The following is a 72,089-nucleotide window of genomic DNA, read 5'->3' on the forward strand; positions in this document are numbered from 1 at the left end:
AGAACAGCAAGCCAAACCCCAAGTCAATAGACGGAAGCAAATAATTAAAATCAAATCAGAATTAAATCAATTAGAGACGAAAAAAACCATCGAAAGAATCAACAAAACAAAGAGTTGGTTCTTTGAAAAAATCAACAAGATAGACAGACCCCTGGCAAACCTGACCAAAGAACGAAGGCAGCACACTCAAATAAACAAGATAAGAGATGAAACAGGTAGCATCACCACAGAAATAACCGAAATTCAGAAAATAATAAGGGACTATTTTGCAAACCTTTATGCCAACAAATTCGAGAACTTGGAAGAAATGGATGATTTCCTAGAAAAAATTGATACCCCCAAACTCAACTATGAAGACTTAAACCTTCTAAACAGACCCATATCCAGTATTGAAATAGAAACAGCAATAAATGATCTCCCATCCAAGAAAAGCCCAGGTCCAGATGGATTCACCGCAGAATTCTACAAGGCCTTCAAAACAGAACTCACTCCAATATTTCTCAAACTCTTCAATGAAATTGAAAGAGAACGTTCACTGCCAGACTCATTTTATGAAGCCAGTATAACCCTCATCCCAAAACCAGGCAGAGACTCATCACGGAAAGAGGACTACAGACCAATCTCCCTGATGAACATAGATGCAAAAATTCTCAACAAAATTCTGGCCAATCGACTTCAACAGGTCATCAAAAAAATCATACACCACGATCAAACTGGATTCATCCCAGGGATGCAAAGCTGGTTTAATATACGCAAGTCAATTAATGTAATCCACCACATCAACCGGAGCAAGGTAAAGAACCACATGGTTTTATCTCTGGATGCGGAAAAAGCGTTCGATAAAATCCAGCACCCATTTATGCTAAAAGCCCTGGAAAAACTGGAATTCCAGGGAACATTCCTGAATATAATCAAGGCAGTTTATGACAAACCAACAGCAAGCATAACTCTAAATGGTGAAAAACTAAAGCCATTCCTTTTAAAATCAGGAACAAGGCAGGGATGTCCACTCTCTCCCCTGCTCTTCAACATAGTACTAGAATTCCTAGCCAGAGCAATTAGGCAAGAAGAGAATATAAAGGGGATCCAAATAGGAAAAGATGAAGTTAAACTTTCTCTCTTCGCAGATGACATGATCCTATACCTAAAGAATCCCATAGACTCTACCCCCAAGCTACTAGAGCTGATACAAAACTTTGGCAAAGTTGCAGGATATAAAATAAACCTTCAAAAATCAACGGCCTTTCTCTATGCTAACAACCCGAAGACCGAGGCTGAAATCAGGAAAGCAACTCCTTTTGCAATAGCCCCCAAAAACATAAAATACCTAGGAATAACCTTAACCAAAGAAGTGAAAGACCTCTTTGAAGAGAACTTTAAAAGCTTGAAAAATGAAATTAAGTCAGAACTAAGAAAATGGAAAAACCTCCCATGCTCCTGGATTGGGAGGATTAATGTAATCAAAATGGCAATATTGCCAAAGGCTATCTACAAATTCAATGCAATACCCATTAATATCCCAACACCATTCTTTAATGAAATAGAGGAAGCAATCCAGAAATTCATATGGAACAATAAAAGACCTAGAATAGCAAAAACACTCCTAAGCAGAAAGAACAGTGCTGGAGGAATTACAATACCCAACTTCAAGCTGTATTATAAAGCTATAGTAATAAAAACAGCTTGGTATTGGCACCAGAACAGGCCTGAAGACCAATGGAACAGAATTGAAGACCCAGAATTAAACCCACAGAACTATGCCTACTTAATCTTTGATAAAGGAGCTAAAACAATAGTATGGAAGAATGATAGCCTCTTTAACAAGTGGTGCTGGCAAAACTGGCTCAACACATGCAACAAACTAAAACTAGATCCTTATATATCACCCTGCACCAAAATCAATTCCAAATGGATTAAAGACCTTGAAATCAAAACAGGCACCCTGAAGACACTAAAGGAAGGAGTAGGAGAAACACTTGGGCTCCTTGGCACAGGACAGAACTTCCTTAACAAAGACCCTGAAAGGCTACAAATCAAAGAAAGGTTGGACAAATGGGACTGCATCAAACTCCAGAGCTTCTGCACGGCAAAGGACATAGCTCTCAAGATAAACAGAAAGCCCACAGACTGGGAGAAGATCTTTACCGGACATTCAACAGACAAAGGCCTCATCTCTAAAATATATGCAGAACTAAAAAAATTACCTTCTTCCAAATCAAAACTGCAAAGAACCAATAGCCCCCTCATCAAGTGGGCTAAAGACTTACAAAGAAACTTCTCTGATGAGGAAATGAGAATGGCCAATAGACATATGAAAAAATGCTCTATATCACTGGCCATAAAGGAAATGCAAATCAAAACAACACTGAGATTCCATCTCACCCCAGCAAGAATGTCATATATCAAGAAAACTAATAATAACAATTGTTGGAGGGGATGTGGCCAAAAGGGAACCCTACTTCATTGTTGGTGGGAATGTAAACTGGTTCAGCCACTCTGGCAAGCAGTATGGAGATTCCTCAGAAGGCTCAATATAGAACTCCCCTATGACCCAGCAGCCCCACTGTTGGGTATCTATCCAAAAGCCCACAAACAAAATCACAGTAATGCCACCAGCACAACAATGTTCATCGCAGCACAATTTGTCATAGCGAGAAGCTGGAACCAACCCAGATGCCCCTCCATAGATGAATGGATCAGGAAAATGTGGTACATTTACACAATGGAATTTTATGCCTCTATCAGAAAGAATGACATTGTTCCATTTGTAAGGAAATGGAAGGACTTGGAAAAAGTTATACTAAGTGAAGTGAGCCAGACCCAAAGAAACATGGACTCTATGGCCTCCCTTATTGGGAATAATTAGTACAGGTTTAGGCAAGCCATAGCAGAGCATCACAAGGCCCAATAGCTATACCCTTAGAAACACATAAGATGACGCTAAGTGAAATGAACTCCATGTTATGGAAACAAGTGATATATCACAGTTGTAACTACTTTCAACGTCCTATGTGTATGTGTAGTTTCTATTATTGATGATGTTTTGTATCACCTTCCTATGTTTGTACCTACACTATCTCTGTAATCTTATCTGAGTATATTGGAAACTGTGTTTACTGGTATTGGAAGTAGGAAATTCAAAGGGAATACCAAATTCGAGAGACACAGGGTAAAAAAAGAGAAATAACTACAAAAGCAATACTTGCAAAACTGTTTGGTGTAAGTGAACTGAACACCTGGGGGGGGAGGGAAAGGGGGGGAGGGAGGGGGGCATGAGGGACAAGGCAACAAACAGTACAAGAAATGTATCCAATGCCCAACGTATGATACTGTAACCTCTCTGTACGTCAGTTTGATAATAAAAATTTGAGAAAAAAAATTTAAAAAAATTTAAAAAAATAAAAAATAAAAAAAATAAAAAAATGAAATACTAAAGATCAAATAATTGAAATGGAAATGCTCATGAAAAGATGTTTACCACCAAAATTCATTAGGGAAATGCACATCAAAACTATAGTGGACTATGTTCACACAGTACTTAGGATGATTAAAATCTAAGCAAAACAAAACAAAAATATGTATTGTGAAGGATGTAGAAAAAGTGCAACACTTGTACAGTGTTGATGAGACATTTTCGAATTGTGACCATCATGGAAAATAGTATGATAATTCTTCAAGAAATTTAAAATGTCTTTTTTTTTTTTGTTGTTGCCAATCCTGGCACTTGAACTCAGGGCCTGAGCACTGTCCCTGACTTCTTTTTGCTCAAGGCTAGCACTCTACCTCTTGAGCCACAGTGCCACTTCTGGCCTTTTCTGTTTATGTGGTGCTGAGGACTCAAACCCAGGGCTTTGTGCATGCTAGGCAAGCACTCTACTGCTAAGTCACATTCCCAGACCCTAAAATGTCAGTTTAATATGGTCCAACCATCTCATTTCTATCTATAGATTAGAAAAGATTTTAAAGTATGGTTTCAAGGCACTTTATGTGTTCATTGAAAGAATCCATCCCAGCCATCCCAGGGGACCATGTGTATATAGTCACAGATAGAAGAGGATGTATAAGAAGGTTTATTAGTGGAGCCATATCTCCCACAAGAGAGGGAGCAATATGCACCTAATCCAGGTTGTCAATTGTAACTCTGGGGTTAGAGGGGAGGCAGGTAGGTCAGGGTGGTGAGTGGAAGTGGCCAACTATAGCTCTAGGCCAGGGAGTTCAGGTCTGGGTAGAGCTGGGGGCTAGTGGGAGGGGCCGAGGACCTAGGTGTGGGGATATGCTAACATTCCTCCCTTTGTTGTTTATAAATAATAACAGGGGTGCCAGAAGTATGGGCAAAGTACATTTCTTCTGGAGCTATTTCCTGTTGTAAAGGGGCAAAGTTTTCAGGGGTCCCTGATTTGTCATTTGACCAGGTACCATCCAAGAAATATTTGATTGACAGTTTGGTTGGTAAAAGTGCTAATCTTTTCCATGAGAAAACTTATCTAAAAGGCAAAGCACAATTAGTAAAAGGCAAAAGTTGTTGCGAGGGGGCCCAGGAGAGGAATAAACCAGGGAGGTATTGATACCCAGAAAGGGCTGTCACAGACCTAAGATTGCTTTCTCTGTCTTAGATTGGAGACATAGCATGGTACTTGACTTTCCATATCTTAGAGGGGGAAGTAAGACTTTTCCAGCTTTATCTTAGACTCACAGGAACCTGAAGAGGGAGTAGCAAAAATATTTAAAGGTATCAGAGCCAGTGGGTGTCATGTTCTCTTCTGGCTACTTCCTGCGGGCTTGGGGGTGTTGAAGAGTCACTGAGGCTGGGGTCTTCAGGGCCCAGGCACTGTTTCTGAGCACTTTTGCTCAATGCTATCACTCTACCACTTTGAGTTACAGCACCACTTCCAGCATTTATTTGGCTGGTTAGAGATAAGAGTCTCTTGAGCTATGTTTCCAGCCTGGCTCTTTGCTGCTTAGTTGGGAGATGGAGTTTTAGAGGGCTGCCTGGGCTGGCTTTGAACTGCAATCAAAGGAGTCTTGCCACAAAAGCCCCTTTTCCCCAATTAAAGCAATAAGGAGACCAACAGGAGTACAGTTTACCTGTAACTTGTTAAGAATTGACCAATAAATACTTGCCAGAATTCTGCAATGAGAAAATTCAGTAGATGTGGTGAGAGTTTTCAAACAACAACTGATTAGCACTTTAGGGTTCCTTGGACTGTGTTCTGTGGTTTGAGTTAACTCTCAGAAAACCTTTTAACTCAGATGACAGTTTCTTTTTTTTAAGTTTTTATTATAAAACTGATGTACAGAGAGTTTACAGTTTCATACGTTAGTCATTGGATACATTTCTTGTACTGTTTGTTACCTTGTCCCTCATATCCCCCTCCCCCCTCCTCCTCCCCCCCCTGAGGTGTTCAGTTCACTTACACCAAACAGTTTTGCAAGTATTGCTTTTGTTGTTGTTTCTCTTATTTTACCCTTTGTCTCTCAATTTTGGTATTCCCTTTGAATTTCCTAATTCTAATACCAGTACACACTGTTTCCCATACACTCAGATAAGATTACAGAGATAGTGTAGATACAATCACAAGAAGGTGATACACGAACATCATCAATAGTAGAAACTACTGATACACATGGGATGTTGAAAGTAGTTACAACTGTGATATAACAATCATTTCCATAAAATGGAGTTCATTTCACTTAGCATTATCTTATGTGATCAGAAGGGTATAGCTATTGGGCTCTTGTGATCCTCTGCTGTGACTTGCCTAGACCTGTGCTAATTATTCCCAATAAGGGAGACCATAGAGTCCATGTTTCTTTGGGTCTGGCTCACTTCACTTAGTATAATTTTTTCCAAGTCCCTCAGAAGACTAAATGTAGAACTCCCCTATGATCCAGCAACCCCACTTTTGGGTATTTATCCAAAAAACCACAAACAAAATCACAGTAAAGCCACCAGCACAACAATGTTCATTGCAGCGCAATTTGTCATAGCGAGAATCTGGAACCAACCCAGATGCCCCTCAGTAGACGAATGGATCAGGAAAATGTGGTACATATACACAATGGAATTTTATGCCTCTATCAGAAAGAATAACATTGCCCCATTTGTAAGGAAATGGAAGGACTTGGAAAAGATGACAGTTTCTTAATGCAAGAATTACAAGTACCAGCACTGTGCCAAGAATCCAAACTTGGTGTATTTATAAAAATGCATCTAATTGCAAAATAACATAGAAACCAAATCACATACACCCTTTTGCTCATACACCCCTTGTGGTCTAACTTGTGGGGATTAACGTTACCAAAAGGGTGGAAAAGAACACAAATGACTAACTGTCAAGAGGGCAAAGGGCTAGGACATTGTAAAAGTCTCGTCCTCAGTGGATCTGAAGTGGCTTGTGCCTTCCATCTCAAATCAGCAGGCTTAGCTACTTTTATCATGGTGGAATTAGTCAGGATGATACAGGCATGAGAGATGGGCTGGATCTGGGCTAGACAGCAGTAGTATCTCCCTGTGCCCCATGGATGGATTGTCACACTTCCTGCTACATTGCCTATAAATTTCTACGCAGAGTGGTTAAAGACATTTCAAATCTCCCAGTATTCCCTGCTTGCTTACTCTGAGTACACTGGCTTTTGCAGGCTGGTGCACCACTGGTTTAGACAGGGTGATAACTTTGTTTTTTGTTTATCAATAAGAATACAATTTTACAAGACTTGGCCTGTAACTATCTCTTGCAAGTGCACTCTAAAATTCACAGTTTGGCCCCCAGGTTCAAACTTTCCAAGTCACAAAGTCCACACAGACCAAAGGCTGAGCAGACAAGTCTGCTCTCTGTAGTGGGTAAGAAAGTTTCCAAGACATGGAAGAGGAAGACACCAGTGCAATCCCAGTGCAAACCTGCAACCACTGAACACAACTTTGATGCTTTTCATCTTGGCGTAAGAGTCACAGACATGTGTCTTAACCTACTGCACACTTGAAGTCTCGGCAGCAACTCTGCCATGACAGGCCTGCTACAAACCCAACTCTAATCTTGGAACTGAGCAACTTGAGGCAGTGCCAGGGCAGGAGGGCTTCAGGCTTGTCAAAATCTTACAGGAACACCACCACTGTTTCCTGGACATGGCTACATTGGTAAGGCATTGGGAGACACCCATGCGGAGAAGGGTCCAGAATGCACTTCATTTGTTCCTTGATCATTTTTCCGTGCACAAGAGACAGAATAATCACCAGTAGTGAAGTCAGACAGTTTGGAAGCAGACTGTGGAAGCAGCTTCCTATAGCCACAGACCACCACAGTCCACATGGCTAGCACACATGGCAACCCACATCCTGAGTCACTACTAACTGCATCCTATTCAAGCAAAATGCCAATCCCGGGTGAGGAAAATCAAGGTCAATGCCCACATTTGTTCACTTGTTCCAAAATGACTCTGGTCCCCTGATCTTAAAGGGAGTTTATGGGAGCACAGGAGACAAAATAGAGAAGCAAAGTCTTAGCCTATTTTACCAAGGAGTTGTCAGGATCAGATGTACATTTGACTTTTAGCATAGATGGACATAAAGAATAACATGCTGGCTTCACATCAGTGTACGTATACCAACTGCTGAATATTTGAACCTTTTGAGGCTTGTACTTTTCAAAGGAAACCATTTTTGTTTCCTCAATTCTTTTCCCAAGGCCTTTTTTACTTACTGGTTTTCCATCTTAATTTAAGTTTGGATTAAGTCTTAGACACATTTGCTTGCACCCATATCTGATCAGTTTGGGTTTAAAATTGCCCATTTTTTCTTTGGCTTAGAGTCAGGTGATCTCAGAATTGCCTCCAGGAAGTTTACTGTGACTCCATCCACAGGCTTCTGTGGACAGCTTCTTTGCTGAAAGTTTTTAAACTGTCAGCTTTTTCCCTTTGGCCTGGAAACACTTGGTAGTTAACACAAGATTTTTTTGAGGGTTTTTCAAATTTTTCTTTTAATCTATTTTTGTTTTGGGCTAGCACAACACATGCTTCCAAAATATCCACTTAGTCATCTGTTTGTGAAGTCAAGAAATAAGATTTTTGAGCAAATCTCTGTCTTTCACATCTGAAGATCTTTATGATAACTCAATATAGCAACAAAGCTAGGTTCCTCTAAGGTAGAAAAAACTTAGCTATTTTGGGGAGGGGGGGGATTAAGATGAAAAAACTCATAGTTTAATTACTCATTATATTGTTAACACAAGATTTATATTAGCTATAGTAATAGTCAAAAAGTGAGTAATTTTGAAACCATGATGACAGTTTTTACATATTTTATACACAGACTCTTGTGCACAAGCTTTAGAGCACACTTAGATTTTTTTTTTAAATCAGCCATGTAAGTTTTCTGGAATGTCAGCAGCAAAATGACATTATTTTGCCCAATCATGATGAAACCATATGGTCACTTGGAAAAGAAAACCTTTTCCAGAAAACAAAATTTTTCAGACTATATGGTGAGAAAATGGAGAAGCCACATTTGGAGAAACCAATTCAGATCCAATGGGGAGCTGAAATGAGATGCTTTGATGAACAGAGAAGGTCCAGGAGACGGAGACAGCATAGGAACACAGAAACAGGTCAGCATTCATAATAGTATGATGTGGAGACCAACCATATGATGTGTTATGATCAGGATGAGATGCAGCAGGTCCCCACCTCTTGGAGAGGACAGTAGCCTGGTATCTCTCAGTCAAAGGGATACATGCCAATCACATGGACATGCTCCCAGATTCCAGTCTCTTGCCATCTCTCTAGAGTCACAGACAGAAGACTATATTGTGGGATTTTTTTCTTTTTTTTTTTTTTTTTGCTCAGCATCTCAGATTGGGTTTGGACTGATTGCAAGTGAGAAGGCTTTTGGTGATCTCACTTAGCCAAGAGTTGTGTTCTTTGTTGTCACTGAGCTTGGTGGTGTCTTGGGACCTTGCCTCCAAGTTACCTGTACCATGAACATGAAAGTGCACCAGACTCCCTCTGTTTTTTTTATAATTTAATTTTATTGTCAAGGTGATATTCAGAGAGGTTACAGTTATGTATGTAAGGTAGTACATACATTTCTTGTTAAACTTGTTACACCCTCCCTCATTTTCTCCCACTTTCCCTCCCCCAACGCTTCCCCAAGTTGTACAGTTCATTTCCAACATATTGTCTTGTGAGTATCGCTGTTACATTGGTTCACCTTTTGTCCTTTTTCTCACCATTTTGATACTCCCATTCCTTTCCCTAATTTGGATAAACATATGTACAAGACACAAGGTACCAAAATCAAATACAGTGCCAACAGGGGATAAACCATAGAAAAAAATGAAAGGAAAAACAAATAACTTCACATTGTATATTAAAAACAAGCAGGGGCTGGGAATGTGGCTTAGTGGTAGAGTGCTTGCCTAGCATGCACAAAGCTCTGGGTGCGATTCCTCAGTACCACATAAACAGAAAAAGTTGGAAGTGGTTTTGTGGCTCAAGAGGTAGAGTGCTAGCCTTGAACAAAGAGAATCCAGGGACAGTGCTCAGGCCTGAGTCCCAAGCCCCAGGACGGACAAAAAACAAAACAAAACAAAAACAACCCTACTCCTTCTTTACCACACCACATCTGAGTCCTCAAAACATGTTTGGGTTTTTTCCTCCAGCACTGGGAAGGTCACAGTTGTTCATTGTTTTGCTAAATCACTTCTCAAGAATCTCTTATGGGGTCTATGATTATTTGCATTACTGGGTTGTTAAGTGATCTTAAGAATCTGCTAAGCACAGAGAAGGGTCCCAAGCTTTCATTCTCTTTTGAGATGCCAGAGCTACTGCCACTAAATGATTTTTCACAATACCAGACCAGTCCCATTATTTTGGTCAGCTTCCTCTGCTACACTCTGCCTGAGCAGTGATGCTGTTTACTTGTACCTAGTCAGATGGGTGGTGGTCATTGGGTTTAAGCAGTCACAGGAATGTGTGCTCATCTTCCTTTTTCCCACATCTCACAGCACTGAGTTTTACCATCTGTGAGTTCTAGGTATGCTTGCCTGGACCTTTTTTTTGGGGGGGGGGAGGGGCATTCCTGGGGCTTAGACTCAGGGCCTGAGCACTGTCCCTGGCTTCTTTTTTTGCTCAAGGCTAGCACTCTGCCACTTGAGCCACAGTGCCACTTCTGGCCATTTTCTGTGTATGTGGTGCTGGGGAATTGAACCCAGGGCTTCATGTATATGAGGCAAGCACTCTTGCCACTAGGCCATATCCCCAGCCCCCTTGCCTGGCATTTATTCAGCAGGCTTTTCCAGTCATCCCTTGTGGGGATCTATGGTGTTTACTTGTATCCACTTGGGTTGTTTAGTGATCATTGTTATGTAGCAGACACAGGGAAAGGCAGGTATTTCCCTCTTCCACACCTGACACAGTCATAGAGTGCCTTCATTTCTTTACAGAGCTAAGGTTGTAATTTTTTTATTTTCTCTAGTCATTGTCTGTCCTAGATTTCATTGGTATTCTCTTGCTAACTTGCTCCCTTTTCTTTGAAACCACTTATTGGGTGCTTGATCCTGGTTCCCAAGGGCACAGAAACGGGCAAATCTACAAACTACGTTCTACAAACTGCATTCTTTTGTCTTTAGCCCATGAGTTGCTTTTTTCTAGTCTTAGAATTTATTATTCTATACCTTTGTCATTATTAGTGTGTATGTAGAAATATGCAGTTATTCTGTTGGGTTGTTTTATACGGGACTTGTTGCTTCTCTTACTATTTTCAGTAGTGTTTTCCTTTTGCCCTACACTTTATGTTTTAGCTATGATTTGATAAATAAAGTTCTTTATGGCTCTTCCCTTCTTGGTTTCTTATCAACAGCTTACACCTGGAATAATATCTTTCTCAGGAGTTGGCAAATATTCTAATATTTTTGCAAACATATCTTTGAATCCTTAGCCTCCCACTTTCTCTTTTGTGTGCATCACTGGTTCATGTTCTGTTAATGTGCAAGGTATCTCCCATATTTCCTTTATATTTTCTTAGGTTTTCTTTTCTTTTGTTTTTGTTGGTGCAAGTCCTGGGCTTGTACTCAGGGCCTCGTGTTGTCTGTGTTCTCTCTTTCCTAAAGGCTAGTGTTCTACTACTTTGGGCCACAGCTCCTCTTCTGGCTTTCTGGTAGTTAAATGGAGAGACAAGGTGGACTTTTCTTGCTGGGCTAGTTTTAAACAATGGTCCTTAGAGCTTTGCCTCCTGAGTAGCTGGGATTGCAGGTGGGAACTACCAGAACCAGGCTAAGATTTTTGTATTTGAATATACTAATTATGTACATTATAGTCAAGCCAATTTTGTGTTTTCAACTTGATCCAACCTGTTGAATAAATAACTTTCAACTGAATTTTTAATTTTGGTTATTGAGTTATTTACATGCAGAATTTCAGTTTTCCTCTGTTCACTCATTCCCTGAGTTTGTGCTTTGAGGTGCATAAAACATATGTCAGTGCATGGGACAATGAATGAAAGCATTGAGTTCTATATAGGCATAGAAATTAGCTTGTTCTGAGTAGTTCTAACATAATTTACATAGAGAATAGTTAGTTGTTTTACTTATATGTTAGTTTGTTTACTTGGTATTTTTGGTAACTGTACTTGGCCTTGAACTCAGTGCATGGTTACTGTCTTATACTTTTTTTTTTTTTTTTTTTTGGCCAGTCCTGGGCCTTGGACTCAGGGCCTGAGCACTGTCCCTGGCTTCTTCCCGCTCAAGGCTAGCACTCTGCCACTTGAGCCACAGCGCCGCTTCTGGCCATTTTCTGTATATGTGGTGCTGGGGAATCGAACCTAGGGCCTCGTGTATCCGAGGCAGGCACTCTTGCCACTAGGCTATATCCCCAGCCCCTGTCTTATACTTTTTTGGTCAAGGCTAGAAATCTACCAGCTGAGCCATAGCTCAACTTCAGGCTTTTTGTTGGTAAATTGTAGATAAGTCTTATGAATTTTCTGCCTAGTTTGAATTGAATCACTGTCCTCAGTTCTCAGTCTACTGAGTAGGCAGGGATAGATGCATGAGCCACGCATACCAGGCTTATTAGTTTATTTATTTATTTGTTTGTTTATTGTAACATTATTAAGGATTTAACTTTCATTCTTCAACATGCTAAATAATAACTACCAACTACTATCACTTTCCCAGCCCAATGAATTGTTTTTAATTCTGCTACTAATATTAAATTAAGTCAAAGTCATAGCCAGAAAAAAAGGTTGCAATATTTTGAAACTTATATTTCCTTCAAATATCTAATATTGCATAAACATTCAATATTTTCCAACACATGTTCACTTTGTTATCACTTTTGGTATCACCGACGTTGCAATGTCCAAGTGGAAAATGGTCCCATATTTCCAGACTTTAATTTGCTCAAAGAAGAACTAAATAAACACTTACAGATTTTCAAGGCTGAAAGATATGCTTTTTATTAGCAGAACCAAAGACCAACTCACCAGCCTGACAGTGAAAATGTCTCCAGTGGTCCTTTTATAATCCCACTGTACTTTTTGTTACCAGAAAGAAATTGTCTTCAAGGACATTCTTTTCCAAAATGCCTGATGATCTTCTAATGACAGATATAGACTCATCACTCACAATTCACATGGCTACATGAAACAATGGCCTCAACTCAGCACAGAAGATGACTCCTATGGAAATATAGCTTGAGAGGAAAAATGAAGAGATTTCTTTTGGTTCCTATACTAGGGCTTGAACTCAAGCCTGAGCTGTTTTTCTCATACTTGTGTTCTACCATTTGAACCAAAGTTTTACATCCAGATTTTTGGTGGATACAAAAGTTCACACTTAGGTTGGGAATGTGGCCTAGTGGTAAAGTGATCGTCTTGTATACATGAAGCCCTGGGTTTGATTCCTCAGCACCACATATATAGAAAAAGCCAGAAATGGCGCTGTGGCTCAAGGGTAGAATGTTAGCCTTAAGCAAAAAGAAGCCAGGGACAGTTCTCAGGCCCTGAGTTCAAGTCCCAGGACTGGCAAAAAAAAAGTTTCACACTTTTCTGCTTTAGCTGAGATTGTATCTTAATAATCAGATCTCAGTCTCCTGAATAGCTCAAATTATATGCCTGAGCCACCAGCACCCAGCAAGAATCATTTTTTTTAATGCTAGGTATAATCAACTATAAAAAGGGTTTCATTGCGTGAAGGAAGATTCTTTCTATTAAAGTAAAATTAAAAATAGTGCTAAATAAGAAAACATTTAGAGAATAAAACACAAGAACTTTGTTTATATACTATCATGTAGATACTCAGATGCCAGTCTCTGAGAACTTTCGGAAGAACTGGGGTAAATCACATGCACTTGAGACATTTAGGAATTACCAAGGTATTCAGAGTCCAGAGGCTCAGAGAAGAGCATACACTGTTAATGGTGCCGAGGCCAGGTTTTCTCACAAAGCCACAACTAAAGACCAGGGGCAGAAGTTGTTTCTTATTTCTCTACTCTGCTTCCTGACATCTCCAGGGTCTCCTGAGAAACACTGCCTCTGCATTCATTGTCTTCAGAAGTGTCCTTCAGAGCCCTCTGCAGAACCTGCCTGAGAGTCTGCCTCTGCAGCTGCCTGAAGGAGCCAACAAAGAAGTAAATGATGGGGTTGGCGGAACTGTTAACAGAGGAGAGGAAAAATAAAAGTGCATGAAGGTAACATTGGAGATAATGAAAATTAATATGAAGTCTGTAGAAGAGGAAGAAGAGGATTCCGCAGGGCAGGCCACAAATTGTGAAGACCAGCACTGTGAGCAGGACAGTCACATACAACCTGGTCAGTGACCTGCGTTGGGAGCCACAAAACATCCTTACCATTAGAGCAAGGTTGGACCCTGAAAGAATCACTAATAAAAATAATAAGTATCCAGCAATGGAAAGCATAAATGACACACACCAGTTTTGATGATCCCAGTCCTGGATTTCACAGTAATAAGACTGCAGAATAATAAACATCAGGCACAGTGCCCAGACCAGCACACACATGAAGGATGATGCATGTATTGGGCGGCGGCACCGGTACCAAATGGGACACAGGACAGATAGGCAGCGCTCCAGGCTAATCACACTGAGGAAGCTCAGGCCTGCTGCATAAAAATACATCAACCCAAATTGGAAGACAAAGTAGAGATAGCTATTGCTGTTAATGAAATAGGTAGTGAACTTTTGCAGGTCAGCAATAATGTCAAAGCAGAGGTAGAGGAAGTCAGACACAGCCAGGTTTAGAATGTAAAGTGAGATGACATTTCTGCGCATCCGGAAGCCCAGGAGCCAGATCACAGCTGCATTTCCTGCCAGTCCAACAACATTAATGATGACATTCAACCACTGGAGAATCATATTCACCTTGACACAAGTTCTATGATAGGTAGGTTCATCCTCATTCATTCCTGTCACTTCTGTAATCAGGGCTGGTGTGATTGGCTGTATGCTTGAAATCTCTCCATGGGTGCCCCTGAAAACACAAACAAGACTTCAGCAATTCTTGTGTAATTTCTATTTCTTAGCTTTTCCCTGCAGTGTGACAATCATTATTTTTCTTACAAACAGGGAGAAAGTAGAGATTTGAGAGATTATGTGATATGTCAAGAGTTCAGTCTTTCTGGAATACAGAAGCAAATCTAGTACTTCCCATCATTATAGCCTAAGGTTTCTGCCTTGTACACCAAGACTTCAAATATCACAGAAATACACTATCAGCCAAACACACAACTCAGAGGACTAGTTCTATGCCAGGCCAGTAGTTTTCTGTCATGTGTAGGAACTTTGAAAGACTCAAAGGTTACAATGCTAGCTTTGTGTGAGGTCCCTATACTCACAATTTATTCACTGAATGAGTGCATGAGTGCAGAGCTCTACAGTGTCATATTATATGAGTTAAATGGAAAATAAAATTGAAATAGCATGAAAACATTAAAACAGACCCATACAATGAAGAAAATTCAGCATGCTAATTCATTTTGTACAAACACAGAGTATATTCAGAAGTCTTTATGTGTGCCCAAATAGCTGATGTTGATCACTGACAAGTCTTTGAAAGATACCATATAGTTTTGTTAAGCACCTATAAGAATTACATGAAGTATGAGAATATCTACTGGAGGAGCAGGAAGTGGAGTGTTCTGAAGTGTGCACTATAAACCTACTTTACTTCCTCTCCCAGATCTTGAATAGAGTTATCTCTGTGAGGGATTCAATAGAGATTCTGTGAAGGAAAATAGGAAAAGTGAAGGTTGTGAGATGTCAAGAAAGATGCTTATGCATATTTCTAATGGGGAAAAGGGATCAATTGAGAGTTTATTTTACTCTCTTCACAAGTCCATGAGTTAAAAATGATTGTTTTTCTTATTTTACAAAACAATGAATTGGAGGACAAAGAGTATGAATAATTAACCCTGGTTTTACAGAGCATGATTTTGAAACCAACAGGGCTATCTCAGGCCAACTACCAATGACTAAAATTGAATTTCAGATGGATGATGAAAAAACACATGAAAATTATCCAGTTGTAGCTAATATGGGACTCAAAATTGTGGATGAAATGAAACCTATTACAAAAAAATCTTTTAGAATAAATATTAAAGGGTAGGTGGGTGACTTCCAGTTAGGAATAATTAGAGGAATCTAGAGGCCTTTTGCTCTTCTGAAAATATACCTGTAGTAGGAGACCTGAAAGTAGAAAGAGATCCTTCCTGGGATAGAGAGGCATACAAGGAAAGAATCCACCATGAACCTTCTTAAGGTGATGACCTCCCATAATTTTGGGATGCTTGAACAGAGAATGGAAGGAAAAATAGAAGTTCTAGTGACGCTACATAAGGAAGTACACAGTTGAAATATCTATTTTTAGGTTGATGTATTGGTTTTCCTCATGTAATTTTAAGCTCTATGAGGAGAATATCATGGATTTTTATTGACTGCTATTTCTCCACATTTGGCATTTTCCATATACCATATATTTTCATATTCTCAAACCTCACAAGATAGTTTACCTGAACTTACATAATGACGATCAGGTTCTATACTACCTCCTGGTCTACTTGAATCTATATGATGCTTTCTTCTAGCCCTCTGCACTGTTTCTTATTTCTCAGAAGCTGACAAAATATGTTCATATGGCTATAGTACCTGAGAGAACAGAGGTGCTGTTGTTTGCTTGAGTTCTCTGGTAAGGTAATTTTTCTCCTATGACATGGGGATAGTTTAGATTTAGATTTAATAATTGATCTCATTTTTTCATCATATGTTAATTATAATAGCAAATTAGGATCCTGTCCTGCCAAAGGATGTGAATAGAGTGGTACAGCCTAGATTAACACAAGAAATATACTGTCAATTCACATCTCCTTCTTTCCTAGGCTGAATGATATGTTAACATGGCTGAGAGTCATGTTCACAAAAGGATCCTTCATGATTAGGACTTGGGAATTTTAAAGTCCTTGGATCATATCCTGTAGAGCGTTTAGCCTAGTTCTTATCAAATCTTTTGAAAAGATTTTTGTGTAATTGTCCTGTATCTAAATAGGCACCATTATTTTCTAAAGGTAAGATCATATTTGCCATTTTCGAGGTACACTGATGTTTTGAGGCACTTAAACAAGAAGTGACAAAAAAAAACCCAAGATGCAAACCAGAAATAATAAGTGTGGTGGAGACAAGATAAGAAATATTTCAATGATGTTTAGACCTAGAAAACCACATGGAGTAGGAAGATACAAAAGATGTGAAGACTATTCTTATGTTCCATATTTTTTTTCTCCTAAGAATACAGATTTTATGGACTCTTAGTAGAATCCTGTTCCTCCTGTTTTGAGACATTTGGGGGGAAAAAAAACATTGGCACACTCAAAGGTAGAGAGAATTTTTTTTTAAATCTTCTACTTCTCTGTTACTAATATGTGACTTGACAATGGCTATAATTTTAAACATGCTAGATCATCAAGTTATAACACTACAGATAAGGTATGGCTATACTTTCATTCTCAATTGCTCCTTTGCGAAGAATAGAAATTCTGCTTGTCTTTTTCTTGCCTCAGCCCATTGACAATGTAATTGCCATGTTCTATTAAGCCTGACAAGTGTTGTAAGCAATCTGCTCTTGAAAAACTTCTCAAGCATCCCAAATTGAACCATCTATTTGTTTTACATATGGATCCATAGATATACAATATAGAGAAGAGAACCAATAAAACCTGTGATAGGATGTCAGTTCTGGGAATCAATATCTACATATCTCTTTTCTTTTCAATGAATGTTAAGAAACAGCATTTGCTTTATGTTAACTATAAATTTCTAATTTAAATTTTTCATTTTTATTACCATTAGGTAGTTGTACAAAGGAGTTGCCATTTAACAAAGCAGTTTTGAATGCAGTACACCATGATCAATGTTATCTGGTACAACATTGTCACCCACCCATCCCAGTCCACTCCTTCCCTTATTTTCTTAATTTTTTACAATATCTATTGAATTCTTTTGCCATTTAAGACAGCAGTTTATTTATACGGAGTATCGACCTCTATCAGCCTTTCAACACCAACCCACCCTTTCTTTTTTTTATTTAGTTATTTGGTTTTTGGTGCCATTTCCAGGGCTTGAGCTCTGGGCCTAGGCACTGCCACTGAATTTTTTTTATTTTTACTGACAGCCACAGCCCCACTTCTGACTTTTTTAGCGTGGTTAATTGGAGAGACAAATGGATTTTCCTGCTATGGCGGCTTTGAACCACAATCCCAAGATGTCAGCCTCCTGAGTAGCTAGGATTATAGGTGTGAGCCACTGGTGCCTAGCATGGTGGCAGATTTAATGTCAATAAAAGGGAGAATTTGGATGAAAAAAAGAGAAAATTATATTAGCTCCGCTTGAAATTCACACAGTAGGAGCTATGAGAACTCGGTTTTCAGAAGAAAGCTTCTATTTCTGACTTTTCTGATAACCCCCTGAATAAAACATCTGATACTGGAAACACAGGAACATGAACCAGAGCAAATAGCATAACTGGATATCTGGATGATCCTGGAATAAGTCCTTACCTTTCTTCCATTTTCCTGTTCCCAGGTGCAGATGTGACCTGTAGTGGAGAGGAAGAACCTTACTCAAACTGATCAATAACAGAGTCCACTTCTTTATTCTGCAATTCAAGAGGTGACAAGAGTTGGGGAAAGCTTGTGATGAAGTGAGGCTTATCAAGACTGCAGACAACTCGTGATTTTCTGTACATGTACTGCAAGCAAATCAGAGACCAGAGCATCTGAGTCATGATCCTTCACTGAGATGTTTGTTGGCATCTGCCCTATTCTCACACCCATATCTCCCTCCCTTATCCCATATCATTTAGTCCTTCCTTTAAGAAATTGCTGTTCTGTCCTTTAATTGCCTACTCCAACCTAGGTAGAAATATCAAGTAATTTTAACTTGTATTTTGGGTCCTTATGACTCAATATTAAAGTGAATTATTGGACCATTGCCATCTTAAGTACAGCCTAGCCTGACCACACTTGCTGTTAAATATTCATTATAGCAGAAAGGCATTCATTAGCATAGTTTTATTCCAAATGATAGAGACATGTTCACAAATTGATAGGCTCCATGAATCCCATAATCCCATTCTCCATGGTTGCTATTCCCTGGTCTTACTAATTTTCATTTAACTTTGGTTATTTTTCCTCCTTCTTCACTTCTGTTACATACAACTATAGGTTCTAACCTGCATTTCATCTATCACTCTACATTTTAGAACTTATTACATTTCTATCCCACATACACCCAGATATTAAAGAGGTCAACCTTCATGTTATGATAGCATGGGGAGTGGGAGTGAAGATCAGGGATACAGCACTAACCTGGTTTTTGAACATCCATGCTCTATGCACAAGAGAGATGAAAGTTATATGCATAAAACAAATATGTAGTTTTGCATATTGTATAATTGACTATTTCTCCTCATGTATATCAAGCCTATTAAAATATTTTTAGAGTTGAATTTGTGTGTGTGTGTGTGTGTGTGTGTGTGTGTGTGTGTGTGCGCGCATGCATGTCCTTGTGGGTGCAGAGCTGGAGCACTGTTCCCAGGCTTTTGTTTTCAAGGGTAGTGCTCTACCACTTTAGAGAGAGCTTTACTTTTTGGCTCTTTGGCAGTTAATTGGACAAAACAGTCTCATGGCCTTTCCTGCCTGATCTGGCTTTGAACTGTGATCCTAGATTGTAGTCTCCTAAACAGCTAGGGTTACACATATGTCACTAGCACCCGGTTTAGAGCTAATTTTTTCCTGTTATGAAGTAGTTTTACAAATGGTTTACCATTTCCTAAGTCAGATTATGAGTACAATGCTTCTTGGTCAATGTCATCCCTTCCTTTGTTCTCCACTATTTTCCTCCTCTTGTACCTACACTCATGTTACATAGCTCATTTTTACATTATGTGTATAAAATATAATGACTACATTTGCTCAATCTTCCTCTCTCCATTCCTGTGCTCTCATTTTTAAAGGTGATGTACAGCAGGGTTATGGTTACGTGAGTTAGGTAATGAGTACACTCCTTTTTAGAGAATGTCACCCCTTCCCTTGCTCTCCATTTTTCTCTCTCCTCCTCATCCATAAATTTTATAGTTCATTTTCAACATAGCGTTGAGTGAGTATCACTGTTGGATTTGTTCACACATTGTCCCTCCTTTTTGTGCCCCATTTACCTTTTCAAAGACAGATGAAAAAGGAGCAAGACCAAAAAGACCAGCAATAAAGAATAAAAGCCTCTGGTTTCCATTTCTTGGTGTTCATTTTGATAATGTTTTTAATATGATCAGAGGCACATAGGCATTGTGCCTTTTGGTTCTTCCCCCTAAGATTACCTTTCGGTTTCATGTTGTGTGAATGCCTAAAGTCCTGTAAAATTTATCATGTCCTGGTGTGTTTTAAACCTAGCATCTGCATAAGCGAGAAAATATATGCTGTTTGTTTCTCTGAGCTTGGCTACCTTACTTAATGTGATTTGTTCTATATCTATCCATTTCCCTGTGTATCACATAATATTATTCTTTTTCATGTATGATTAAAATTCTACTGTGTATATGTACCATAATTTCTTGATCCACTCATGGAGATATAGAGTACAATAAAGCAATCTATGCCTGTATTTACACACTAATAATTGCCCTGAAGGTAAATGGGTTAAATTATTAACGTCTCCAATAGAAATACACAGGGTAGGCCTAGATGGGTGCCCCAAGAGTGTACTCTCAATGAGCTGAGCAAAAGGACAAGGTTCTGGGTTCAAGCCCAAGCAAGTACCAGCCTCAGAAAACAAACAAAGAAATAAAATGAAAACAAAGAAATAAATCAAAAACAGTTCTTAATGAATTTAAGAAAAATATACCAAGACCAAGCAAACACTGTACATATGAAACTCATTTCATTCTGAAAGAAACATGTGGAATTAAAATAGAGGAAGACAGGTAATATTTCTTTCAGGTACAAACCAAAACATAATAGGGTAGTATGTTAACTCCTTGTTTATGTAAAAAATACCAGAACAAAATCAGTTAAGAGAAAAAAGATTTATTTGGGCTTTTGGTTTTATTCATTGTGGGAAAGATGTAGCAGAGCAGAGAAATACATCATAAGGTGGTCAGAAAGATGGTACACACAGAGAGACATGAAACACAGAGTAGAAAAGAAAAAGATGGTGAGATATTACATATAACCTCTTCCTATTTTTCTTTTTTTTTAACCTTTATATGTTGAGTAGTTGTTTGGTTTTAGTTACATAATGTAAAGTCGCTGACCCAAACCTGTGGGAAATACCATTTGACAAGAAGTTTTTTGTTTCGCAGACCTAGTTTCTACTGTCTCCCCTCTTCCTATTTTTTCAACACAATGTTAGATTTTTAACCAGAGAGCATATTCCTGGATCATAGATTTCAAATGGGCCAGAGCCAGTCCTCCAGGACCCAAAGATTTCAGGGGCAGCTTCCTGTCTCCTGTCTCTTACTGCTGAAACCCATTCTTCCCAGGACACTGTACTCCCAATGAGAATAGGTAGAGATTTTTGGCTTAGAGGAGACAGATAACAGGAACTTTTCAGGTAGTTTGTCAATAAAGTCTTACCTTCCATGTGTTGATTCCTAGGTGGTGAGTTGGTATATGCTGAACTGAAAAACTTCCTGGGTTGATAATCTCCACAGGACACTTCTCTATACCTTGTAGAGGTCCCAATACTATTGAATCTTGATACTTAAATATCTCCTTTCAAGACACAGAACAACCGTGTGAATTCTTGTTTTAGGACTTAACTGGCAAATGAGAGTAGAATCCAGTGGGTCATATTCCTCACAAGATACTCTGAACAGAATATGTAGTGATATTCTCCTCTCTCTCAACAACTGTCTATTCTCACCTCAATCCATCCCCTTCATACAACTTATTTTGGCTTGAGATATATTTTTTGCCATCTGACTAGCAAAGCAAGACAGTTGTATGTGTCTTCTGAGATCCCATTTAAGTAAGGACATAGAAGACCTTTTACACTTGACCTGAAAACACCTTGCATGGAAGCACAAACCTTTCATCCCACTATTCATGGATCCTACGTAGGAGAATCACATTTAAGGCTGTCTCAGCAAAATCAGGAGAAAAAAAAGAAAAAAATGTTTGAAGTTTAGTTGAAACAGTAGAGCTCATGATAGCAAGCATAAGGCTCAGCCATATTACCTCATGATAGAGAATCCAATCCTTTGAGAAGACATAGCAATCCTGAATGTAGATGTGACTAACAATTGATTACCCAAGGATCTGGTAGGAAAGAAATACTGATAGATAAGAAATGATAGATGAATATACTATTAGAATGACATCTTTCAGTAACTCACATATGCAATAGGTGTAACATCAGTAATAGTATCATTGGACAGTATTATCAATATATTGTTTATGAATGATATCCAAACTCTTATTTCACTAATAATGATGATCCTTATTTCTAATTCACACAGGAAATTCATCTAGATCTACCACATTATGAATTGGAAAGCATAGCACTATCAATTTGAAGAAAAGGAAGCATACCATATATGCTTTCAGAAAAAAACATGTACAGAACTTCTCCATCTGTGCTACGTGATAAGCTTCCCTACTTAACTGTAGCTCTTGGGTGGAGACTTCCCTCTTAGTGATCCATAATGTCATCCATGCTGTCTTCCTCGCCTCCACTCTTACCCTGAGCAGCCTTCTGGACATCAGCTACCACACCAGTACTTTTCTTCTGAGTTAACCATATCATTCACATCAGTACTCATTGCCTACCCTATCTTCTGCATTATTCAACACATGGATGCACACAGAGCTGTTGGAACTGATTTTAAACTCATCAGTGTTTCAGAATACAAAGTCAACACATAAACATTAGTTACATTTCTAAACACTAATAATAAACTCTCTGAAAGTGTATATGAAAGTGTTTCTGCCAGGCCCCAGTGGCTCACATCTGTATTCAAGTACCCCAGAAGGCTAAGATGTAGAGGATCATGGCTCAAAGCCAGACAAGGCAGAAAAGTGTGAGAGACTGTCTCAAAACAAACAAACAAAAAGAAATTAACAGATAAGACATGTGCCTCAAGTGGACTATAAAAACCCCACCCCTCTGCAACCCCAATGGGGAGGAAAAAAAAACTAAGAAAACAAAATAAAGCCCCAGAGAAACTCGCCATGGGCTACCCCTGCTCCAAATGACACTCTTATCACTCTACCTCCCATTAAGTAATTTCTTTTTTTTTTTTTTTGGCCAGTCCTGGGCCTTGAACTCAGGGCCTGAGCACTGTCCCTGGCTTCTTCCCACTCAAGGCTAGCACTCTGCCACCTGAGCCACAGCACCCCTTCTGGCCATTTTCCATATATGTGGTGCTGGGGAATCGAACCTAGAGCTTCATGTGTAGGAGGCAAGCACTCTTGTCACTAGGCCATATTCCCAGCCCCCATTAAGTAATTTCTGTTCTGTCCTTTAATTGCCAACTCCAATCCTAGGTAGAAATAATCAAGCAATGCTTTTTTAGTGGAGGAGGGGGCTTTATAACTAAATATTAAAGTGCATCATTGGATCGTTGCCATTGAAAGTGAACCCTGGTCTGACTGCTCTTGCTATTACAGTATTTATCATAGCAGAAAGGCATCATTAGTATAATGCTATTTCAAATGACAGAGAAATGTACACAAGTTGGTAGGCTCCCCGAATCCTCTTCTCCATGTACTGCCACTTCCCATTCTTACTCATTCTCTTTTAATTTCAAGTATTTCTCTTTTTGTTTTTCTCCATTTTGTCTATCTTTCTCTCCTTTGTTTGTTCTTTCCTTTCCTCTTCTGTCCTTTCTTGGTGGGTGAGGTACAGTATATTTATGGTTCAACTATAGACTCTGTATTTGATCAATGGCACTCTACTCCCAGACCCATATCTTTAGCTCTTTATCCAATAGATTATTTTAAAGGTAGACTCTTGAAATCTCCCCGGGGAAGAGGGGGGATGTCCTCAGTTTATAATCTTCTTAATGTAGACCTCCATTATTTCTGGACTTCCAAGTGTGCATCATTGTGCCCAGGCCATTTTGGAAAGGTGTCACACACACTAACTTCTTCCTTGTCTGACTTCAAATTGCCATTATCAAAATCTCTTCCTCCTAGCTGGGTGCTGGTGACTCACACCTGTAATCCTAGCTACTTAGGAGGCTGAGATAAGAGAATCTCGGTTCAAAGCCAGCCCAGGAAGGAAAGTCTGGTAGATGCTTATCTCCAAAATTCCAGAAAACAGGAAGTGGTACAGTGGCTTAAAGAGGTAGGGTGCTAGCCTTAAGCAAAAGAGTTCAGGAACAACATCCAGGCTCTGAGTTCAAGCCCCACAACCAACCAATAGAGAGAAAAAAAAAATCTCTTCCTCACGAGTAGCTGCAATTACAGATTGTACTTCTTTCTTACTTTCTTTCTTCCTTCCTTCCTTCCTTTCTTTCTCTTTCTTCTCTTTCTTTTTTCTCTCTCCCTTCCTTCCTTCTTCCCTCCCTCTCTTCCACACCCCCTTTGTTCCTCCCTTCCTTTATCTTGTGCCATATATATATATATACTATATATATATTCTATATATATTCTATATATATTATATATATATATATATATATATATATATATATATAGAATGAGAGTTTCAAGTTCCTTCCTACATTCCACCTAACTGCCAATAGGTACAGAGAATATGAGTTCATTGACAATGTTTTGTTTTGGAAAATCACTAATGTGCCCAATATTGTTTCCTAAATTGAGGAAGCATGCAATTTTCCACCATTCTGGCAAATTTGAATGGTTAGAATGAAGGGTAGATGGGGAGAAGTTCCTAGAAGAGAGAATAATCCTGATTCACAACTTTTAAATGTGCAAGCGCCAGTCCTTCCAATACCCAAAGTTGCCTCCTGTCTCTTCCAGATGGAGTTCATTAGTTCCCAAGAAGTTTTGCTCCAAGGTAAAGAGATGTAATTTTTTAATAATAGGAAACAGATAACAAGAACCTTTCAGGCAATTTGTTGATAAAGACTTATCTTAGGTCTATTCTTCTTTTTTTTTTTTTCAGAGTGGTGAGTTGCTCTGTGCGGAGGTAAATATCTTTTGGGGTTGACAACCTCCAGAGTCTACTTCTCTGTCTTGGTGATGCCCCAGTATTAGTGAAATCTGATGCGTGAGAATCTCTTTTTTGATAAATATTATTTTATATGATCAGAGATCGAGTATCTCTTATCAAGAGATCACGGCCTTGTGATTTCCTGTTTTGAGACTCACTGACAAATGAGAGCGGAATCCCGTGAGAAATGTTCTTTACAATATACTTTGAACAGACCATCTAGTGTTATTAGACTTCTATCTCTTAACTTCTTTCTGCTCATCCACTTCATTTGATCCTTTTTTCTGAAAGTGATTTTGTTGGAAAGGTTCTTGCTGCCACCTATCCAAACAATGTGTGCTTCCTCTAGAAGGCTCTATAAATAAGGACAAAGGATATCATTTTTGTTTGTCATGAAAAGAAGCTGGGCATCAAGGTTTCACAACTTTCATCCCACTATGCAGTGTACATATATTGGAGAATCTCTTTGAAGGCTGCTAGTGAAAATCAGGGGGAACTTATCACAAAATTACCAAAGAATTAAAGGTCCGAGGTTTTGCTCAAGTAGTAGAGCTCCTGCTAGGAAGTGCAAACTCCAATTTTATTGCTTCATTATATAGAGTCCAATCCTTTGAAAAGTCATAGCAATCTTTTTTTTTTCAAATTTTTATTATCAAACTGATGCACAGAGAGGTTACAGTTTCATACGTTAGGCGTTGGATACATTTCTTGTACTGTTTGTTACCTTGTCCCTCGTACCCCCCTTCCTCCCCCCCTTTACCGTTCCTCCCCGCCCCCCGGAGGTGATCAGTTCACTTATACCAAACAGTTTTGCAAGTATTGCTTTTGTAGTTGTTTGTCTTTTTTTACCCTGTGTCTCTCAAATTTGGTATTCCCTTTGAATTTCCAACTTCCAATACCAGTAAACACGGTTTCCCATATACTCAGATAAGATTACAGAGATAGTGTAGGTACAACCACAGGAATGTGATACAAGAACATCATCAATAATAGAAGCTACAGATACACATAGGACGTTGAAAGTAGTTACAACTGTGATATAACAATTGTTTCCATAACATGGAGTTCATTTCACTTAGCATCATCTTATGTGTTCATAAGGGTATAGCTATTGGGTCTTGTGATTCTCTTCTATGACTTGCCTAAACCTGTACTAATTATTCCCAATAAGGGAGACCAATAGAGTCCATGTTTCTTTGGGTCTGGCTCACTTCACTTAGTATAACTTTTTCCAAGTCCTTCCATTTCCTTACAAATGGAACAATGTCATTCTTTCTGATAGAGGCATAAAATTTTATGCCTCTATCAGGAAGTCATAGCAATCTTATGACTAACAATTGGTCAACACAGTGTCTGGGGGAAAACTGTTAGGCAAGAAATAATAGATGAATCTACTATCAGAACTTCATCTTTTTCTGTATCTGGCAAATGTAATAGGCATAAAATCAGGAACAATATTCATTGATCTATCAAGTATCGTAAACATCCTGATTGTGAATGATATCCAACATCAAAATTCAATAACAATAATATACTCATTTCTAATTCACAGAGAACATCCATCAAGATTTATCAAAATTTGGAGCAAGAAAGCATAACTTTATTTAAAGTACAGCAATCATGTAAAATATGCTTTAAGACAGTAGTGAAATTAAGTATTTAAATGACTGTGGACTGAAGCCTCAGTAACTGTGAGCCCCCAAATGACAGTCCTTATTATTGGTTCACTCAATGTTTACTAGAACGTGAAACATTTTTTGTGTTTTTCCTTATCATATTAGCAATGCTTTACATGTGTATAGTACTGTGGAAATATCTCCTCATATTCTATTTTTGAGAGACCATCACTTACTATAATTAGCATTCTTATTTCTTAGTTTATGATTCATTCTAATTTTAATATACTAAGCTCTGAATTGATGAACTGCGTGGAATAGAACTCTTAATCAGTATAATTGACATGGGTAGAGAGGATCATTTTATTGATTTATTCAATCATTTATTCATGCATTCATTTTGGAAGTGTTACAGATTTGACTGATGTCCTGAATGGGCAGAGCATTAAGCAACACTCATCTCAATAAATTGTTCTCAATTCTATTCCCAATGGGACTGACTATTAAATGGGAAGAAACTCATAGGCAGAAAAACACCAATCACAATGCAGAATAAGATTACCACAGGAAGATAGCTTGAACAATATAAACAGATAGATAGATATTCTTTGAATATCTATCCTTTGAATATGTATCCATTGATATCTATCTATCTATCTGTCATGTATTGGACAATGATAAACAGAATTGAGTGGTCTGGAGAAAGACTCTTTCCACTGAAATGAAACAAAAGGTAAAAATTTCTAAATAAGAAAATATTTAGAAAAGGTAGCATAAGAATTTTATTTGTCTAGAGATGACAGATAATCCCCTTGAGACTAATCTTTCTCAGATAAATCCTAAAAAAGGAATTCATCTATTGGAAAGCATTGAGGAATCACTGGGGAATTTCAGAGGATAAGAACAGTCAAGTGTCAAATGTGCCATGGCCATGTTCACTTGCAAAGCTACATACATCTAAAGAAAAGGTCAGAGGCTGACTATCATTGCTCCACTCTGCCTCTTGACATTTTCAGGGTTTCTTGAGGAAGTCTGCCTTTACATTCACCCTCATCAGGAGTGTCCTGAAGAGCTTTCTGGCGAAGTTGCTTGAGGGTCTCACTCTGCTTCTGTCTAAAGGAGCCAACAAAAAAGTAAATGATGGGGTTGGCACAGCTGTTAACAGAAGAGAGGAAAAACAACGGCCAAAAGTAACAGGGAATATAATAGATATCAACGGGAAGCCATTCTGTTAGGAAGTAAAAAGTTCCATAGGGCAAGTCACAGAAGATGAAGACCAGGACTGTGAGTAGGACTGTCACACACAACCTGGTCAGGGACATCTGTCTCGAACTACACGGCCAGATTGGATCCAGACAGAAGCACAAATAAAACAATCAAGTATGTGGCCATAGAACACATAAATGTCAGACACTGGTTACTAGGATAAAAGTCTCTCTGGATGACACAGTAATAGGCTGTCAAAAAAGTTAGCAGCAAGGACCATGTCTATACCAGAACACATATGAATGTTGATGTGTGTCTTGGGTGATGGCAGCGGTACCAGATGGACCTCAGTACAGACAAGCAGCGCTCCATGCTAATAGCACTGGTCAAGCTCATGCCTACAGTATAGAAATAGAAATTTCCAAAGAAGAAGAAACTGACGATATTCATGGAAATATTAGAAAATGTCCTAGTGATACTTTTCAAGAAATAAAAAATATTGTCGCAAAAGAAGGGGAAGTCTGCCCCAGCCAAGTTTAAAATATAGACTGCATTTCTTGCCACTCCAACTGTAGCAAGGAAGAGGGTCAGCCAGTGGAGGAAGAAAATCACTTCTGCAACATAAGTTTCAGTCGAGAGTTCACTGCTTGTGAATTTGTTCCTTAAGGCTGGTATACTTTGATTCCTTCCCAACAACCTTCCACTGAGGCCCCTGGCAACACAAAGAAGATGTTAGCACTTGCTGTGTGATCTCTGATTCTCAGCTTACCTTATGGAAACTATTGTCTTTATCTTAGAGAAGTAGAAAGCAGAGGATTGCAGAGCTTAGATAAGATGTTAAGAGTGGGGGGTTTCTGGTGTAAGATTTAAATCCAGTACTCTGCATCTATATCACCTGAGCTCTCAGTCCTGCATGTCACTTCATCTAAATGACAAAGAAAACATACTAGGATCCAAATAATCTCCTCAACAAGAATTATTCTATTCTGGGCCAGACAATTTCTCTCATCCTTAAGAATTTGTAAAGTTACAGAAGTGACTATAACATCTTTATGACTAAAAAGATTCCCTACAAGGAAGAGAAAGAACATATACTCTAGGGACCTATGGAATCCAAGCTCTTTCTAGGACAGCTGTAGAATGGAGTGGCCTAAAAAAGACTGAGTGTCGAGCACTGAGGACAGGAGCATTTCTTTTTCTTTTTTTCTTTTATTTATTGTCAAAGTGATGTACAGAGAGGTTACAGTTACGTATGTTAGGCATTGAATACATTTCTTGTACTGTTTGTTACCTCCGCTCATTCCCCCCTCTCCCCTCCCTTTTTCCCTCTCCCCCCCATGAATTATTCAATTGGTTTACACCAAACAGTTTTATAAGTATTGCTTTTGTAGTCGTTTGTCTTTTTTTTTTTTTTTTTTTTGCCAGTCGTGGGCCTTGGACTCAGTGCCTGAGCACTGTCCCTGGCTTCTTTTTGCTCAAGGATAGCACTCTGCCACTTGAGCCACAGCACCACTTCCGGTTTTTTTCTATACGTGGTGCTGGGGAATTGAACCCAGGGCTTCATGTAAACGAGGCAAGCACTCTTGCCACTAGGCCATATTCCCAGCCCAGTCGTTTGTCTTTTTATCCTGTGTCTCTCGATTTTAGTATTCCTTTTCACTTTCCTAGCTCTGAGCTTTTCTATAGCCCCATGTATAGTTTTGTGTGCGAGCTGCACACTCAGACTTTATTCAATAAATGAATGCACACACATCCTTTCAGTTGTAGATGATATGTGTTAAATGAAAACATAAAGATAGAATAAAATACTTCATGATAAACACATATAATGTGTTGAAGAAAATTCATTTCTCCTTTTTCTGGATAGTGCTGTGTCAATACACTACAGAATTATGTCTAATGTTCGTCCTCTACAGGCCTTTGACTAAGCACCCAACAGAGCCTTGCTGAGCCTTTAGAAGTATTTTAGTGTGCAGTCTGGGGACAGGATTTGTGAATTGTTCAGCAGTATAAGGAGGACCTCTGAAAAGAGACACTAAAGTATGGGATTATCTACCGGAAGAACACTAAGTACTGGGCTCTGAAGTTTGCTCTATAAATCTATTCTACACCCTCTACCAGATCTTTGATAGAGTGTTTTCATGATGAAATTTTCTGTATGAGATGAGTCTATGAAGGAAAGAAAGAGAAAATAAAGAGTATGAAATGTAAATAGAGAGGCTTATGCAGATTTCAGCTGGAGGAAAAAAAGAATCAGTTGACAACTGATTGAAAAATAGCAAGTGATTAGGTGTTGATAAGACATTTTCTCCTTTGTTCTGCTCTAGTGTATGTGATAATAATTATTATCTTACCCATTCCACAGAGTTAATTGGAGCACCAACAGTATTAGTGACTAACCTATCTCACACAGACTAGATCTGAACCTACAAGTCCACCCCAGAGCCTCCCTTGTATCAGTCTTTTGGACTCTATCCCTATGTGTATGGGGGTTAGAGGTAGCTGAAGAAAACATACAGAAGAAATCCAAAGTTACAATCAATGTGGAAATCAATATTGTGAATGAAATAAAATCTAACATAAGGGAACTTTAGGCAAAGAAAGGAACTAAAGCCCATCAAATAGTGACTAACTGACGTGGGGGTGAATGTCAGTTAGGAAAAGGGCTCCTTCCTGGCACCGCTGTGCTCCAGCCATGGAGGGGGCTAGGGCCACTGAGCCGGTCCTAGATGCTAAGTCCAAAGTCACCAGCCAGCTTATAGATTGTCAGTGGAAACTCAGCATGGCTGTGAGCTCGGACAGCTGCAGATCACTTAAGTATCCTTACATTGCAGTAATGCTAAAAGTGGCAGATCATTCTGGCCAAGTAAAGAACAAGTCCTTTGAAATGACAATTCCTCAACTTCAGAATTTTTACAGACAGTTCAAGGAAATTGCTGCTGCTATGGAAACTGTGTGAAACTCTTTGGTTGATACAGTCCTATAATCATTTGAAAATTATGAGCCCATCTTTTGGCAAAAGAACTACAGAAGGACTAAATGATATTTATCAATGAAAATAGTATTTTCCACTTTGTAAATAATAAAAAAATAAGATAAACAGGAAAAAAAGGGCTCCTTCCTGCTCTTAAAAGGGACCCACTGTAGAAGTGTGTGCCACCTTCTTGGGGATATAGAGTGGAAAGTAGTGAGTGTCTCCACAAGAGCTCTCTTAGGGAGATGAGCTGGGCCACAACTTGAGCTGGCTTTAACAGGAAAGGTGAGGAAAACAGTTCTGCTAACTCTAAAAAAGGCACTTCACAGTTCGAACATCGGTTCTGAGATATGGCATGTTTATTTTCCTCTATAGGAACTAAGCCACACATATTTTATTTACTATAATTCCCCATGATTAGCATATGTTCCTTAGATTATGGACTTTAATATTCTCACTCAATACAGGAAGAATCAGTAGCCTAAACATACAAGTGATTTTTTTTCTAGGATCATATCAAGAACAGGCCCAATATCAGCCCTGTCTCTTGGGTACCTGTATGAGGCTTTTAGTCTTTCTCTGCCACATTATTCCTTACTTCTGAGGAACTTCCTGAAAGTCTTTTGATCTGTGAGACCATTAGAGATTGTCGGGACTATCAGAGTTGCCCAGTAGCTATTCTCTTCTTATATAACAGAGGGTTACTGTGAATTTTAAATTAGACACTTCCTGTGTTGAATGAAATGACACATTAGAATCCCATACAAACAGAACATTAGTAGACTGAGGTAAACAATTCCTGGGCCTTGAGATTAATATAAGGTATAGATCTTTGTAATCCATCTGTTCTTCCTCAGTCTATTACATTGATATATCTGTAAGTTAAGCTTACCAAAGGATGTTGACCAACATCCTTCATGGCTGATAAACAGGAATATTAAAGTCCTGGAGTTAAATGCTTCCTGGCTTCCAGATCATACCTTAAAGACTTCTTTTTTTTTTTTTTTTTGGCCAGTCCTGGGCCTTGGACTCAGGGCCTGAGCACTGTCCCTGGCTTCTTCCCGCTCAAGGCTAGCACTCTGCCACTTGAGCCACAGCGCCGCTTCTGGCCGTTTTCTGTATATGTGGTGCTGGGGAATCGAACCTAGGGCCTCGTGTATCCGAGGCAGGCACTCTTGCCACTAGGCTATATCCCCAGCCCTAAAGACTTCTTGATTAGATCATTATATAATGGTTCTATATCTAAGAACCACTTTATATTTCCTCTTTTTAAATTACATTCCAGTTTGGAGGAATTTTAGCCAAGTGTCAAATGTATTATAAAAGTAACTCAAGAGAAAAATAAATGATGAAGACAGGCAAAAATAACTGAACTACATAGGATGACAAATGTTTAGTGATAATTAGACCTAGAAAATTCCATGGAGTAGGAAGACACAGATGTGAGGAATTGTCTCTGTGCTTTGAAAAATTCCCTCCCAACCTTCCTTGACAGCTTCAGCATCCTGACAGTGTGATTTCTATGTGCCCCATCAATGACACCTTTTCTATTCTAGATTTTTTTAATTGAATCATTGGGCAACCTCATGGTATCACTGAAAGAAAGGAGGATTTGGATTTGAGTTTTCAGTTTCTTCCCTTCTTCTGCTGTGATTTCTCTTTGCCTGAACATTCTCTTCTACCACTAAAGATACTGCTATGGCTGTGTTCTCTCATTCTGTGTTAACACCTTCTTCAGTGTCCTGTTGAAGTCCAGGGATAGAAATTCTGATTATCTTGATCTTCCCTTTAGTTGGTTTCCCTTTAACCATGCCCATCTTTGTACAGGATCTCTTCCTTTAGGAGTTCTCAGTTGAATTGTTTCTTTCTAGATTATTGAAGATGCACAGTATAATGAAACCTGTTTTATGGGATCTCATTTCCGAGAAGTAATAATTTCATGTTTCCTACATTTTAAAAATGAATATATGACTCAGCAATCACTCTGTGGTTGTGACAAAAAGAGAGAAAGGAGGGAGTTTGATTAAGAGGTAAATATGTCCGTTTAGTAATCTCATTTGAAATGTCCACAATGCTGTCAGTACTCAGTTTTCAGAAAGATGATTCTTCTCAGGCTTTTGCTTAAAAGAAGTACCTTGACTCTAACTGCAGTGACCCATGGAGGAAATACAGGCATAATGAGCTCAGAGAAATAGCCACTACAGTAAATCTGGGAGTTCTTAGAATATATTCTTACCTTCTTTCCATTCTCTTGGTGAGATATGAATAGATGCCTCGTTGTAACAAGGAAGAGCCTTTTTCAAACTTAGCAATACCAGAGTCCACTTCTTTGTTCTGTAATTCAGAAAATATCTAGAAGAGCTAGCATAAATGCTTGTGACAAAGTGAGGCTTACGAAGATACTGGAACGTCCCTGTCACTTCCTGTGTAGGTGCTGGGAAGAAATCAGAACCACATGAGACATGATCCTTCACTAAACTGTATTTTGACATCTTCCCTATTTCCACTCCTGTATCTGCCTCTCTCATCATATCCGATGTCCATTTTACTTGAAGTAGTTGCTGCTCTGCCCTGATTACCAACCCCAAGCTCTACAGAGCTCCATCAAGTGATGTTACCAGGCATTGTGGAGCTTTATAACTAAATAATAAATTACATCTTTGGGCCACTCCCATTCAAATTGCACATTGGCCTAACTATATTTGTTTTGTTTTGTTTTTTAGTATTTTCAACTCATAGAAGGAAGGCATTCATTAGCATATTATTATTCCAAATAACCGAGAAATAGAAACAAGTTGTTGATAGGCTTATTGAACCCTGGACTCCAGACTTTTACCACTTTCTATCCTCATCTATTCTAATTTCTCTCTCTCATTCGCTCTCTTGTTCTCTCTCGCGCCCTCTCCCACCCCTTGCCCTCCCCCCCTCCCCCTGTGTTGGTACTTTGCTTTAAACTCAGAATTTTGCACTTGCCAGGCAAGCACTCTGCCTCTTAAGGCATACCTCCATATCTTTTCCTTTAGGTTATATATTAGATAGCATCCTTAAAAACACTTTGGAGCCAGCTTCAGACCAGTTCCTACCTATGTCTCACAAGATCAGGTTCATGGTACAAGTTATAGGTTCATGCTATGATGTCCAGGATATTTGTTGAGGTGAGTGTCACTTTTTTTCTTTGACTGGCCTCAAACTACCATATTCCTAATCACTGCCTCCCAAGTACCTGGGATTACAGGCATGTATCTCCACAGCCTACTCCTTTCTCATTTCCTTTTATTATTATTAGCCTGAATAACATCCTTACAATTTTTTAAAATTTATTATTATAAATAATTTGGCCAATTCAGTTCCCTATGAAAAGAGAAAATTTAGTACATGGAAAAAAGCATGTTAATCCCAGAGATACAAAGGGTTCATGTTGTTTCTCGTATGTGGAAGCTATAAATCTATAAATGTTAGCTTGGGGTGCTCATCAAGTGTATACAACTATGTTAGCTGAAATATCATAAGTTCAGAAGATTCCTTAGAAAGGCTAACTCACAGGCCAACGGAATAAAGCAAACTTCAGTTTGCAAAACAACCTCTATTCAAAATACTAAGTTGGTTTTATGTAATAATTTTATAAAAACCAATTACTAACTTCCTTTAGATATTTCTGTACATACTCCCTGCATTTGGCACCATTGTTCTTTTCTTGGCTCTTTAAATCTTTCTCTATCACTCAGTAGAACTTAGCTACCTGGAAGGGCTAAGCCTTCTTATTGCCAGTAGCCCCAGACCCTGCCTGTCCATCCTGCGGCAGTTGTGTGTCACTGCTGACCTAACTCATTGCATATCCTCATAACTAGAGGTATGCATTCATCCCCATGATGTTATATGGCTCCCAGGGACATGAGCATACAAGATTAGAGGAAGAGAAGGAAGAGCACAATCTAAGCATTCACTTCATCAATTCTGTGTACTTCACGTTCAACAAAATGAACGCCAGGAAGTAGGTCCTTCAAAGTGTGGGTGGATCAAGGGAAAAAGGCAAACAAATGAAGAGAGGAAAGGGGAAATGCAGTGAAATGAACTCCATGTTATGGAAATGACTGTTATATCACTATTGTAATTACTTTCAACATGCCATGTGAAACTGTAGCTTCTACTGTTTATTATCCTCTTGTATCTCCTTCCTGTGGTTGTACCCTCACTGTCACTGCATCTTATATGAGTACACTGGAAACTGTATATACTGGTATTAGAACTAGGGAAGTGAAAGGGAATATCAAAATTGAGAGACAAAGGATAAAAAGACAAACGACTCCAAAAGCAATACTTGCAAAACCATTTGGTGTAAACCAACTGAACAACTGATGGGGGAAGAAGGGAAGGGGGAGAGGGGAGGAAGAAATGAGGGAGAAGGTAACAAACAGTACAAGAAATGTACCCAAGGCCTAACGTATGAAACTGTAACCTCTCTGTACATCACTTTGACAAAAAATAAGGGGATAAAAAGAGTAAAAACATAAAAATAGAACTACAAAAAAATTCAGTGCTTACTCTACAAAATTAAGAAAATTGGGGGAAGAAGTAAGGTTAGGAAGGATGAGATGAAAGGATGAAAAGGATGATATTGATCAAGACTGGCTGAATTCATATATTACTTTGTTGAATGGCAACTCCTTTGCACAACTACTTGAAGATAAAAGCAAAAATTAGAAAAGGAAATAAAAGACATAAACATATTTCTCCAAAGAGAATGTGTACCATTTGTCATCTGGGAACTGAAAATTAAAATGATAGTGTAATGTCTTCACACATTTACTAGAATATCTAAAATAAAGAAGAAGGACAAATCAGCCCTGATGGAAGTTTACTTTATTAGTTAAACAGAGAAATACTTTAAATGTTCATTGGTGAAAGACTTGGATGAAAGAAGTATGCCTTTGTCCAATTCATCTAGAAAACAAGAAGTAATTTTGGAGTGAGCAGTATCAGGTTATTGAGTGGTCACATGATAATATGTCTGTGAATCATGTAAATAATCACTAGTATTATTACTAGTATTATTACTAGTATTACTAGTATTATTACTAGTATTATTAAAATTCTCTTTTTACATAAGAGGTAACAGAGGCACTCAGAGGCTGAGTAGTTTGCATCAGATCTCTCAAAGTTTGAGTGGTTTGCCAGAAGCCTGATGCCAGTGGTTTTCCAGATCTGATGAACAATCATCTGATGATTGATTGATTAACTGATGGCATATCTATTGGTCCTGGAAGCATCCATCTGGTGAAAGTACTATTATTATTTCCACTTTTTAGGTAAAGGGGATTGGGAGGTTAGCAGCAGATGAGGAAAAAAAAAGTACAAGAGCTGGAATTTGAACCAGCAGTTTTCCATACATAGTATTGCCCGTTGCCATCCCAGAAGCACCATTGTCAAAGGGCGTTGTGTGATTCCACGTGGAAAGAGAATGGGAGACAGCAATCTGTACTCTCTATGACTTAGAATTAGCAATCCCAAAGTATGTGATCATAGAATAGGATCTGGAAACTTTAGTAACAGCAAAGAAACAAGCCTATGAAATATGGAACACATAAGAGCTAGATAGAGGACACCACATGACCAATTCCAGAGTGCAGGTACCTCTACTTGCCTCTGAAAATTTCTCCAGTTCAATTATGTCCAAAGCTTATACACAGCAAGAGGTTCAAGGGGAAAAATTACTGGAAACCTCTGAGATGATGGTACATCAAGGACTGAACACATACACTGAATGTTCTCTCTTCCTGTTTCCCAGGTTGCCTGGAGGAGAATATGAAGAAAATAGGAAACTATTTTGCACCTTGAGACTTCTTGAACTTTTTATTCATGGCACTGTTTGAGACCTTAAGCTGTGTACCCTTTTAATCTTTTCTTTATTAGGCCCAATTCACTAAAATGTTTAGATTTAGTTGTTTTTATTGTTATTGCAATTATCTATTCAACATTTCCAGCACAAATCCTTTAGAGAGCATATTCTGTAATATTCTCATCTATTATAGAAAGAATATAATATTAGTGATTGCAAACGTCATCTAAAAAACATGGTGAAAGGCAGATCTAATACCATCAAAGAACCCAGAGAAAGAAATATTGTAATATCATGGGATGCAAAATTATAAAGGAAAGTCAAGGAGCAGAAACTTAATTGTCTAACACTCCCTTACACTTCATGTCTCACATAATGGAGGAATTTTAGACCACAGGAAGGACCTCAATCCTCAATTCCCTTTATGGTGTTAACACCGTATGATGAGGAACTGGCCAAAGTGAAGTGAGCAGAGTTGCTGTAGCGAGCACTTCGATTGCTTCCTTCTCTTTTTCTCTAGTCTGGGATGCTTGGGTCACTGGGAGCCATCTGGGATCATGGAGATGAACACATATCTTTAGGGATGAGGATATGAATGGAGTTGTGTTCTTGGATGCTCTGGAGTATTTACTCTAATTCTAATAAATGTTCTTTTTGGTTTAACTACCTATGGCAAAAGTTGTCTATACTACCAAATGTTATAAACCTAAATACCTACAAATGCAAAAATAGTTCTAACACCTTTACCATGTCCCTTTTTTTTTTTTTACTAATCTTTATAGTGCTATTGTTCACAAGCTTTGGTTGTAGGTAAACATAAAAACAAAGTTCAAAATACTGAGATGAGAGGGCTGGGAATACGGCCTAGTGGTAGGTAGAGTGCTTGCCTCACATTCATGAAGCCCTAGGTTTGATTCCTCAGCACCACATAAATAGAAAAAGCCATAAGTGGTGCTGTGGCTCAAGTGGAAGAGTGCTAGCCTTGAGCAAAAAGGAGCCAGGGACAGTGCTCAAGCCCTGAGTTCAAGACCCAAGACTGGCCAAAACAAAACACAAAAACATGGAGATGGGATACAGTGAGAAAGTGATGCAAACACATTGAGATAGAGAAGCTCATAAAACATTCAGAATGAGGAGGCTATATGCAAAGATAGATTTTTTTTTCCCCCTTTTGCAACAGCAGGTCATGTACCCTCTTTCCTACTTTTCTTTGCATCCATGGAGGAGACACTTGTCTCACCGATGGGTTCACTTAACGCTCTACCTACCAGTTATATTCAGTCAAAAGGAGGTATTCATAGGTTTGGAGAGCAGGAGGAGAACAAGCAGAAATTTTAATTTTCCTCTCTGTCTCCCGCCTGGAGTGTAAATTAGCAACAGCCATTTTATTGCACCTATGTATATGTGGTCCTTTCTTACAACCACAGCTTCAACCCAACCACAGCTTCAGCCAGGAAGTTTGAAAATTCCTCCATTCCCATCAGCTGTAAAAACCTACTGATGCTAAAATTTCCAGCCCTACCCAATTATTCTCCTTGGTAGTATTAGTTTACACCATTCCATACATATTTTAAACCTATGTACATTGATTAATTGTCCCTTGATTGAACTCATTTTAATCATCTTGTTTAGACCACTTATTTGCTGCTGGGTGTCTCACATATATAAAAGGGGAAAAAACTTTCTGAAACAAGCCAAACACACATGAGTATTATTAAGAAGTACAAACACTTGTGGGGGGAAGCACACCAAATATACATAAATACATCTCACTCACACACACACACACACACACACACACACACACACACACACACACCATCTCTGCCTAAATAAAGGAAAGCAGCATATTTCCTCTCGTTTCAGCTCATTTGAATGGCTCTGATGAAGGGCAAATACAGAAAGGTTCCAAGAAGAGTGTAGCTCTTCAAGAGCCAAGAGTTAATCCTTCTAGTACCAAACATTCCACGTGAGCTCCATGTCTTGTCTATTTCTTCTTGAGCTCCTGTGGTTCCTAGGACAGGCTGCCCTAATGTGAAAGGATGTGGATTTAGACTAAGAGGAAAAAGACAACAGTTACTCTAAAGAGAGATTGTTGACAATCATATATTTCCTCTGTTCTTCATGCTGGAAGTGGTCAGCTGTTTTGTGCTGAAGTAAAGAAATTTGGGGGTTAATAATCTCTGCAGGACACTTCTCTACTATGGAGAAATCATGCAAGACTGAACCCTGATGCTCAATTGATGCTTATCAAGATGATTGACAGCCCTGTGATTTCCTGTCTTGGGACCTCCTGGCAAATGAAAATGTGAAGTTCGTTAGTTGTATTCCTCAAAAAGATGTTTCTGAACATTTAATCTTATTCTGTTTCTATCTCTCAAAATCTGCCAATCTTTACCCTAACCTTTCCTGAAAATGGTTGCTGCTTTGAAACTTTATCCTGCAATAAATGTGGTTATGCTGGTACTTTACTGCACCCTGGTTTCTATTGTTTTTTTTTTTTTTGGGGGGGGGGGTAGATACCAAGGAGTTGGGCTTACTCATTGTGTTCTCAACATTTCTCCCAAGTATGAATAATTAACCACGTCCCTTGTAGTAGTGGATGGTTTGAGTCAAATGGAAAATAAAAATGAAAAACAAAAGAATTACAAAATGAACATATCATGTTAGGGAAAAAGATAGCTTGGCATAATTTGTTTTTGTTTTTTGTTTGTCAGTCCTAGGGCTTGATCTCTGCAACTGGGTGCTGTCCCTGAGCTCTTCAGCTCAAGGCTAGTGCTCTACTATTTGAGCCACAGCACCACTTCCCATGTTTATTTTTATAGACAGTGCTGTGTCTTTAGAAGACTTACTAACATGTGTTCAAACAACTGAAGATGACTGCTGAAGTACCTCTGTAGTATGGATTCATCACGGCTTTGCTCTGTACCTATGAGCATTTTGATGCATAGCCTTCCTCTGTCTACCCTTCTTTCCCCTACACTCATCTCAACCTCTAGTAATCAGTATTGTATTTTTTTAATTCTTTGAGATCAACATTCTTGCAAACAAATTTCAAATTTTTCATCTTCAGAGAGAAGGAAAATGGCATAAGTCAGAAACTCAGACTTATACACATACAAAACAAAGATTAAAAAAAAAATAAAGGCTGACTTACACTTGTTATTCTACTCTGCTTGTTATTCTACTTGTTATGCTACTCTGGAGGCTGAGATCTGAGCATCTTGATTTGAATCCAGCACAGGCAAGAAAGTCCATTTGACTCTTATCTCCAATCAACCACATACAAAAAATAATAATAATAGAAATGGAGTTATGGCTCAAGTGGTAGAGTGATAGCCGTGAGCAAAAAGAGCTCAGGGACAGTGCCCAAATCCTGAGTTCAAGCCCCAATCTGCATGTATGATATATGTGCGTGCACACACACACACAACAATACAAACACAACAATAACACAATCACATCTACACAAAGAAGTTAAAGTTCTTTTTCTCCTATTTTTAATCCACCTAGCAGATAATAGTCTGCTCAAAATAATAATAGCAATATAGAATAACAATGAGTTATGAATGAATGAAAATATATGACAACACATTTTCAGGGGTAAAGGAGTAGAATTTGGAATACACTCTTACACTACATTGTTCATGAAAAATATATAGCATTAATTGAAAGTTGGAAGAATAGTTGTAAATGCATACTGCAAACTCTAATGGGATTGCTAAACAATTTGCAATAAAAATGTGATTAATATGCTGAGATGTAGGGGATGGCTATGCCTTTAAGAGGGGACGGCTGGCAGCTAGCCCGACCCACCTCCTTCTGGGTCTGAAACCGGAAGAGAAGCCAAACCAGCCCCTGCCTCTTGGTGGTGAGCACGTGTGCCAACATGGCCCCGGGAGGCCGGCCCTTGGGGGGCAGTGGTCTCCGCCTCTGTGGGAAGTTCCGTGACATCACCATGATGGACAGATCATTAGCCAATCGCTAGTGCCTAGCTATGCACTCCAAGTCCCTCCTCTTCCCACCGTCACTGCTAGTATAAGTGTATTTGCACTTCCCCTTATTAAACGGAAATCCAAGGAGCTTTCCCCGAAGCAGCCCACGTGTCTCGCACTTTTGTTCTTAGTGAGTCAAAAGGGAGGAAGGGCCCTTCGCGTTCACACATGGGTTTGAGGCTTTCACGTAACCCTCCTTCTAGCCTTGCTGCCTGCAGGTCAGGCAGCTCGTGTTCAAAGGCGAAAGGGGTTACACTGGAGATAGAGACAGCCTGACACTCAGAGAGAAGAGAAAAAGCATTGGGGATACAATGAGATCAGGACAGCTGAATAGAGATGTCTAACATTTGCCTTGTCCATGGAGAAGATCCAAAACAATAAAATGGCAAATAAAAATAGGAAAAAATAGAGGATTAAAATTGAAACAACTGTTACACGTGTCTACCTATCTATCAAAGTAGGTAAGTTCCAAAACTCTGCAATCTTAAATTATTATGCAGATATAGAATAGTAAGATTTCTCACACTTTTTTAGTGGGTATATAAAATGGTATACCATGTTAGAAGACAATCTGGAACTCTTATGATATGGAATGTTGGCTTATCTAGTAACCACAATCCTAAAGAGTGATAAAGAAGTGTCCACAAACAAAAACATAGAGCAGCTTTAGTATCAAGGTCAAATAAAATGTAAGTCAATAGATAAATAGATAAATTCTGGAACACTAATAAAATAAAGTGTTATTTGTCAATAAAAAGAAATGAACATTGTATTCATGGCATTGAACAAAGTTTGAAACTCTCCATTTAAGTATGCATGTTTTTCACTCTCTTATTAAACACTATATTCTATATTATTCAGATTTGCTTAGTTTTCATTGTTGTTGCCATTCAAAATATACCCATAGCCTCTAGTCCAAGTCCTTTAGAGATCATCTTTTATAATATCATCACGACAAAAAATAATGATACTGTTGAATATGAAAGCAATCCGAATTACATGTGAAGGTCAAATTCAATACATCCTCTCTCCTGGCTTTCTCTGCATGCCTCTCACACAGTTCTGGGTATCCTCATTCCTTACCCTGCATGAGCAGCTCCCTAGAAAACCATTTTAATGTCATGGGAAGTGAAAATGTAATGGCACTGGTCAGGAGGAAATGAGCAGATAGGATGAATCAAACACTTTGACAACGATCTTCCTTCTTAATGTTGTCCAATCTGAAATGCTGATGTTGAGGGAGCCACGTGACGTCATCATGAAGACACAACTCTTAGAAAGGAGGAAACGCTTAGTGAATTGGAAAGAACTCGGTTGTAGAATGCCCTGTGGTAGGCAGTTCAAATTGAATAAAATATTCTTTCTTTATAACAATCTATGATCACAGTTTTTCCTTTATACTATCAAGTGTAATACACAAAAAATATTTATCAATACTGGTGTCATTTTAACATGTTTACTACACCCCCTTCTTAAGTAACATCAGGATCTTGCTGTGTAGGTTCTTCAGAAGATGGGCTATTAGGAAAGGATGTAGAAACAAATGAATATAAAATACTAAAAGAGGTGCAGTGAGAAACATGCTGACACACTGGGGCAGGGAAGGACTCAGAAAATACAGAGGGTAAAGGGGCTACAGGAACAGTACATTTTTGCCATTTTCCAGTAACGTTTTATGTCCCCTCTTCTCTCCCCTTCACTGTATTTGGCGATGAGACCTATCTGTGCCTTAACAATGGGATTGCTTTTGCTTAGTCTCCTACTTAGTCTCGTTTAGTTGAAGAGATATATTGACAGGAGGTTAGAGAGAAAGAAGACATCAAATGAGAGTTTTGCTTTTTTTTTTTTGTCAATCATGGGGTTTGAACTTGGCCTGGGCCCTGTCCTTGAGATTTTTTTGTTTTTTTGTCCCCTCCTCCCCACAAGGCTAGTGCTCTATCCCTTTGAGCCACAGTTCCACTTCCATTTGGTTAATTGGAGATGATTCTCATGAACTGAAATCCTCTCTGATGTTAGCCTCCTAAGTAGCTAGGATTACAGATGTGATCAACCAGAGCCCAGCTGCAAATGAGAGTTTTAACTTTCCTCCTGTCTTTCTATTAGAGTGTAAATTGGTAATAATAATGTTACTAAGTACCTATTATTTATCCAGTAGCACTTTTCTACAGCTCTAGCTTTAGCTACAGTGCCATCAGCCAACTCTATATTCTGATATGATTTCCTTCTCAATATGTACCTAAATGTAGTGATGTCATACCTCCCAATCACTCTGCCTGGTAAGGAAAGTTTTCACTAAGACATGTAATTTTCTCTAAGCCTTCCTTCATTGGTAAAGTGTCTCTTGAGTTAACTCATTTCAATCATCTCATTTTAAGCCATTTCTTTCCTGATGGAAGCCCACCCTCTGTGTGTGTGTGTGTCTATGGTGCTCTCGCTCTCTCGCTCTCTCTCTCTCCCTCTTTCTCTCTCTCTCTCTCTCTCTCTCTCTGTCACACATACACACATGCACTCATGGAAACTTCATTAAATAAACAAACCTAGGACTGGATTATTGACAGCAATATTGTAGTTGGGGAAACACACCTGCACCCATCCTGTTCAAATTGAGAAAAGTAGCAGATTTCATACTATTTCATCAAATTTGCATGGGCGGAATGAAAGGTAGATGGAAAGATGCTTCTAGAAGAGGTAACAGTCCTGGTTCAAAGCTTTCAAAGCCAATCCTGCCAGCACCCAAATTCCCTGGTGGGAGCTTCATTTAATCTGTCCATGACTGTTGGAAGCCTTGTGGTTCTGGGAAGCTCTACACTCAATACAAAGAGATGAGGATTTGGGCTAAGAGGAAAAAAAGACAACAGGCACTCTTAAAACAAGGGGGGCTCTTGATAAAGTCTTACCTTTCCTCTATTCTTGCTTAATATAATAGCTTGTTCTCTGCTGAAGTAAAGAACCTCTTGGCTTGAACATCTCCACTGGACCTTTGTTTTTCCTGGAGAGATGCTTTGAACAGTGAACCCTGATGCATGAGTGACACTTAACAAGATTTAGGATAGCCCCGCAATTTCCTGTCATGAGACCTGCTGGCCAATGAGAGCATGGTGTTCCATTGAGTCATATTCCTCTTGAGATGTTCTGAACATATGGACTTACATACTGCTACCTCTCAACCTCTGTCCAGCACCACCCTAGTAGTCACATTTTCTGCAAGTTATTGTTACTTTGGAGCTTCTTGCTGCCAGCTGACCAGAAATGACAGACAATGAGAGCTTCTTCGGGGAGCTGTCCTTGTCCTACATTACTAGCCGACTTGATGAAGAGATAGAGGAAGGCCATAACTCATTGTATATGAGGCGAGCCCTTTACCACTAGGCCATATTCCCAGCCCATGGCCATAACTTGTTATCCTCTCAGACAGTGACTTGATATTTTTACTCACAGCACCAAACACTCTTTGTAGCTCTATTTTCTCTCTCTCTCTCTCTCTCTCTCTCTCTCTCTCTCTCTCTGTCTGTGTGTGTGTTTAGTCTTCACTATGCGCAAAGTACTGTCATGTCTAGACCTGTTTCTTGACTGTACACATTTGTACCTCCAGCCTCTAGCACATGTCTGTTAGAAATCCAGAGGCTTAGGATACAAGATGTTTCTCTGAAACCACAAGATCAACAGTAGACTCAATACTAATCTTGATATCCTGGACCCTGGTCACATTTTTGCCTCTGTTTCCTGTCTGCAACATTCATTACATGTGAAATGTTTCAGAGAAAAAAATCTTCATATGAACACAAAATCTGGAAACCAAAAAAAGTTACAGAAATCATGAAGGTTTCCTCCATATCCAGTCTCCTATCACACAGTAATTCGGGGGCTTACAAAATCAGACAAAGGATTTCATTTTTCAGCCTCTTTTCATGCTAGATGACAGAATGTGACTAGATGCTGACCATGGGAAGAGGGTGGGGTTGATGAAACCATATCCTGGGTCATAGGTCAAAAGAAGGAACACACACTTCCCTTCCCAGTCTCTTTTCCAGGCAGGAAGGCTGATTGAGTGGGAGCTGTGTATAGCTAGGAAGATGTGACATTTTCTTTAAGTGTATCAAGCTTTAGTAGACTTTTCTATCTTATTTCAGTCAACATTCCTCATTACAGCAACAAGTTCCTCTACAATAACTACAAGCTCCTTTTTAAAACACCAACTATCATTAATTTAAAAGAAAACCTTGGGCTGGGGATATAGCCTAGTGGCAAGAGTGCCTGCCTCGGATACACGAGGCCCTAGGTTCGATTCCCCAGCACCACATATACAGAAAACGGCCAGAAGCGGCGCTGTGGCTCAAGTGGCAGAGTGCTAGCCTTGAGCGGGAAGAAGCCAGGGACAGTGCTCAGGCCCTGAGTCCAAGGCCCAGGACTGGCCAAAAAAAAAAAAAAAAAAAAAACCTTATAGATGCTTGTGTACTTCCTCTTTTTATACTTTCCTTCCCTTTTCAAGTCATTTATAATGGTAGTGAGAGATTCTTTCAAAGAAATCATGCTTCATAGGTAGTAAACACAAACAAATGTGGAAGAGATAAAAATGAGAAAGTAATACAATCACATTGAGACAAAGTTTCTGGAAATGCAAACTGTGAGGAGGTCGTTGGAATAAATGAAATCTCCATTTTCCACAAGTTTCTCACATTTTCTCTTTCCTACTATTCTGAATTGGAGGTGGGGGGTGGAGATGTCAGCTCTTAGTTGAGTGTAGTGAAAGCCATTGTTGACAGGTGGCAAGGCAAGAGAACAATTTGTTATGCCCAGAAATAATTCTGTCTGCAACCTCTACAATGAAACATGCCTAGATTCCTGCCTGTCTTCTTTCTTTCTTGAACAATGACCTAAGCATGCTTGGTAATGTACATCTTGAACTGAGCATGTGTGAGTATGTGCCCACCCACAAAGGGCCTTCCTATACGAGGATAGATTGACAGAACACTTAGAAAGAACTGAATTAGACACTGGGGGCTCCAAGATGGGTCAAAAAATAGCCTCTGCTATCAGGGATTCCTGCCAGAAGACATGTCAGAGGTTGATGGCAGTGGCACCTGGCCAGGGCTCTAAGGGAGGCAGGGATGTCTGTGCCTTCTGTTATAGTTCTCCACTATCCTTGTCCAACTTTTTTTTGTATTCCTACTTTATTTTCTTATCATAAAACCAACTACAACCTCCCTGCCCCAGGAAAAAGATAGGTACGAGGAGCTATTTCAGGTCAGATTAGCAAGTTCTAACCAAAAGAACTTGCTCCCTCCAGAAAAGGTGCTCTAATCCCATGGTTATCCTTAGAAGAGATGCTGTCATCTTTTTTTTTTTTTTTGCCAGTCCTGGGCCTTGGACTCAGGGCCTGTGCACTGTCCCTGGCTTCTTTTTGCTCAAGGCTAGCACTCTGCCACTTGAGCCACAGTGCCACTTCTGGCCATTTTGTATATATGTGGTGTTGGGGAATTGAACCCAGGGCTTCATGTATACGAGGCAAGCACTCTTGCCACTAGGCCATATTCCCAGCCCCATCTTTTTTATTTCAAGAAAAATTCATTTGACTCAGAAGCTGAGCCATACAAGAACCTTGGAGTGGGGATGAATTGCTTAGTTGTATGTTGCTTTCCTTTGTGGTCTCCTGTGATTACAGGTGTGAGCCACAAGGTGGCAGTATGAGGAATGTCTTTGGGAACTTTTCAGGGGTTGGCTCTTATTGGAAAGCCTTAGGTCACACAGAGCAGGAGCTCAGACACATGCGCCTGAACACACACAAATCAGAGATAACTGCAGTATATATCAGATGAGCCTAACAGACACTTACCAAACATTTCATCCAATAGCTGTACCACATGCATTTTTATCAGTGCATGAAACAGTCACTTAGAGCAGACTGTACAACAGCCCACAAAACAAGTTCTTCCCTTGTTAAAAAATAAAATAAAATAAAAATCATACTATGTATCTTTTCTGATAACAATGAGTAAAACCAGAAATCAATGGGGAAAAAGTTATAAATTATAAATATATACATATATACATACATATATATATATCCGCTGAACAATGTGATATTTAAAGAAACAAGTTGGGTATTGGTGGCTCACGCCTGAAATCCTAGCAACTCAGGAGGCTGAGGATCCTGGTTCAAAGCCAACCTAGGCAGGAAAGCGTGTGAAACTCTTACCCTCATTAACCACCAGAAAATAGTAGTGGAGCCAGGGCTCAAAGTGGTAAAGTGCTAGCCTTGAGCACAAAAGCTCAGCGAGAGTGCCCAGGCCCTCAGTTCAAGCCCCATCACTGACAAAACACAACAACCAGAACGTCCAGAACACAAAGAAATAAAAAACAATTATTGAAACAAAAGAGAAAATGGGAATCAAAGCACAAAACGATTAAGGAATATCCTCCAGGAACATGAGTCTGAGTCCTTGACCTCTATCAGATTTGCAGCCCATTGCCAAGATTCAGGGGCCCATTGCACATGGACAAGGGAGCATTTTTTTTTTTTTTTTGGCCAGTCGTGGGCCTTGGACTCAGGGCCTGAGCACTGTCCCTGGCCTCTTCCCGCTCAAGGCTAGCACTCTGCCACTTGAGTCACAGCGCCGCTTCTGGCCGTTTTCTGTATATGTGGTGCTGGGGAATCGAACCTAGGGCCTCATGTATCTGAGGCAGGCACTCTTGCCACTAGGCTATATCCCCAGCCCGACAAGGGAGCATTTGATATTTGCACATCTGTGTTTCTCTATAGCTTTGGACAGTCTCTCCTCTCTACTCCCTAATTCCTCTCCTTTAGAATGGGAATGTATTCTTGTTCCCTGTGCCTGCCCATCACGGTATCTTAGATGCATGAAACGTTTTTTTCTTTGTGTATTTTTACAAGGGCTCATAGCACAATTTGCCTTGAATCTCACAGGTGACTTTGAACTTTGACTTTTGACTAAACAGGACTTTGAGGACTCTGGGAGGCAAAAGAAATGGATTTCACGTTGTGAGATGAACGTGAACTTTTTGGGTCAGGGGCAGAATTACATAATCTTGATGCTGAATGTCTTTCACAGTTCTACACATGAAAATCTTTATCTGTAGAAGTCTGCTACCAGGAGGAGATAGAACTTTGAAGAGGTGAGGCATAGGGAGAGATTCATTTGGGATTTTTGGGGGGAGGGTGGGGCTGCCCCTGAAGAGGATTGTTGACTCTGGCCCCTCAAGGAAGGTTTTATTGTTCTTCTGAGCATTCCCTTGATTTATAACCTTGCCATAAATTCTAAGCAATTAGGCCACCATTCCTGGACTAGAAACTTGTAAAACCCGCAACCAATGTAACTCTTATTTTTGGATAAGTTGATTATCTCAACTATTTTTGTTACAGTGATGGAAATTTGGCTAATACAATCAGCAAAACCTTAGCTATGAAAGAAATGCCATCATTATCCTTTCTTTTCCTGAAGCTTGCAGTGTTATGGTATATTAGCTTTTCTCCAAAACTTACAGATGTCTCAATTGCATAAACAGACTTTTGAGACCGCATTACAAGTGAGAAAATTGAGCATCCTAATAAATTAGATGGCACACCCCCCAGATACACAGGAATGTATATAACACTAGGCTCACCCCTATACCTGAGGGCTGCCTTATCTACTGCATTTCCTTCACTTTGACCCCTTCATCACTGGATGATTTTATTTGGGCCATTTCCCTGTTTTCAGAAAAAGAAATGTGTTTTCAATGTTGTCTGAAGCTATGAATATCTGAGGTGTTAGGATCAGCTCAATTCTGAGAGACTGCAGCAACCAGACTACTGCTTTGATGGCCCCTGGTGGACACTTGAACACAGAGGCTTTTACTGTTACTGTAAGGTGATATCCACATGCCTGTACCATTCTTCACCTGTTGTCTTTCTTGCTGGGTGTTTCCCTTACTCTGATTATCTTCTGCTTTTTGCTCATTAACATTCTTTTTTTTTTTGCCAGTGTTGGGCCTTGAACTCAGGGCCTGAGCACTGTCCCTGGCTTCTTTTTGCTCAAGGCTATCTCTCTGCCACTTGAGCCACAGCGCCACTTCTGGCCATTTTCTATATATATATGGTGCTGGGGAATTGAACCCAGGGCTTCATGTATATGAGGCAAGCACTCTTGCCACTAGGCCATATTCCCAGCCCCTGCTCATTAACATCCTTAGCACAGCTATACTATAATTATGTTTTTCTTTCCTCAATTCTGTGTGTCATTCTTCTCTCTCTCTCTTCCCCCATTCCTAGACCATCACAAGATCTTAATCAAATGGAAAATATTATTTTGGCCAGTCTCATTATGGAAGGGTCTCAAAGAGCTCTGAAATCATGGGGACAGCTGGAGGAGGATTTTGCAGACCTGTGTCAGGCACTTGCCTAAAATTGCTCTTAGGTACAGGTTGCATACCCAGGCACCCTCAACTTAAAAAAGCATTGCAGAAGACCCATTATATGCCAGGTTCTTGGAGAGAAACTGAGCATGTAGACATAAAGACAGTGAGCATCTACTTCTGTGCTAATAGAGTGTGGGACAGTAGGAGGAAGATAAAATAAATGAAATTTTTTTTAAGTTTGGTTGATCCTTGTGGTCTTGTTGACTCTGAAAGAACAAATCCTTGGACTTGAGCCATGGACATCTGTCTCGTCTAGAGGTTTATGAAAAAGGAGCCAATAAGTCTGATGTCTATAAATATCTATGTACACATTTTGACACTGATCACAAGAAAGTTCTGGAACATTTTAACATTTTTGTGTGTGTTCTAAGTCATGTCCAGAATAGGCATCTTGGCTGTCTGACCTCTCTGACGTTAGTAGAATTCTCTAATGAATATGCGACCAAGCCACACCTCCAGCTCCTTTGAGACAAACAGACAACTTAGGGTCCTAGTTGCCAGGGCAACAAGCAGAGCTATCAGGGCCCCTGAAATGATAGGATATATCCATAAAATAGCCTTTTCTGAGCTCTGTGCTCCAAAGCTTCTGGAAACTCCTATTGTGTATCTTACTTTTATTTTAATATACATTATCACTTTCATTACACTTTTCATCTTGCTTGAATTCATCTCATACAAGACAAAAGAATTGAGGTTTAGCTTCACAGTTAGTATATTATAAGTCTTAGCTTTCTGGTAACCTAGTTTAGTGTGGTTTCTTGGATTATATAAACTGGAAAGGTTTCCTCCTCCTCCTGTATGAATCAAAAGGCACTAAATTGTGTGCTATTCCCATGCTTCAGGCACTTTTCATTAACCTCGTTTTCTACTTCCTCGATTCTGAATTACCTACCTCCTCTTGTCTCTTACTTCTGACTCAAATTCCCTGAAAGGTGTGCACAGGAGGTAGAATTGGGGAAATAACTGAATCCAGTCCCCTCCCCCACGCCCCAATCTGAATGCTGTAACTTGGGACACCACAGAGCCACACCACAAGGCTGCTGTGTTCCAGTGCCCAGCTCCTTGGGGCGAGGAAGGGGTGTGCTTGCTGCAGAGGGCTTAAACTGATACCCCTCCTTTCCCCTGCAGGAAACTAGTTGCACAGCCACCTGTCCCAGCACTCCACCTTCAGGCTGGGCCAGTGGAAGGTTGCTCAGACTACTGCTGGACCACTACATCAGTCTACATAGCCTGGAACTCTTTCGCACCCCACCACACCTACAGCTCTTGGCCCTATTTGCAATGCCGAGAGGTTCCAAAGTTCTGCTTGCTCAACCTTTTGGTTTGCTCCCTCTCTTATCTGGACATCATGGAGCCACCTGGGTGAAATTCTTCCTGTCCAGACGAACAGCTCTGTGCCTGAGGTCATTGCTCCACTGATGGGTGCTACAACTTTCCTAGTCTCACCTGTTGCAGGTAGCAGCATATCTCCAACAGAAAGAATGTTTTAGGTACTTTGTCCTGGGTCCTAAAATCCTGCCTGTTGTTGGCTTATGGAACAGGTAAAGTGGCTAGGGGGAGCTAACATAGTAGCACTCAGCTGGAGAAACTGGGACCAGATTAAAAAAACAAAAACCTCCCTGCGCAGACATGGGAGGGAGAAAGAGGGAGAGAGACAAGGAAGGTGTGAATGTCCGGAAAGAATTATTCTCATTACTTGACTTGTGGAATGGTATCCCACTCTATATACATAATCATAATAATAATAAAATTCTCTTAAAAATTCCCTGCCCATTGCTCTTTCTCCCAAAGACATAGTCTATGCATATCTCAGGGTATCCAGGATCATCTCTGTGTGCTAAGGGATGGAGCTCTGAAAAACTTGGTGTAGAACTAAGGTTATTCCTCTCCATTTGGGGGAGAAGGAAAGAGACGGATCTACTCAAGTTGGAAAGCCTGAAAAAGGCAATGATTGTTTTCTCTCTCAATACCTGTTTTGCCCTGAAACTGGTTTTGGGGCCCACGTGGTTGATAAATGCCTAAACTCAGAGCTAAGACTCCCAGTGCAGGTGTCAGGTCCCTTGTCTCTGAAAACAGGTAATCAAAAGCTTAGGAACTCTTAGAAAACATAAGATATGGCTATGGAGTATATCTTCCAGAAGGCTACTGTATTTGTTACCCCAGAAGCCTGCCCCTGATAAGATATTTAGGAGAGACCTTATCCTAAAGGAGAATCTTCTCCAAATCATGGGTGGAAATTTCTAACCATAACCAAGATATGGAAGCAGCCTAGAAGCCCCTCAATGGATGAATGGACCCAGAAAAGTTGGCACAGAAGCACAATAAAATTCTACTTATCCATGAGAAAGAATTGCATTGTATCATTTGTAAGGAAATGAAAAGCCTTGGAAAAATTACATTAAGCAAAGTAAGTCAGACCCAGAGAAACATAAGTTACGTGGCTTAACTCATTTGTGGTAGGTAGCTAGAATGTGCCCATAAATCCACAAATAAACACATTGGGTGCTTACACTCACACTGGGTCAGGACAAATTATACAGATCTCTAGGCATTCAGACACAGTGAGATCAAAGGATGATATTATTAGGAGATGAACACAAAAGCATAATACTTATGTGTATCTGACCATATAAAATGATATTTATTGAAATGAGCTTCAGGAAATGGCAAAAGAGGGGTTTTTCTTTGTTGTTGTTTTTTTCTTTTTCTTTCATCCTGTTTGTTTATTTGTCTTTGGGAGGTTAAGAAGGGCACAGAAATGGTGAACAAATGTGGCAGTGGTACTTACTAGACAATATGAACTATACAATTTGTGGATGGGGATGGGAGGGAAAAACTGGGAGAGAGCAAAAGAGGGGAAAACATTGTTCAAAAAGAAATGTACTCTCTATCTGACTAATATAACTGTAACCTCTCTGTACATCACTTTTACAATAACAATAAAAAAATTAATAAGAAAGAAATCATTCTAACTAAAGATATGAACAATTTGTATACTAAAAGCTAAAAATATCATTTAAAGGGAAAAAAGACATCCCATGCTAATAAGTTAGGGAGACTTACTGTCAAAATGTATCTACACCTCAAAGCTTTTGCAGATTCAATGTGATTATCAAAATTCCAATGCCAGTTTTTTAATGTACAAAGTGCATCCATTCCATTCATGATGAAATACAAGTGGCCTCAACTATAAAACCAAAAATCATTTTGAAAGATAATTAGTCTGAAGAACTCACACTCATTTCCTGATTTCAAAATGTATTACAGGAAATGGTGCTGTGGCTCCAAGTGGTACAGCACTAGCCTTAAGCAAAACAATTCAGGACCAGCACCCAAGCCCTGAATTCAAACCTCACAGCCAAACAAAAAAACTAAAAAAAAAAACCCAACTACGAATGTATGTATGCATATATATGTATATATATGTATGTGTATATATGTATGTATATATACACATATATACATACATAAAAGTTATAGTAATCAAAACAATCTCATACTGGCAATAGGAAAGAACTGAATTAAATTGAATATGTGTGTACACACACACACACACACACACACACACACATGAGATCCAAGGCCCTTCAGTGCAAAAGGACAGTCTTTCCAACAAATGACAGTGAGAAAGTGAGATAGTTATAAAGCAATACAAACCAGTAAAGTTTGACTTTTATAATATATGTCATAAAAATAACTTAAGTGACTTAAAGACCTAAACAAAACACCTAATGTTTTGAAACTCCTACTAAAAGAAATCCTTTCTAACATTACACATGGCAATGTTTTCTGCATACAGAATGCATAACAAAGAAATGGAGACTACCTGATTCTTTTTAAAAATTTGCACATCAAAGGAAAATGTGTACATCAAATAAAGCAAAATATCAGGCTGTGAAATGGGAAAATAAATTTCAAGTCATATATCTGGTAAGAGATTTATATCCAGAATAAAGAGGTCTTAAAACTTTGTAATAAGAAAGATTAAAAAACCAAAGAACTCTATTAAAATGGGAGAAAATGCTTGTGAAAAAATGGTTAACATCACTAATCAACAGAAAAATGCAAATCAAATCATAGTAGTAGGCTATAGTCTCACAGCCATCAAGATGGCTTCCACCTGAACAATAAACAACGTTACCACCTAGCTAACAACAAGGGAGAAATCTGAAAGAAGTATTAAGGAAGACTGTTAGTGGAATTTTAGGAAGGGCAATCACCATGGAACATAGTGTGATGATTCCTCAAAAAATTTGAAATGCCATTTTGTATACATATCCAAAATATTTTACAATAGGGTCTTAAGAGGTACTGATACCTTACGTTTTTCAGAGCATCACTGTTCACAAGAGCCAAGAAGTGGAAGCAAACCTAATGTCTGTTGACAAATGATTACTCTGTCCAACAATGGCTCTGGACAAGGATATTTCTGGGATGAGGCAAGCAGGTCTCTACCCCCTTAGCATTGCAGTGTACATTGAAGTCTGCCAGTCACAAGGTATGTGCTAATCACATAGACAAGCTTCCAGCATCCTCTCTTCTGCCAGGGACATAGCTAGGTCCAATCACCACTCAGAAAGAGGAAATCTAGCTGGTGCCTCTTGCAGTTTCTACTCTTCAGGTTGGTGCCACATGTGGATTGAGGGTGGGGCCTGTCAAGGATCAGTTGTCTATCCCAGGGTTTATTTACTTTAGAAGCTTTCCTTTTGGTATACTAATTTTAGCAGCCCATAAAAAGAGAATCAAGACCAGCGAGTCAGGCAGTTTCCTACTGCTCCACAAGTCTCCAAGTTCCTGCCAAATATTGAGGCTTACGGTGTCTTCCAAAATCTAATGAGTCTATCAAGCATTCATAAGTGAGTTTCAACATACTTCCATCTTGAAATAAGCACTGAGGTAGCAGTGTCCAACTGGGACTGATCACATATACCTCCAGACTTTTTAAGCAGTCAAAATCAGAGACTGTGCTTTTTATTACCAGAACTCAAGACCAACTTTTTTTTTTTGTCTTGTTGGTCATGGGGCTTGAACTCAGGGCCTGGGAGCTGTCCCTGAGCTCTTCAGCTCAAGGCTAGAGCCCTACCATTTTGAGCCACAGTGTCACTTCAAGTTTTCTGGTGGTTAATTGGAGATAAGAGTCTCATGGACTTCCCTGCCTGAGCTGGCTTTGAACCATGATCCTCAAATCTCAGCTGTCTGAGTAGCTAGGATTATAGGTGTGAGCCACAGGCACCCGGCTCCAAAACCAACTTTTTAACTGGCCAGCAACTAATAACTCCAGAAGTCTTGTTTAAAAAAAAAAACACTGGGCTGGGGATATGGCCTAGTGGCTAGAGTGCCTGCCTCGTATTCATGAGGCCCTGGGTTCAATTCCCCAGCACCACATACACAGAAAATGGCCAGAAGTGGCGCTGTGGCTCAAGTGGCAGAGTGTTAGCCTTGAGCAAAAAGAAGCCAGGGACAGTGCTCAGGCCCTGAGTCCAAGCCCCAGGACTGGCCAAAAAAAAAAAAAAAACACTGTACTGCTCATATATATGAGAAGAGATTGTTGTCATTCATTTCCAAAAACATAATGATCCAATGAGATATATTGAGTCATTCATACAGCACTCAACTGTCTACACACAGCAATGCCTCAACCACAGAATAGGAGTCCTACAGAAACATAGCATGAGGAAAAATATAACCTTAAAAAATGCCATGTATAAGACAACTACAAAACTTAGGATTTTGTGGTTTGGAGAAGGATTCTTTGTATGAAAACTAAACACACAAAGTAGGGAATAATTAGCACAGGTTTAGGCTAGTCACAGCAGAGGATCACAAGAGCCTAAGAGCTATGCCCCTATGAACACATAAGATGATGCTAAGTGAAATGAACTCCATGTTATGTAAATGAATGTGATATCACTGTTGTAATTACTTTCAACATGCCAAGTGAAACCATAGCTTCTTTTCTTGATGATTCTCTTGTATCCCTTCCTGTGACTGTACTCGCACTATCACTGTATCTCATCTGAATACACTGGATACTGTATATACTGGTATTAGAACTAGGGAAGTGAAAGGGAATATCAAAATCGAGAGACAAAGGATAAAAAGACAACTCCAAAAGCATTACTTGCAAAACTGTTTGGTGTAAACCAACTGAATAACTCATGGGGGGAGAGGGAAAAGGGAAGGAGGGAGGGGGCAATGAGGGAGGAGATAATAAACAGTACAAGAAATGTACCCATGGCCTAATGTATGAAACTGTAACCTCGCTCTACATCAATTTGACAATAATTCTTTAAAGCAAAAAGAAGTACCAAGAATGAAATATTTAGAAAAGACAACATAAGAATTTTATTCTATTGAGTGACACTCTGCTTCAGAAGAATGCTGTCTCAGAGAAAAACCTACATGGCCTTAGTTAAAATTCATCCATTTGAAGCCACCGAGGCATCATGAGACAGGAAGCTTAGAGAAGAGCAAAAATCAGTCCATGGAGCCATAGTCAGGTTAACTTGCAAATCCACATCTCAAGACCAAGACAGAAGCTGGTCATCACTGCTCTTCTCTGCTTCCTTGTTTCCTGACATCTCCAGGGCCCCCCGAGAAACACTACCTACACACTCATCATCAGTCGTGTCCTGAAGAGCCCTCTGGAGGAACCATTTGAGAGTCTTTCGCCGCTGCTGCCTAAAGGAGCCTACAAAGAAGTAAATGATGGGGTTGGCACAGCTGTTAACACAGGAGAGGAAAAACAAGAGCAGAAAAAAGAAGCAGGAGATATTTTGGTCATTAACATAAAACCAATTTTTTAGAGAGTAGCGGATGCCATAGGGCAGACCACAGAAGATGAAGACCAGCACTGTGAGCAGGACGGTCACATACAACCTGGTCATTGGCATCCGTCCAGAGCCACAGAACATCTTAATTATTATAGCCAGACTGGACCCTGAGAGAGCCACAAGTAAGAGAGTCAGGTATCCAGCAGAGAAAGAGTGCATTCTTAGACACCAATTACTAAGATGAAGACTATTCATGACAATGCAGTGATAACTTCTTAAAATGGTCAGCAACAGGGACAGTGCCCAGATAAGCAGACACACAAATATCGATGTGTGTCTTGGGCGGCGGCAGCGGTACCAGATAGGACACACTACAGACAGGCAGCGCTCCAGGCTAATAGCACTGAGAAAGCTCAGGCTTGCAGTATAAGAACAGAAGAACCCAGAGGAGAAGAAATTAAAGAGATGGCTGTGGATATGAGTTATAAGGCTTGTGATGTCTTGTATCGAATTTAAAAAGTTGAAGCAGAGGAAGAGGAAGTCAGCGGCGGCCAGATTTAAGATGTAGACGGAGATGGCTTTTCTGCGCATCCGGAAGCCCAGGAGCCAGAGCACAGCTGCATTTCCTGCCATTCCAACCACAGCCACAATGAAAGTCAGTGAGTTAAGAATCAGCTCCTCCAAGGCACAAGGTCCATGGAGATGTCCATCTTCACTAATGTTTGGGACTTCTGTCTTCAAAGCTGGTATGGTTGTATCCTTGCTCAGAAACTCTCCATTGGTGGTCCTGAGAACAGAAACAAGACTTGGAGTATTTCTTGGAATATTTGATTCTCAGTATCATCCAGCTTTGTGAGAAAATAGAGGATCTCTGAGATTAAGTAAAATGCAAAGAGCCGGCAATTCCTGGGATGTGGAATCAAATCTAACACTCTTTGTATGCACAGCATGAGCTCCCTGTCCTATATGCCAGGGCCTCTAAATGACACAGAAATATACTATGATCCAGTTACCCCATTCAGTGGACTTGCACTATGCACTCAGCACTACACTGTTCTGTATCAGAAATTTTCTTTTGGGTGCAGAAATTCTTTTTTTTTAATAAATTTATTTTTTATTGTCAAAGTAATGTACAAAAGGGTTACAGTTTCATATGTAAGGCAGAGAGTACATTTCTTATCAAACGTATTACCTCCTCCCTCATATTTCTCTCACCTTTACTCCTCCCCAGTTCCCGCTCCATCCTCCCCTGAGTTGTACAGTTGGTTTACAGTATATTGTCTTGTAAGTATTGCTGTTGCATTGGTTTGCCTTTTACTCTTTATCTCTCTTTTTTGATGTTCCACCTCCCTGATTCCAATAAACGTATATACAACACTCAGTGTACCAGTCAGTTACAGTGACATCAGGGGTAAACCCATGGGGAAGAAAGACAAAAGAAAAAGGCATAATTTCATAGGGTATGTTGAAAATAACAACAAAGATAAACCACTTATTTTCAAATCTTGTAGTTCATTTCGCTTAGCATCATCTTATGTGATCATGTGTGCATTGCTATTGAGCTATTGTGCTCCTCTGTTAGGACTATCCTAGACAATCACTAATTATTTCTGATGAGTGAAATCATAGAGTTTATGTTTCTTTGGGTCTGACTCACTTCACTTAATGAATCAATAAAATGTGGTCCACATACACAATGGAATTCTATGCTTCTATTAGAAAGAATGACTTGGCCCAATCAAGCAAACGTGGAACATATACACAATGGAATTCCATGCTTCTATTAGAAAGAATGACGGCCCAATTTCTGAGGAAATGGAAAGAGTTGGGAAAAAATCATACTAAGTGAAGGAATTCTTAAAGATTACAAAAAGAAAAAAAACCTCACCAGGAGATCCTCATAACTAAGAAGGTCCTACCTGTCCAAGGACACTAGGGGGAATATGAACTCTTGCTAGGAAAATGGTGTAATGGAATGTCGTAAAATGGCTCATAGTGTCAGGCACTTAAGACAGGAGTATTTTTAAATATTTCCATATTAAGGAACCTGCCTCTGTAGCTGATTTGGATTAAATAGAAAATCAAAATAAAATAGAACAAAAGATAACAGAGCAGACACAGCTAATGTGATTAAGAAATTCATTCATCCTAAATATTTTTGTGTACAGCTCTAAGTATATTTATGTGTTACTAAATATGGATATGTTTTGCTTAACTAATAACCTAGAAGCATTTTGGTGCCTCATCTGGAGATGAGGTTTGCTGATGAGCTTAATTGCTCAGCAATGTAAAGTGGAAGAATTGAGAAGGTGAGGTCTGAGTCCCACTGAAGGAAGGTATTTGAGGTATGGGAACATCTATTGGAGAAGCACTAACTACTGGGCTCTGAAGTGAAGAATGCAAACTGATTCCCCCACCCCCTTCTAGATCTTTGATAGAGTTTCTCTGAGCTGAAGGCTCTTATATGAGAGGATTCTGTCAATGGAAGTAAAAAAAAAAAAAAGTATAGGTTGTGAAATGTAATGACAGCTGCTTAAGCAGATTTCAACTGGAGATAAAGGCTCAGCTGACACCAGGTGCAAAATACTAGTAGGCTAAGGGTCTAGCAGGTGTTGTCTCTTTTAAACTGCTCAAGAATCTATGGATATACATTCATTGCTTTTGTTCCATTAACAAAAGATTGAATGAAAACACAAACAATATGAGTGATTGATCCTGGGTCTCAGACAGGGTAGATTGGAAACCAGTAGTGGTGCCTCAGACCTACTACGCTATCAATAACTTGAACACACTATCCACTTTGTGTGAATTAGAGATGATAAAGAAAAAGGATAAGACAAGTTTCCAATATGGGAGTCAAAATTGTGGAGGAAATAAATCTGGCATAAAAACAAAACTTCCGAAACAGGAAGGAAAAGTCTCTACCACGTAGGAACCCAAAGAGAAGTGGGTAGAATATCAGGAATGGATAACAGAACCCAGGAAACATTTCCTGCTCTAAACAGGCAGAGCAAGAGGCCTTTGAGTGGAAAAAAGGGCACATCCTTCTGGGGATATGGAGAGGAGGCATCAAATGAATGAATGTATCTAGGAAATGAATTCTTCATGAGTTCTCATGGACAGATAAGCTTCCATAGTTTTGGGAAGCTTGAACAGGAAATGAGAGGAAAAACAGTTCTACTAACCCTGTATAAGGGTCGTAGTGTGAATATTTGTTTGTAGGTTGACACATTGGTCTTCTTCATCAAATGTGAAGCTTTAAAAAAAAATACATCAACATATTTATTCAACCACTGAAACAATACACAGAAAAATTATTTTGAATCAGTAAGAGGAGGGTAAAAAGAGGTAAGGGCGTGAAGATTATAGAAATATGTTATACATAGGTACAGATATATATGTATATATATGTACACACAGCACAGTTAAACATCCAGAAGCTAAAAATGAGGAGGAGGTAGAGTAGTTAGGAAAAAGGCACACAGATGGAGGAATCTGATCAAAGAACATATGCAAAAATATAATGAAATCTTTGTACAAGTTATGATAATAAATTTAAAATATAAACGTATGTCTATATACATGATACCACAGGAACTAAATGAACTCCCAGACCACCAAAGTTGCCTGGATAGCTGATAACACAAGTGAGTTTATAAATATTTTTCCCTTTTCCCTTCAAGTTCTAGGGTTGCTGCAATGAAAATATATTGTTTAGGTAATAAGAACACTTAAGATTATTTCTTGCTGGACACCAGTGGCTCAGACCTGTTATTCTAGCTACCTGGAAGGGTAAATCAGAAGGATCTCAGTATGAGGCTAGTCCAAACACACAGAGAACACTTCTCAACCAACAACTGAACATGGTGGTACATATCTGCCATCCCAGTATAGTGGACAGCTGAGTTTGAGAGAATCAAATGTGAAGCTCTTTAAGGACTAAACCATGCATGTATTATTTACTACTCTTACCCAACATTTAGCATGTGTTCCTTAGTCCATGAATTTTCAAATTCTCACTAAACACATGAGGAAAAAGTACTGTCTCTTAAGCATACAAGACAATTTTCCTGAGTTCACATCATCAAGAGCAGGACAAATAATGCCTCTTGAGACCTTGCATGTGGCTTTTCCTCTGTTCTCTGTTCCATTGTTCCTTTTTTCTGAGGAACTCCCAAAAACTCTCCATTACATCACACAGAATCTGAGAAACTTTCAGGAATGATAGAAACTTCCAGAGTCCCCTAGCAGCCATCCTTTCCTCTAGAAGAGAGGGATTCTATGAGTTTTAAATAAGAAAACAGATTTCTTGGGACTGAGAATGTGGCTTAGTAGTAGAGTGTTTGCCTAGCACGCATGAAGCCCTGGGTTCGATTCCTTAGTATCACATAAACAGAAAAAACAGAAGTAGTGTTGTGGCTCAAGTGGTAGAGTGCTAGCCTTGAGCAAAGAAGCTCAGGGACAGTGCCCAGGCCCTGAATTCAAGCCTTGAGACAAGCAAAATAAAGAAAGCAGATCTTTTATTCCATCCTATTTTGATTCTAATGACACCTTTGTATCTACATAGTGACTATTGGAAGATGAGTAGAGATAGATAGCCACTTTCTAGGTCTGGGGATTGATAGGTATATACTCTCTTCCTCTTCCCCAGACTAGCATGTGGTGTGTTAACATGACTGAGACTCATGTGCATCAAGTGCTATTGATAAACATCCTTTGTGACCAGGGAATGGCAATTTTAAAGTACAGTGTTAAATGCTGTGGAGCTTCCAGACTATGTTTTACAAATTTATTGCTAAGGTCTTTATATAACAGTCCTGTATCTAAGTTTCACCCTTACTTTCTAATCAACATGCTGAATGGTCTATAGATGTGATCAATGAGAAATAAGATGCAAGCTATAAATAGTAATCTTTTAGAGATAAGGAATGCTTCAATGACATTTAGACTAAATTCCTAATGGAAGAGGAAGACACACAAGATATGAAAGATTGTCTCATGTGCCATGAAAGATTTCTTTCTAACTTTCTCTGCAGTCTGGCATTCCGAGAGAGTGGTTTCTAAGGACCTTTTCCAACTGTGATCCTTTGTTATATGTGGCTATTTGTGTTGAGCCACTGAGCTGAGCTTAACACTATGGAGATACTGAAACATAGAAGGAACAGGATTTGAGATTTTCGTTTTCTACTTTACACTTAGGAAGCCATGATTTTCCCATGGCAATGCATCTCCATCTGCTTGGTCATCCTCTCCTACCACTGCAGAATTGCTATGGTTACGCCACAATCTCTCAGCTGTTCCTTCCATTGCTCCTTAAATCCTAGGGGTAGAAATCTTGCTTCCCCTTTTCTTACATTCAGCTAATTCACAGTACATTTCCATTTTCCCATAACCCTGTCCAACTTTTGGTCACTCCAGGAAAGTTTTCTCAATCTGTTTCTTTTCCATCTGAATCCTTAAGAGATATGCAAACAATGTAGAGTACATTTAACAAGAGGCAATGAATTTCATAAGAAATGTACTCACTGCCTTACGCATGAAACTGTAACCTCTCTATACATCACCTTGACAATAAAAATAAAAAATAAATCGATGAATCCTATTCTATAGGATCCCAATTTTGGAAGTTTCTGTCTCCTCATTTTCCCCCCTGTATGTAGCACCCTGTGTTGGAAACACAGGGATATAACTCAGGGAAAATACCTTAAGAGAAACCTGAAAGTTCTTGGAATATACCCTTACATTTCTTCCATGTTTCTGTCCAGATGAAGATAAAGGGTCCGTGGTGAATGAGAAGAGACTTCCTCAGATTAAGTGACACTCCGGTACACTTCTTTTCTCTCTAATTTGAGAGATGGCTATAAGAGCTGGCATACAAGCTGGCAACTCTGTGAGGCTTCTGAAGACTCTTGACAGCCCTGATGATTTCCTGTTCTGGGAACAAATCAGAGACCAGAGCCATGTGAGTCTCTCTCCTTCACTGAGCTTTTCTTGGCATCTACTCTGTTTCTACTCAGTCCACCTTCACTTAAGTAATTGTTGTTCTGTCCTTCAATGGCCATCTCTAGGCCTAAGTAGAAGTACTAAGCAATGTTGGCATGCATTGGGAGGTTTTAAAGACTGAATTTTATTAAGGTGCCATTGCCACTCAAAGTTATTTTGGAATGAAAGTATACTTGCTGCTTCAGTATTCATCATAGCAGAAAGGTATTCGTTAATGTACTTTTATTCCAAATGACAGAGAAATATGTGCAAGTTGTTAGGCTCCCTGAATCCCATTCTCAAAGTATTTTCACTTCCTACTCAACAAAGCTAAAAGGCAACACAGTGAGTGAAAACATTTGCAAACTACGTATTTGCCCATATATTTTAGAGAATTGAAAATAAAAGACTAACAAGATGCTACTAACTATGCCTGAATGGCTAAAAATCAAAACTAGAAAATAAAAGTTGATACCCACTTTAGATGACAGGGTGGAAATTTCTTTTTTTTAATTATTTTTTGGCCAGTCCTGGGCCTTGAACTCAGGGCCTGAGCACTGTCCCTGGCTTCTTTTTTTTTTTTGTTTTTGCTCAAGGCTAGCACTCTACCTCTTGAGCCACAGCGCCACTTCTGGCCATTTTCTATATATGTGGTACCGGGGAATCGAACCCAGGGCTTCATGTATACAAGGCAAGCACTCTTGCCACTAGGCCATATTCCCAGCCCCTGGAAATTTCTTATAAAGATAAACACAGGCTTATCATAGAACTTTGCAATGTACTCCTAGAGCTTTATGCAAATGAATTAAAAACAAACAGATCAGTGTTTTTTGCAGCTTAGGTCATAATGCCACAAACCTGAGACAGGACACAGGGAGCTCCCACTGAAATGTTTGGGTACTGGAGGATTTGTTCTACCAAATTTGAAAGCTACAATCTAGGAATATTTCCTTATTTTTCTTAGTTCTGTGGTATATGCAATCTATTAGTGCCTGAATTCTATTAATTTTCCCCATTCATTCTTTTACCCCTCTCCCCTTGTCCTCATACCTTGCAAGTATCCATTTCCTGGTACTAGGTACTGTTTTACAAGGGGAAAGAAGAGAGGGTACAATAGATTGTGATAGTGGGAGTGAATTTGTTCAAAGTGCACTGTGTGCATGTATGCACATATCACAATGGAATTCCCTTATGTTACAAATATATATTAACTCAAATGTAAAATTAAATTAATTTTAGAAATAAAGTGGTAAATAAACTTATAAAAGAAACCATTCTCCTTCTGCTATCTTGCAGTTGCTGTCATGCTTATGGAAGAGTAACAGAAGCTTTCAGAGGGGCTGGGAATATGGCCTAGTGGCAAGAGTGCTTGCCTCATATACATGAAACCCTGGGTTCGGTTCCCCAGCACCACATATATATACAAAAAGGCCAGAAGTGGCACTGTGGCTCAAGTGGCAGAGTGCTAGCCTTGAGCAAAAAGAAGCCAGGGACAGTGCTCAGGCCCTGAGTTCAAGGCCCAGGACTGGCAACAGACAAACAAACAAAAAGAAACAACCATGCAAATAAAGGAAGGATGAAAAAATTTTTTTAAAAAAAAAGAAGCTTTCAGAGGTTAAATAATGTTTCCAGGTGATCCTGGAACACAGATAAAACCCCAATATCTTCAAATTCTAAAGGCGAGGCTTTCTCTTCTGCAACCAAATCTATTACTGGCATGGAAACATTCTATGGTGCCAATATTCTTACTGACAGTCTTATGTTATGGCACCTGCAAGGAAAAGAAGAAAGTCTAAGGAGATTGTGAGTAATCGAGATGGAAGTATGGGCCAAAATTCCTCCAGACAAAAGTTTCTTTGAAACTTTTGAAAGCTCCTGGCACAATCCATGGCTATCCTTGTGAATGACAGTTCTTCCAGGATTTAGGATCATGGGATAGAATGTCTAAGTCACTATTATGAAGAAAGGAAAGGATTTATTCTTGCCCATTGTTGTATACAGTGCCTCATTCTATATGAAGGTAGAAAATTAAGAATAATTTCACACAAAACTGTGAGCAAAATTAGCCACCAGAAAATAGACACATAAAAAGATGAAGAAAATATAATTCTGTACTATCCTTCTGTGGAAAACACAAGTATGTTGGAAAGAATTATTTCTGTCCAATATCATGTCTCCATTCCATGGAGAGCAAGTTTCTGGCTTACTAAGTACCTAGAAATGTTTAAGGCCGTAGTTTAGGGAAATGATTCAAGAATGAACTGGGGGCTGATAATATGGCTGAGTGGCAAGAGCGCTTGCCTCATATACATGAAGCCCTGGGTTCGATTCCCCAGCACCACATATATACAAAAAGGCCAGAAGTGGCACTGTGGCTCAAGTGGTAGAGTGCTAGCCTTGAGCAAAAAGAAGCCAGGGACAGTGCTCAGGCTCTGAGTCCAAGGCCCCAGGACTGGCAAAAAAAGAAGAAGAATGAATGAATGAACTGGATTTCCTGAGGTTTGGAGGACCAAAAAAGAAAAAAAAAAAAAGCTTGATTGAGGATAATAAAAAATAAATGAAGCTTAAAATAGACAAGGAAAATGGCCATGACATTGAACAGCAGAAGTATGGCACAGAAATATCTAAAGGAAGCTAGTAACTGATTTGCTTCACAAAAATCTATTTAAAATTTCCCCAATACTATCCCACTCTCCTGTTGTTCCTTCTAGAGCTTTCCCAGAGAAGGAACCCCCTAGACTCCAATTCCCTTCATGCTTTTGGCACCTGTGAGAAAGCACTGGACAGGGGAAATGAAGAAGCCATGACAAAACAAACCTTTTGATTGTGATATTCCTTGTCCTTTTTCTCCAATATACAAGACTAGCGTGGCTGGGAATCATGTGGAATCATTGGGATAAAGACACATCCCTAGGGAGGAGCTTGTAAAGGGGGCTCTATTTGGAGATGTTAGGAACGATTTAGACTAAGTCTAATAAAAGTTCTCCCAGGTTTAACTATGATAAAAGTTTGTCCCTTTATACCCTCAAGCCTAACAAACTTGAATACTTTTAGGTACATATGCAATTTCAACATTCTACTACATTTCCTTCTTAAGGATCCTAATGAAGAATTACTCAAAAGATATGACACTAGATAAGTATGCTAAAAACAAGTGAATATCAAAATTCTGATAACAGACATAATGAAAAAACAAATGCAAACATGCTGAGATAAAGAAGTTCTCATAAAATTCACAGTGAAAGACTACAAGAAGAAAGATTTTTCTCAGCTGTCAATTGTCTTTCCAAACCTATTAAACTTCCTCCCCTACCCTCATCCAATTATTCTCCCTGATAGGGAAAGTTTTTTTATGATTCCACTTAATTTTCTCTAAACTGGTCTACCTTGGTAAAATTTCAGTTGATTGGATTAATCTCACACATCCCATTTTGCACCCGCAGACATCCCATTTTGCACCATCTGTTTCCTGGTAGGTATCTGACACCTACACATAGAAGAGAAAACTTTATAAAGTAAGCCAAACAAACAAGTTGTTTATAAGCAGTACTTTGGGGGGAAAGTATTTGCAAATACTGCATCTCTCTTCCAAGGTGAATGAAAACAGCAGATTTCCTCCCATTTCACCACACTGAATATTTGGAATGAGAAGTAGGAGAAAACAGTCCCAGTCTTTAGCTTTCAAACATCCTTATAGATAAGCCTGCTAGCACTCAAAGTTACAGGAGGGAGCTTCATTGTCTCCAGTTTGTTATTGCTTTTTCCTCTGCGGTTCTTGAGAAGTTCTGTCCCAATGTGAGGGGATGTAGATTTGGACCAAGAAGAAAAAGTCTATAGTAAATTTTGAGACAGATTGCTGTCAACTTACCTTTTCTCCATTCTTCTTGCTAGAGGTGGTTAGCTGCTCTGTAAGAAAATGAACATCTCAGGTTTGCAGGACACTCCACTGCCCTGGAGAGATCTCTGAGGGAGTGAACTCTTGCTCAACTGACATTCATCAAGATATTTGAAAGCATGTGACTTCCTGACCTGGGACCTACTAATGAAGAAGAGTGGGAAGTCCACTACGCTGTCTTCCTCATGTGATGTTCTTTACATTTGGTCTTACTCTTCTTCTGTCTCTCAAATTCTACCCATCACCATCCATTAATCATCTTCCCTGCAAGTGGTTGTTGTTTTGAAGTTTCTTGATGCCAGCAGACTAGCAGGGCCAAACAATGTATGGTTATCCTGAGGACATTTGTACTGAAGAACAAAGCACAACGTTTTGCTTATTATTTAAGCCCTCCTTGGCCTTGCTACCATAGTTCTTTATCTTCGAAATAATTACAAGCTTCTTCCCACTAACACAGAAGTGCAAGAGAGAATGGGGGTGGGGGAAAGAAAGGAAGAAAGAAAAAGAAAGAAAGAAAAGAAAACAATTCTGAATTTTACTCTCTAGAGTCAATAACTTATTTAAGTTTTTCTTTTAACTTATTTGTTATTGTGGACTTCAGCAGTACATTTATGTTTCTGTGTTTCACTTCTTCAGCATTAAAGAAGCACCCATTGGAAAGATTTGAATACAGAAGAGAATGTGGAATTAAAAAGGGACTTATGATAACTGTGATCTATTAAATTTTCACATTGCCACTTCATTCCAAAGTTTCATATGAGAAATAGGTACAATGTGACAGGTATGGCAACTTATACTTGTACCCCCAGCTACTTGGGAAGTTGATTGGAAGGACTGCGGTTCAAGGAAAATCTAAGCTGCAATGAGTAAGATATGATCTCAACAACAAAAAAACGCCTCAGTATGGAGGTTGAAACCTGTCTTTCCACCTAAATCTAGGCTGCTCTGCCAAGATCCCATCTCAAAAAAATAACCAAAGTAAAAAGGACTGAAGTATAACTCACATGATAGAGCATTTGCCTTTCAAAAGTAAGGCCCTGAGTTCAAATCCATTCACTACACCCATACAAAGGAAAGGAAATTTAGACAATTAGTAATATAAGGGGTAGGAAAGAAGAAATGGTAGATATAAAACATACTGCAATGGAAATGAAGAAGGCTATGGAAGGAAGAATGCTTATCAGAAGACTTTCCATAGCGTAGAATAGTACTTTTTTTCTATTTTAATATTTAAACTATTCTAACTTTATTAACTAGAATAAGACATGTAATAATCATCTGTATATATGTGATTTTTTTGTCCATTGTTGAACCCAGAGTTTCTAGCACATGTCCATTAGAGAACCTAAGGCTTAGAGTACAACAGATATCCCTGGAAATTATGTGATCAAAAACAGGTTCAATATCAGCCCTGATTTCCTGGATCCCTGTCCCATTTTTACCTGCTTCATGGCAATAAGATTCATTATGTGAGGTCTTCCTGAAAAAAACTTTCATGTGAGCACCATAAAGAGAGATCATCAGAGGATATGGAAATTTCTACCTTCTCCTCTTCTATCATAGCTCTTCCGTGTCCATTCTCCTCTTCTGTCACATAGTGATTCTGAGAGTTTTAAATCAGGGGAAAGATACAATTTTCAATCTTTGTTAATGACTGTACATGACTAGGCACTGGGCAATGGAATGTTGAAAGAGGTCCAGCCACCTTCTCAAATGAGCACAGACTTCCCTTTCCTATCTATCCTCTTTCCCAAGCAGGAATGCACTGTGTAGGACCATGAGGATGAGGATATTTCTCTTCAGATGTGCTGAGCTTTAGTAGACTATCATTTTTATTTTAGTTACTATTCATATTTACAGCATTAATTTCCTCTACAATAGCTATAGGTTCCTCTTCAATTTCAAAAAGTTATAAAAGACTGGATATTTCCACTTAAAAAAAAAACTTCTATTCTCAAGGCATTTATGATGATAGTGAGAAATTATTCTAAAATGGTGACACTACATAGGGAGGAACAAACAAACTTAGGGGAAATAAAAAGGAGATGTTTATTCAATCACATTCATAATGGAGATATACACTGTGGGGATACTGGAGAAAGAAATGAAATCTGTCCAGTTTTTGTTAGTATCTTATGTCTCTTCTGTACTCTTTCTTGGAAGAGACATGTCTATGACTCCTATAAGGATTCTTCTCACTCTAGCTCCTGGGTACATGTAGTGGTAGCTGCATGTTGATGGGAGATTAAAAGGCAGGAGAGAAATTTGGTGTTTGTTAGTTTGTTCATTTGTTTGTTAATTTCCTGTTTCTCTGCTAGTATATGAATTGACAGTGGTATTTTTAACTCTACCTATGGACAGAGCCCATTTTCATGGGGCCTTTTCTAAATCACAGTTACAATTACAATTCGTTCACACACAGTTGTCATAACTTTGTCTCTTCATCTCTTTAGTACTAACAGTGGTAACTACTCTCCTACTTCATATACCATTGGGAGCTTCATTATTATATGTGCTTCCTTTAGCCTTCCTTTTTAAACAGTATCTACTTTGAACACCTATCAAATAATCATTTAGCATGTGCACTATATTTTCCATTGGAACAATTACAGATCTTAGACAGACAATGGAAACAAAACTGAATTGTTAGAAATCTGTGAGTAACTATGGTCATTAACAAGAGTTTGAGAGAACAAGGCAAACCCTTCTCTTTTCTCTTCCATTCCAATGCTGGAAACTTGTGACTACATAATAAGAATGTTGACTTTTGTAACCTTGTCATGTGGAACTGGAAAAAAAATCAATCAAGGTTACTTTGAATTAGCTAGAAGGAGTGAAAGAACAGCCACAAGGCTACATGGAAGGATCCAGAGACAGATGTGGAAATCTAAGGAGAGTAGGAAGAAGGAAATAATTTCACAAGCACACTAGGTCTTTCATGCTGAATTATGGTACCTACTGTTACCAGAAATTCAGTGCAGTTCATCATCCTCCATCTTTGTGTTCAGCCAGGGAAGAATTCAGAAAAGATACGGACATAGTAAAGGTGATAGGGAAGTTCAGTAGGAAAGAAAGGCAAAGGAGATGATGTAGCAAAGTCAAACTAAAGTGACTCACATTATTCAAGCCATCTTTAGGGTACAGACATGAGCATTATGTTGTAGGTAGAGAAAGAATTAGGTTAAATGGAACAAAAATAAACATAGTTGCAGGGTCTTGGTTATATGTGCAACCTGGATGGTATTATTTCCATTCTGGTTCTCTCTGGTTCCAGAGAAGATTTCATCACTTTAAGGAAGCAATCTGGTTCCCATGATATGATTTCTCAGGCTCCAAGGTGAAGCCTGATTATTTTTTAGTATGCCTTATATATTTGTAGTTTGTACTTATGAATCTCCTTTTTAATTTAAATTTTATAATAAAAGTGATATACAGAGGGGTTACAGTTATGTAAATCAGGTAATGAGTACATTTCTTTTTGAACAGTGTTATCCCCTCCCTCATTTTCTCCCACCTTTTCCCCCTTCCCCCCAACATAGTGTCTAGTGAGTATCACTATTTAATTGGTTCATCCTTTGTCGTACCTCTTCCCTTCCCCAAATCAGATAAGCTTATACACAAAACAAAGGGTACAGAAATCAAAAATAGGGACAACAGGGAATAAACCAAAGGAAACAGAGAGAGAGAGAGAGAACTGCAAATAGTGCAATTAAAAAAAAAAACAAAACTCTGTTTACATTTTTTTTTTAGTGTCCTGCCAGACTTTTCTACAAATATTTTTTCTTTATTGTCAAAGTGAAGTACAGAGGGGTTAGAGTTTCATTTGTAAGGCAAATGCATTTCTTGTCCAACTTGTTATTTCCTCCCTCATTTTTCCCCCATCTCTTCCCTCCCCACTTTCTCGCCACCCCTCCCCCCACCATGAGTTGTACAGTTGGTTTACACTAGTTGGTTTTGTAAGTATCGCTATTGCAATGATTTGTCTTTTTATCCTTTGTCCCTAGGTTTTGGTATTCCCTTTCCCTTCCTTAGTTCCAATTTCCCTCGTAGGGAATAATTAGTACATGTCTAGGATAGTCATAGCAGAAGATCACAATAGCTCAATAGCTATGCCCATATGAACACATAAGATGATGCTAAGCAAAATGAACTCCAAGTTATGAAAAACAAGTGGTATATCATTGTTGTAGTTATTTTCAACATGCCATGTGAAACCATACTCTTTATTTATTTATTTTCCTCTCGTATTCCCTTCCCATGGTTTTACCCCTGCTATCACTGTAACTGATCTTATTTCCCTGGATACTGTATATACATGTCTTTTTTTCTATTTCTATCTTCATTTGAGAGTAATCTGTCCTGTAAGGCTCTACTGTTTGTTCCTTAGGGGTAATTCTAGTCCTTTGTCATAAAGATATTATCATTCAGTCCTATCTTTCCTGGAATTCTGCGATCCTATGACTGCAAAGAAACTGTGCAGAGAACAGCTTAGAATAACAACTAATCTATAAAGGTTGCACAAATGCCATGCTTTTCTTCTTCCTTTAGTTAGTTCCTGACAGCAGAAATAGTTTAAGGACCTGATGCAAATACTCTGTGTGTGTGTGTGTTTGTGTGTGTGTGTGTGTGAGAGAGAGAGAGAGAAAGAGAGAGAGAGAGAGAGAGAGAGAGAGAGAGATGGGGCTTAAATGCAGGGCCTGCTGTCTCTGAGCTCTTTTTGCTCAAGGCTAGTGCTCTCCCTCTTGGAGCCACAGCTCCACTTCTGTTTTTTGAGTGGTTAATTGGAGATAAGAGTCTCCGATTACAGGCTTGCTACAGGGGACCCCAGTTTACAAATATTCTTTTAGTCTACCTGGAACTAGTATCTTCAGTGAAGACAGAATTAATCCTTTGGGTTTGAGTATTTATTGACTTGTTTGTGTGAAATTCCTATCCCTAGGTCCAGTCTATAGGGTGGAAATAACTGGTGAGTTGGGAAGTTTATATTTTCTCTCCTATACCTTGTGATTTCATCCTCCATTTTAAGTTTCCTTTGAATCGAGGCTTTACCTAACACCCACTTTCTCCTGTAGGAAATCATGAGGGCTCCTCAAATTCTTTTTTTTGGCCTGTCCTGGGCCTTGGACTCAGGGCCTGAGCACCTTCCCTGGCTTCTTCCCGCTCAAGGCTAGCACTCTGCCACCTGAGCCACAGCGCCCCTTCTGGCCGTTTTCCATATATGTGGTGCTGGGGAATCGAACCGAGAGCTTCACGTGTAGCAGGCAAGCGCTCTTGCCACTAGGCCATATTCCCAGCCCGTCCTCAAATTCTTGATGGCAGTAGATAATGAGACATCCACTTCTACTGGGTGCTGGTAACTCAAACCTCTAATTCTAGCAATTTACTGGGATGGCTGAAAGTGGAAAGGATACAGTTCAAAATCAGCCTGGGAAGAAGAGTTTGAGAGGCCATGTCTCAAAAAATAAGCAGTACAAAATCAGGGCTGGAAGTATAGTTTATGTTGGTAAAGTGGCAGCCTAGAATATGCAAGGCCATAAGTTCAAAACGCTGAACCACATCAAAAACAACAAAAGTGACTTCTTGAGGGTTCCAACCCAGAGGGCACAAAAAGTGACTTTAGAGTTGAGGGCTCTAGGATAATTCTGGACTGACTTTCAGAAAAGAAAGGGGAAAGCCTTCCTGAGCTATTTTCTCTTTATACTTACATCTTTTAGGTTAAATTCTCTTCCTCAAATAAGAAGTAGGTACTTCATGGAAGTCAGAGGAGTCAGGAACTCTAAAGAATCCTATAGCTAGATCAATCTGACTGTGTCTAGGTGGCTATTTACTTCTTGTGTTCACCTATCTGTAAGCCATTCATATTTATCATCAGAAATGTGGTCCTAGAGGGCTTTAGGGATGAAAAAGTCACAGAATAATGCTCTAATTTCTCTAATTGAGTTTTTTTAATTGGCATCACTTTGGTTTGTTCATTAAATATTAGCTTATTAAGTGCTCATTTTTCATGAGGCACCTATCTAGGCCCTGAGACTAAGCAGTGAACATGATAGACTAATATCCATCCTGGGGTTTACTGAACTTAACAGAAGTTCAATTTAATTGGAAGAAACTCCAGGTGATTTTGTATTTGATATGCTATTCTTCAAATTTACTGTTGTTTCTATAGTTTAGAACCTATATGACTTCTGAAGGCCCATGCTAATATCTTCAACCCCACGAAAGCCTTATTTGTAGGTGGTAGAGCATTTTAGGAGGTGAGTCATAGCAGATTTTTAGATCCTTGGAAGTTGTCCTTAAAGCTATTAAGGGATTCTGTACTCCCTTTCATGTTTCCTGGCTGTGAGGTAAGTAGACTTTGGCCCACATAATACTCCTGTTACCAGTGGCTGGCCTTAAAAGTGAAGACGCTGGGAATGTGGGTTAGCCGTAGAGTGCTTGCCTGGCATGCATGAAATCCTCGGTTCAATTCTTCAGCACCACATAAACAGAAAAGGACAGAAGTGGAGCTGCAGCTCAAGTGGCAGAGTGCTGGCCTTGAGCACAAAGAAGCCAGGGACAGTGCTCAGGCCCTGAGTTCAAGTCCCAGGACTGGCAAAAAAAAAAAAGAAAGAAAAAAGTGAAGATCCCAGATTCCTAGCATTTCCCACCAAAAATTAAATGAAGACACACAGACACACACACACACACACACACACACACACACACACAAACATACACACAATGGCAAA

The 72,089-nt window shown here is 39.2% G+C and overlaps 2 protein-coding genes and 1 pseudogene across 2 annotated transcripts; 1 reads left to right on the forward strand and 2 right to left on the reverse strand.

Annotated features, from left to right (window-relative positions):
- Positions 1 to 27,268: 27,268 nt before the first annotated feature.
- On the reverse strand, positions 27,269 to 27,887 carry LOC125362461 (annotated as a pseudogene).
- Positions 27,888 to 30,172: 2,285 nt separating this feature from the next.
- LOC125362045 (COMM domain-containing protein 6-like) lies at positions 30,173 to 30,591 on the forward strand. Its single transcript, XM_048360702.1, has one exon. It carries the CDS (start codon positions 30,187 to 30,189, stop codon positions 30,448 to 30,450), a length of 264 nt encoding a protein of 87 aa, XP_048216659.1. The 5' UTR covers positions 30,173 to 30,186; the 3' UTR covers positions 30,451 to 30,591.
- Positions 30,592 to 55,057: 24,466 nt separating this feature from the next.
- On the reverse strand, positions 55,058 to 61,249 carry LOC125362049 (mas-related G-protein coupled receptor member X2-like). Its single transcript, XM_048360707.1, has 2 exons — positions 61,227 to 61,249; positions 55,058 to 56,271 (listed from the first exon to the last, which is right to left on the reverse strand). Exons 1-2 carry the CDS (start codon positions 61,235 to 61,237, stop codon positions 55,233 to 55,235), a joined length of 1,050 nt encoding a protein of 349 aa, XP_048216664.1. The 5' UTR covers positions 61,238 to 61,249; the 3' UTR covers positions 55,058 to 55,232.
- Positions 61,250 to 72,089: the final 10,840 nt, after the last annotated feature.

Source organism: Perognathus longimembris, chromosome 13, assembly GCF_023159225.1.
Source record: "Perognathus longimembris pacificus isolate PPM17 chromosome 13, ASM2315922v1, whole genome shotgun sequence".
NCBI classification, from domain to species: Eukaryota; Metazoa; Chordata; class Mammalia; order Rodentia; family Heteromyidae; genus Perognathus; species Perognathus longimembris.

Excerpts from the sequence above, each read along its gene's own strand:
- LOC125362045 (XM_048360702.1), top strand. The coding sequence starts at position 30,187 with ATGGAGGGGGCTAGGGCCACTGAGCCGGTCCTAGATGCTAAGTCCAAA.